We start from the raw sequence: 72,089 nt of genomic DNA on the forward strand, positions 1-72,089 counted from the left end.
AAAGAAAAAAAAAAATTATTGGACCAATGGTGACCCTCAATACACAAATACAAATTACACATTATATTCCATTTTCTAATGAGCTTCTCATTATTTTGTCTGATGGCCGCTTACACAGAGGTAGTGACCGCAGAAACTCGTGAAGAATAGCATCTGTTAACGGAATATACAAAAGATATAAGGTCAGACAGCATGATCAACTTTTTATTCACGTTTACAATAGTGTGTTTAAATCCTACATTGAACCAATACTATTGTTGAACGGTAAATGAGGATTAGCATCAGTTCTGTATCAGTATGGCATGTCGATATTGTTTGTTTTCGGTACATAGTCAAGCATACAACACTTTATGAATTAATTTGTACAGAATACGGGCCGATTTGACCAATCATATGAACGGGGCGTTTTGGTGCAGCACACAAACATGTGCCATAAACCACCACAGACAAACTCAAAAAGGAGATATCAAGCCGAAATATCGTTCTCCGTTTGTTAAAGCAAAAAAAAAAAAAAAAAAAAAGTTTGTTAACTGGTAGACTACAACTTACCTCCAAATAGCAGCACTTTTCTCCGGTTCTTTCAGGATCGCGTAGGCCATTAAATTCCTAGCCGGTTGTCGTCGCCATCAAGGTCAGGCTGCGATGTCACTTGATTGAACTGGTCAGAATTACCAAGATTGAGCGATGTATTGCACTTTCAGTGTTTTATTAAACAAATTATACATTACGATATTATCCTTCACCTGAGTGACTGAGCGAGGGGGATTCAGACGAGTACCGTGACGTCAGCAGCTCTGATTGGCTGAAGGCAGTGAGCAACAAAATCTGATTGGTCACAGACCAAGTTGAAGAGACATTTGAATTCCGAAGTCAACATATTTTTTTCGCATGTAACGTTACTTGTGCTGCTGGTGTGTTGTTTAATATAGATTTGTGTGTACGATTGTAAAATGATTCTGCCAGTGTAAACTTATTAAACATATTTACTCATATTTGGAAATTATAGGCTACACTGCATATATTAAATGGGCTTGTAATGCATTAGTCATACTGAAATAAATAGGCACAAGTAATAAGATGAATTCCAAGGATGAATAAGTAAACTTAAAAAATATACTCAAACTTAACTTTAGATACAATACAACTTCAGGATATTAAATATTGTATTTTTTAAATATACTTTCAGTGCATTGTTACAATGATCATTTTCAGCACACAGTTAAAATATACCTCAAATATATTTTTATAAAGTGCAAATAAATACACTTTTAAAAAATAAACTAAACTTACACTTCAAGTATATTTTTCTAAAATATATTTTTTAGAAAATATACTAAAGTATAATTATTTTAAAGTGTGTTAAAAGTTGTACTGTGAAAATATGATGCTAATATACTTTTTTATATATTTAAAGATAGTACATTTTTTGTTAGTATATTTGCAATGTACTATAAAAAAAGGGAATATATTTAAAATACAATAAAGTATACTTTTTTTTCACTAGGGAGGCCTTTATGTGAAACAAGGTAAACAAGGCTGATGAGCTTAACAAGGTAATGAGATAATGAGATAACAAGGGGGTGTGGTCCAATGAGAGTCCATGTTAACAAACAAGCGAAACAGCAGCAGGGAAACATGAGGTGCACAAACAACAGAGGAGACACAGGGAACACAGGCAGGGATCGTGATATAGCCCCCCTCCTAAGAAGCGGCTGCCAGATGCTATTAACAAGAAGTCCAGGGAGGCAGGGTGGAGTTGAACAAGGGGGCAGGGTGGAGGGCCAGGTCCATGGAGTGAAAGAAGACCTTCACACAGAAGCCTAGCAGGCCAGAGCAGGCCAGAGCAGGCTGTGCAGGCGGCCAGGGTACAGAAGGCTGTGCAGGTGGCCAGGGCGACGCAGGCTGAGCAGGTGGCCAGGCCGGAGCAGGCCGGGTAGATGGCCAGGCAGACAGGCTTGAAGACCCCCACAACAGAGCAGACAACCACCACGGCAGAGCAGACGACCACCACAGCAGCACAGATGGGCTTGAAGACCTCCACGGTGGAGCAGACGATAACCACAGCAGTTCAGACAGGCTTGAAGACCTCCACGGTAGGAGCAGACGACCACCACAGCAGTGCAGACGGGCTTGAAGAGCCCCACGGTGGAGCAGTCGACCACCACAGCAGTTAAGATGGGCTTGAAGATCTCCACGGTGGAGCAGATGACCCCCAGGGCAGATCTGGCAACACTGGAAACCACCATGGCTGATCAACTCAACTCAACTTTATTTATATAGCACCGTTAAAAACAACAATTGTTGACCAAGGTGCTGTACATTATATCAAGTATTATGTACAACGTAAACTTCAACACAGAACAGACCAGACACAGCACAGATCAGATACAATTAAAAGCCAACGAAAAAAGAAAAGTTTTGAGTTTTGTTTTAAAATCGTGCAGTGTAGAGGCAGTTCTAATGGAAACAGGTAGGCTGTTCCAAAGTTTCGGTGCAGCAACAGCAAAAGCATGGTCTCCTCTCAGTTTCAATCTAGCCCGAGGAACATTTAACAGTCTCTGGTTAGATGACCGAAGAGACCTTCCAGGATTGTGTGTGGATAATAAATCAGAGATGTATACAGGAGCTGCTCCATTTAAGGATTTAAAAACCAACAATAAAACTTTAAAATCAATTCTGTAGTGAATTGGAAGCCAATGTAAGGATTTCAGCATCGGACTAATATGCTCTCATTTACGCACACCAGTAAGGAGTCTAGCAGCTGCATTTTGAACCATCTGCAGATGGTTAAGAGATGCTTGGTTAACACCCACATAAAGGGAATTACAATAGTCAAGCCTTGTTGAAATAAATGTGTGGCTCACCCTTTCAAAGTCCTTAAAAGAAAGAAATGATTTTACTTTAGCTAGGACTCGAAGATGAAAAAAAAAAAACTGGTTTTGACTACTGCATTAATCTGTTTGTCAAATTTGAGAGCATTATCAAAAAGCACACCCAAATTCTTCACTAGTGCTTTCACACATGAAGACAGATGTCCAAAATTATTTAAGCAAGGGGAGCTAGCAGCTTCTGAAGGTTCAAAAACTGTAATCTCAGTTTTGGCTTCATTTAGGGGGAGAAAATTTAGGGACATCCAGTCCTTTACATCCACTAGTCAAGCCAACAGAGTATCCAAACCCATGGTCAGCGTAACAATGAAAAGAGATGTCGTGTTTTTTAAAAATTGACCCCAGGGGGAGCATATACAAGGAGAATAAAATTGGAGCAAGAATAGAACCTTGAGGGACTCCACACGTAAGAGGAGCTGCATCCGAAGTAAATTCACCAAAGCTGATAGAGAACCTTCTACTATTCAAATAGGATTTAAACCATTTAAGGGCATTTTCCCGAATGCCCACCCAGTGCTCCAAACATGAGATGAGAACAGAGTGGTTAATCGTGTCAAATGCTGCACTCAAATCTAACAGCACTAAAACCGCAGACTTCAAGAATCAGTAAAATATAATTTAAAACTTTTAACAGTGCTGTCTCTGTGGAATGGTATTTCCTAAAACCTGATTGGAACACTTCAAAAATTTGTTTTTTATTTGGAAAGCTCTGTAGTTGGTGAAACACTATTTTCTCTTAGACTTTAGACATAAGAGAAAGATGTGAGACTGGCCTAAAATTCGACAGGACTGTCGGATCTAAATTTGGCTTTTTTAGAAGTGGATGGACAATACCATGCTTCATGTCATCTGGTACCATAGCCGTTTCAAGGCAGCTGTTCATAATATTTTGAACAGTAGGTCCAAACACCTCAAAAACTTGCTTAAAAAACCGTGGAGGAAGAATGTCATGGGGGGATCCAGAGGGTTTAAGCTGGCCTACAATATTGTGTAAAGCAGGCAGCGTTACAGGTTCAAATTGACACAGGATGTTAGTGCAATATGAAGGATCAGAAAAATCATGAGAAGAAGAGGCGATATTTAGCCTAATATTCCTTATCTTGTCCATTAAAAAATTTGTTTATACATAGCCAGAGTCTTTGTGGGGAAGGGATCAACAGAGGGATTAATGACAGCATTTATAATGGAAAAAAGTGCTCTTGGAATGTGATGGTTCTTTTCAGTAAGATCTGAAAAATACTTAGGCTTTGCTGTTTTCACCGCTTTCTGATATTGTACCAAATTTTCCCTTAGTATTTCATGAGACTTGCAGCTTGTCTTTTTTCCACCTTCTTTCGGCCCTCCTGTAGACCTGACGAAGTGAGCGGGTATCATCATTGAGCCAAGGCTCAGACTTTGGTTTATATTGTTTAGCTTTTATAGGAGCCAGATGGTTTAAAATATTAGCAGAGATAGTATTGAAATGATTAAGATAATCCACATCACTCCAATCATCATCAAGTAAATCAGATTATTAAGACACCTCCTTAAAACACGCAGAAAATTCAGTACAAGTTGTCGGTGTAATTGTACGACACCAGCGGACCACTTTAGAGGATTTTATAATATTAAAACTAGTGGGGACTCTAAAAATAATAGGCTTGTGATCAGAAATAGCATGGTCATCTATTGCCAAATCACATATTGTCAGGCCATGTGAAAGCACCAGATCAAGAGTGTGACCATGAATATGAGTAGAAGCATTCACAAGCTGTACCAAATCAAAAGGCTCAAAAATTCTCTGGCAAACAAATTATCTGTACAACACACATGAAGGTTGAAATCCCCAAGGATTAAAAGTCTATCAAAGTTGGGAATAATTCCCCCTAAAAACTCATTAATATAGTCTTTATGTGGTTTAGGTGGTCGATATATGACTGAAATCGCCACTGGAGTATCCAGTTCCAAAACAAATGGTCTTAGGTGGCCTTAACTACTATGTACTTACATTTAAATTAATAATTTGATACAATGCACTTATTGTGTACATACATGTTTTTACATTGTACTTTTATTATAAAAAATACCTGCATGTAATTACATCTGTAATTAATTTCTGTAATTACATTTATAATTACACTGTTGACCCACCCCTTACACCTTAACCTTAAACCTATCCCACCTCAATAGCAGCAAAAGTGTTTTGCAATACAATATGAACACAATAAGTACATTGTACTTATTTTTTTGATGTAAGTACATAGTAGTTAAGGCCACCTAATATAAAGTGTGACCAAACAAATAACTGAAGTTCAAAACTCACATAAACATCAGTCACTAACATCCGACAGCAATAGTTCTGTTTAAAAATAGAAGCCAGTCCTCCCCCTCGACCCACAGAACGAGGGGAGTTTAAAAATGTACAATCAGTTGGTACCAGCTCAGAAAATGGGCTCAAATCCCCTGGTGTAAGCCAAGTTCAGGTGAAGTTCAGGTGATCAGGTGAAACTGAAACATGAAGCACAGAGAGGTTAGCGTTGGTCTTCCAAGGTTCTGACTAGAACGCCCTCTCTGGTCTTGTTGAGGCAGGCAGGAAACTCAGGGACCACCTCCGTGGTCGCATCAGGGTGGACAGGGAACTTGGGGACGACCTCCGCGCTCGTATCAGGGTGGACAGTGAACTCAGGGATGAACTCTGTGGTTGTGTAAGGGCAGACAGGGAGTTCATAGGTTATGAGGCTGGGTTCTGGGACTGAAGCGAACTTATGGGTTGGAACAGGCCCGGGAGCTGACTCATGGGCTGAAGTGGGATCTGGCGCGGTCTCATGGATTCTGGAAACACACAAAATGGCCATCGCCGTAACGGAGAGCACAGTTGACAGCAGGACCACCTCAGAAACCCCCAGACTTGACATTATTGCTGAGATGCCAGCTGCTCGCACCAACGTCAACAGTGTGTCCTCTAGGACTTGAAGCCAGTCTCAGGAGCCTAGTGAAAACCCTGATGTCTTAATATGCAGCGTTCATGAAGACCACGAACACAGATGTGGCATCCATGACAGCTGAAGACTCTGGCGAGGCACCCGTTAAGGCTGGAGACTCCGCCGTAGTGTTCGTGATGGCTGGAGGCTCTGGCGTGGCGGCCATGATGGCTGAAGGTTCAGGCGTGGCAGCCATTTTGTCCAAAGACACAGGCGGAGCGGCCATCTTGTCTGAAGACACAGGCGGAGCAGCCATCTTGTCTGAAGAGTATAGTCTGGGAGGTTAGAGAAATTGGCAATATTCAAAAAGTCCTAGATATGGTCCTCAAGTGATCGATTACCTTGATGCAAGCGGATGATCTGAACTGCTAGATCCATAGCTTGCAAAGTATTCTGAAAATGTACTGCTCTGAGACTCGAAGGCTGATGATCCAAACACAGTTTTATTGAGAAGGGTAATCCACAATCACAATCCAGTGTACAGGCAGAGGTCAAAACAAGCAGGCAGCCCAAACAAACAAACAAACAAACACACACACACACACACACACACACACACACACACAAGGCTAGGAACTAGGCAAACGGGAAAACCAAAGGCACCAGAAGGCAAAGAAACCAGAGAAACACTCAGAATTGCAGAGCTACACATACAATACTTCGCAGGGAATGGATGAGTGAACCAGGCTTATATAGGCAGGGTGAACAAGGCTGATGAGCTTAACAAGGTAATGAGATAATGAGATAACAAGAGGGTGTGGTCCAATGAGTGTCCATGGTAACAAACAAGGGGTACAGCAGCAGGGAAACATGAGATGCACAAACAACAGAGGAGACACAGGGAACATAGGCAGAGATTGTGACAGTTAAACACAAGCATACTTTTTAATATATTTCTAAAAAGTATACTAGAAGTACTTTGCTACTAAATATATGCTTAATTACACTTTCAAGAAATATACTAAACACAAGCATACTTTTAATATATTTCTAAAAAGTATAGTAGATGTACATTGGCTAATAAATATATGATTAGTCACACTTTTAAGAAATATGCCAAACACAAGCATACTTTTACTGAGATTTTAGTGTATTTACAGAAAACATACCAGTATATATTTTATGTGTAGTTTGTGTATGAATATTTATTATTATACAATTATTCAGCTTGTAGTGGGTTGAAAATATATGTACCTATAACCATGCGTAGGCCTATTGCAATATATTTTAAATATTTATGTAATGAACATGCTTCAGCCTGCTTTTGTAAAAAAAAAAACATTTGTAACATTTTAATATATATAAATCACATTAATAAATACATTGTAAAAATATGCAAGTGCATTGTTATATAAACTTTTTAAAACAAACTTTTTCAAAACGACTTGAAATTCAAGTAGTGTTTACAGTTCTATTAACCTACTTACTAAAAGTGAATTAAATACTCACTCATGGCAGTTTCATGTAACTTTATGTCTTTCAATATTTTAGTGCATTAATGACACTAGCAGTTTGAACAATCCACTTAAAACTTGAATCTGAACCTCAGTACCAGTACTTGCACACATAAGTATAAAAGATCAGGTACACACACACAACAAAAACCAAAAAAAAAAAAAAAATCTTAAATCTTATCATTTAGTTATATACAAAGCACCACACATGAATGGCCAAAAGAAAAAGAAAAAAAGAAAGACTGAATCATCACACATTTTTGTTTCAAAGACTGTGTATGCACTGCATAAATAGTGTTTGACTCTTTCACCTCATGAATAAACTTTTTTAAAATAAAAATTTTAAGGTATGAATCCCAGCAAAGCTGTCTTCTTAACCAAAACACAACTCATTTGTGCATTACAACCTTCAGGGTTAAATGCCACAATGCTCAGAATCTTGCATAATGTACCATCAGCTAACTCTACAACAGAGTTGTTTCTTTTTTGAAGCCTTGTGTTAGTGTCTGTGTGATAAAGTACACTGTCGATAAAAAAACGATCATAATACAGGACTTGCTGTACCCTGACACGAAAAAGATCCTCAATAGCAAGCATGTGACATACTGGAATGGTAGCTGGATGAGGATTACCAAAAACCCTAACCTTCTCTGACAGTTGTGCTGATTTAGCCATCTCTTGCTTGCTGTTCTGCATATCATAGAACAGTTTTTGACTGTGTCTTTGGCATTCTTCATGTACTTGTCAGCCTTGATTGTGAGGTCTCTCCATTTGAGGAATCTCATGACTATCTGTTGTTGGACATGTTTGGTTCCATTAAAGAACCTCAAGAGCATGCTATTGAAAGACTCAAATGAAAAGGTGGATGTTGCCCACAGAGGTCCCCAGTTTCTCACACTTGCAGAAATGTGTGTCATCAAGTGCACGTTAAATATCATATTGTCCTTGCCATGCAACTTCTCAAATTGCATTACAAATTTCTTCAGTGCTTTCTCTGCACTATCAGTATCAACCATTTGTATCTTTTCCTGAAGCAGAGTATAAATTACAAAAACAAGAAGAAAAGATGGTTCCAGTGTTTCTTGGAAAGAATGCCACAAAGCACTGGTAAAGCATAGAATAGAAGAAAAGATCTCCATTCAGAGGCCTTCCAATATTTCCTGTTCTTTTACAGAACGTGGAACTCTAGTTAACGCTACTGGAGGCTGGATTGCTACTAGTAACTGCTTATCAATGACTTCAGATTTTGTACCAGTGTACCAAGGTTTGTCATGGTTATTGGAATCCAGCCATAATGTCATTAGCTGTCATGTTACTCCTAGAAAAACACTGTGATGGTATTTAGGCACAAACCCATTATCCATCTGAAAGTTTGCTAGCTTCATTAAAGGAGCGGGACCTTTCACTCCTGTTACAGGCTGCTGAGGAGTTGCAACCATAGCATGTTGAAAATGCTCAGATTCTCATCTGAGAGAAGGTTCAGGATACATGTAAGAGTATGAACCCCCACCTATATGATAACAAAAGTCACAGCCATATGTGCCATTAAACTGTTTTGCGTTTCGAATTTGGGGACGAGGCACTGAATCTGAGCTACAGACCAGGGTATGCACCTTAGATAAATGTTGCTGGTTCTGTGTGTCTGTCCATTTTATTCCATTTTGCTTCAGTTCTTGAAGCTCATCAACAAATGGACTTAACAGTGTTGTCATGTTGGGTTTCTTCTCTCCAAACCAAATACATGGTATGCAGATATTATTTTTTGTTCTTTTGGATCCAGTTCAATTATCTGGCACTGAATGGGCCACAGCTGACACTTGGAGCTCTTGAAAACTGGAATACCATTACAGTCACACAGTAAACTGACATCTTCTTCACTAATTTTACAACTCCTGATTAGCTTTTCATACTCAATTCCTGAATTTATGTCATTAATAATGCCATTAGTTGACATTTTTCTGTCAAAGTATTCTTGGGATTTTCCACAATTTCCTTAATCTGGTTAATTTCAAAACCAGAAAATACGAAAAATTTTTAAATTTGTGTCTGCATCAAATATCATGTGACATACGGAACACTGTGTCTGGCTATTAACCTTACCTATATAGTTATATACTATATTCAAATTGTCCGTACTGCCCATAAGCTTTATCAAATAGGTAAGAAGTAGCTGGCACTGATCCTGGGAAATGTTCGTTAAACAATTTGAGGAGGTCTTTAAGAGCTGTTGTATTTTGTTTTATGCATATCTTACGAGTGAACTACTAGTTCATGTAACCTCATGTAACCTCATATATTGTGTCTCCTATCAAATTAATGCTCATTTCATGACTTACACTTTCATGTATGTCACTTCCTCATAGGATTCAGTGTGTGTGTATTACTTGAAGTATAAATGGACACAAACCCACAAGTGCCAGTTTAATCATGCTCAAAAACAAGAGCCATAAACTCTCCCACCAAGGAATTTCCCGCTTGGAAATTCCATCTTTCCTCATTGATCAGGTCCACCCTGGGAGGTGTGACTTTTCCCAGACCTTAAAATGGATCGAGTAAAACTCTCAGGACTTTTTACTGCAACAGTATATTCGTGTCAGGGTGCGTGAAGAACTCAAAAGCAGAGGATTGCGCAACAGTTTATTGGACACTTCTGGGTATAACAAACAACCAAAGTGTAGTGACACACAAACGGGCAACAAAAGGGAGGTGCGAGAGTTCCAGAGCTGTCTGTACAGACACCTGCGGACACAGGCTGTGGAGACCACCTCAGGTGCGATACCCAACGGGACAGGGGAACGAGACAGAACAGCAAGCGCACGGCCAGCTGTATAATCCTCGTCTAGACGTCCTGGGCACAGCAGTAGAACAGGTAAGAAAACAAAGACACACGGAACAGGTCCAAACACAAGAGACGAGGCACACAAAACAATCTACTAACAACAAAGGACAGACACCGCAGAGAATAAAAGGGAAACGGGAAATAAGCGACAGGTGAGGGAAATCAGCTCGTGATCTGTGCGCACCCGCGCCGAATAATCAGCGCTGATTGCCCAGGTCACGAGTTGCAGAAAATAGACAGGACACACAGAGACAACAGGTAAAAGTCGATGATGCATCCTGAACCGTGACAATTCGGATGCTCTTCAAACAGCTGAGGCATAATGCAAGTATCGTACGATATACTAAATTGCTGCTAGTTAGTTAAAGTTGTGAACCCCCTTTGTTAACAAAGGAGCTTTGTAATGATAAGCTGATGATTCTTTCCGGGTTAGGATCTCTTTCCATAGCTTCATTGTTTCCGTTTTTAGTTCATTCTTTCATTTCCCATTCTACCCATGTACTGTATGTGTGATTGTGTTTATGTGTTTAGATTAGTTGTGTTCGTGATTTAGTTTAATAAACTTGTGCACAATACATATTTGGTTCTGACTCCTTGCCTGCAAATAACTGTCACTTAAATGATCTCAATTTTGTTACAAGCTCTACGCAATGTAAATGCTAAGAATTATTTTTCTTTGGCCATGAAAAATACCCCTTTTCTTATAATTAATTAATAATCAATACTGAGTGCTCACAGGATGAATTGATTGATTGAGTGAGTGTAATGTTAATGTATCCACATCAAGTTAATCTGATTAACCGAGTCAAATATTCATAATTAATCATAATAAGATATTAATAATTATTAATGTATCCCCTTTGAGCTAACTCGCTACACTACATAACTACATAACTGTTTGCTATAATTATTATAAATTATTATCCAATGGTGTGGGCCTAACAGTTTTTGCATCCTGTCCTCCCGATGAAACAACATTATAATTAGATTCCTTTTATTTTATGCAGGTTTTAATTTCAATGTGAAAGTACTGAAATGTGTCTGTGCATAAATACAATGTGCAATCAGTGCATCTAGAACATTCATACATAATTTATTTGCACATCAATATAACGGACTCACGCATGCTTAACGTACGACTCCTGTACATCACCGCAGTCGTCTTTACTTTGACTGCAATCCTCATCCATCAAAACTTTACTAGCAAGACGCTGGTTTGCTTTATCCAGCCGAGAAACATAGTTTGCATTTCATCTGGCCATACAGCGGTGGGATGTTTCGATGTTGCGTTCAGACAAGAACAGCGCGATGCAGGAGGGCTCGCACTCTTCAGATACAATGACAGAATATGACAGAGAGTTTGTGTTTTAAAGCGAAACAGACACTGAAATGAATAAGTCTCTGTTCTCTCTGCCATCTCGGATGTAATCAGCATGGACTTTTAAGATCATCTAACTGCGTGACGTAAATTACGTTAAACACAATTTCACATGCTTCAGTAATTTATTTGCATTAAATTATTTTAACACATTAAGGATTTTGAATTAATCGCATGCGTTAACGCATTAACGTGGACAGCCCTAATATATATATATATTATATATATATATATATATATATATTATATATATATATGCCCCCCACCATGTGCTTACCTAGAAGAGAAAAGGACTCTTTCCCCACTAAGAGTCAAGCTAACCATGCTAGCTTGTCATCGTTCCTTCATTCAACGCAGAAGACATCGACTGCAACTTCAGCGCCATCGGACCGAACTCTCAGGACTTTCTACTGCAACAGTATATTTGGATGCTCTTCAAACAGCTGAGGCATAATGTAAGTATCGTATGATATACTAAATGGCTGATAGTTAAAGTTGTGAACCCCCTTTGTTGCTGATAGTTAAAGTTGTGAACCCCCTTTGTTAACATATGAGCTTTGTAATGATAAGCTGATGATTCTTTCCTGTTCCCACCTCTGATTTCAGATCATTTCTCATTTTACCTATGCACGTGTGACTTGTATGTATGTAGATGCTAAACGAATTTAGCATCTACATACGACTTGTGTGTATGTAGATGCTAAACAAATTAATTTAAAGTGAATCTGAAGCCTACCTTTCCCATTCGGCACTGTTTCCATTTTCGAGACGAATGCTAAACTATTATTTATTATGTAGGCCTAAGCTTTGTATCATCCAGCACAGTCAGGCGGTGGTCACCGGTGGTAAACGGCAGATTGTATTACAGAAGTGAATTGAGCACTGTAACGTTTTATATGTTTGGTTGATTGTATTTTATTTTAATTATTTAACAGGCTGCGATATCAAGTAAACAATGCAAGAATTTGTGTGCGTGCGCGTGAGGCGCCGGCGCGACCACTGGAATTTTTGTAATTTATGGTCATACAGGTAAAAGCAAGACATAATTCATTCATTTACAAAAGCCACAATGAACCATTTTCGTTTTGTTAATCTGTAGACCTAATTATTTAAGTGAAATATTTCGCGTAGCCTATAGGCCTAAATATTTCCTTTTATTGTATGTATTATGTAGGCCAATAGTTTTATTCTGTTTTCTCCGTTCACAGAAGCGCTGCAGGTGCGTGATGTGACGTTGTGTGAACTTATGTTCTACATATCCTGCAATTTTCGCTGGTTTCAAAACGCACAAGCTGCATCCTACTTGACATTCATTTTCACTTAGCCTAAACGTAGGCCTAATGCTTGACAGTTGGTGACATATATATCATCTGAAAAAATAATGCCAGGGCATTGCCATTGTGACTTACCTAACCTATGATGACTTGACAGCTGAGCCTGAGCGCGTCAGCGCGGGCATTTCACACACTGTAGAGCCTGAGCGCGGGCATTTCACACACTTTGGATACGTCAGCGTCACATTTGCATACGCTGTATTTGAATTCGTGATTGGTTGACAACCAAATCAAAATATTAAATAGAACGAAAAAATATTGTTATTAACTGGTTAATGGCCATTTCAAATTAGCGTTTCTGTTCAGAACGATTACATTTGATTTTCGTTTCCATCCGGTCAAAATTTCGTTCGTTTCTGGTTTTCATTTTCGTTCCTTGAACCGGTTCAGAGCTAGAGGTCTGCACGGGCTTTAAACTGAGGCCCGAACCCGGCCCGTACCCGAGTTCGTTTGACCCGACCCGAACCGAACCCGAACCCAACCCAAACCCGAAATCCGTCGCTATAGAGATGTAGCCTAAAATTCTTGCTATCATAAGGCAAGACAGCTTTGTAAGACCTACACTGCATGACACTTAACCGCTGAGCTATTTATTGGTTGAATGACAAGATCATCGTGCAACGTTTAAATAGACAGAAACATCAGGCTAAGTAGTAGAAAAGACGCACAGAGGCCATTTGACATGCTATCGCGCTTCATTTCATTCATATAGTTTACACTCAGTCATGTATCATATCGTACGCTGTTTTAAACATTTAAATACACATATCAAATAAAATAATACAAAATGTGTATGATGTACTAGTGTTTTAGATGATATAGCCTATTGACAAATCTGATTTCTGAGAAACGCAAGAGAAACGCGGCTATTTGTTTTACGAATGCGCTTGGCTCATTTCATTCATAGAGTTTAGGCTACACTTATTCGTCTACGATATCATACAATGTTTAAAACATTTAAATATACACATGTCAAATGATGTAGTATTTTACAGTAGACCCACTCTTGACAAAGCTGTGATTTCTGAGACAGACGGCAGCGCGGCTATTTGATTTGTGGCTGCTCTCAGTAGTCGTCCACTTCACACACTCATTATTGCGTAGTAATTTTAGTGGCTTGTGTATAATTGTGCTATCCCCTGGCTCACCTGTTATTCGGCAGAATTCGTTGTGCTGATTTCCCTGAATCATTTGGCACAGTAATAAGTTTCCCCTTAGTAATTATTTGCCTTATCGCACTCATAGAGGTTTGACTGTCGTGTGGTGACCGAAAGAGTGCGCGAGAGCGGGATCACATGCGCAAAACAGTTAATATATAAATGTGGATTATAAATGCGCTCCCACTCTAGCGCGCTCTTTCGAGCACAACACAGAAGACGGCATGCAAGGCTTAGCCTATATAACAGCCTATATAGTTTTTCTCAGTTACAGACCCGAACCCGAAGCTATTCATGAAACCTTAACCCGAACCGAGGGTTGCAGACCTCTATTCAGAGCCCTAGCTGTTATAAATTGCTTAAGACAGTCCTACTGTAACTGATGATAATCGATAGTCTGTGGTGCATTTGTTAAAGTCATCAGTTTGCATAATTTCAATTTTTTTTTAAAAGTATACTGATATTTTTATTTATTGCAGCCTACTTATATTTATTATAATTAGCCTACATTTTACTTTTTATTTATAATAGGTTGCTAATACTAATTATATTATATTTATTTTTAATTATTAATTTAAAAAGTACTTTTGGCATACATTTAAATTGATGCTATGGTGTTTCTTATTTGTCATGTCTGATTTAGATTTGTGTCTTAAACTAATACGTTTAAAGGTGAAGTATGTCATTTCTGTGACACTAGCAGCGCCTGGCGGACTTACAAAAATACAGCATATTTTGCAAACGCACCTTTCGCATGTCTCTTACAGGTGCTTGTGAAGGCATGTCTCAACAGGTAAATGTAGGCTACTCAATAAAAGGTCCAACATATTAGAAATACTTTTCGCTGTGTTGCTATGCGTCATGAGTAAGTAACTGAGTAAACTAACAGTGTCTGGAGAACACGAGCGTCTCGCTAGCTATAAACCCATTCAATGTATCTGCATCGGTCACATTTTTTACATGACGCACCACTCAGCAGCATACCCTATTAAAAAAAGTCATCGCTTGCCACTGCATCAAGTTAATCTGATTAACTGTTTCAAATATTCAAAATTAATCATAATGAATAATCATAATGAGTTATGAATAATTTAATATTTCCCCTTTGAGCTAATTCGCAACAGTTCCTGACGCTTAACAGTCATGTTGCATACAGCAATGGTTGAGCAATGGTTGCTTTAAATCTGCATATTTTCTTTATACCTGTTTATTTTTTTATACCTGTTTTTCATGGATCATCTCTTCACAAGTCCCATTTCATTTTTTTAATATTGGTATGAAGCATTGGTATGGTAATCAATATTATTGTAATTTTATATACATTAGAAAACATACAAAGCAATATGGGGAGCAATAGACAGTGTTTAAAAGTATATGTTGATACATGTCTATTACCAACTATTAAAGCTCCTACAAGCTGGACATTCAAAGCCAGAAATACCAATGTAAGAAAATTTTACAGTCAGCATGTGTAATTATTTATTTTCACCAGTTCTTCGCATGATGGCTTTTTTAGTGTTTCTCTCTGGATGTAATATAATGATATAGCACTTTGGGGCAAATATTGCCACAAGTAATCCAAAACTAGAAGCTAAAATGGCAAATATCTCCACAGCCACTGCATATTTCCCTGGTGAGCTCACATATGCTGGAACAAACGCAATCCACACAGCACAGAAGATCAACATACTAAAGGTAATGAATTTAGCTTCATTAAAGTTATCTGGGAGATTCCTTGCTAGAAAAGCTAACAGAAAGCTTACTGCTGCCAGGAGTCCAATATAACTCAGGAGAATGGCAAACCCAGTCACTGAGCCAAAAGCACATTCATATACTATTTTAGACCTGATATACAGGATGTTTTTATGGGGTGTTGGAGAATCAGTTGAGAGCCACACTGCACATATCACGACTTGGACTGCAGTGAGGACCACTACTGTGCTTCTTTGTTGAGTTGCTCCAAACCATTTCATAGCACTTTTACCCTCAGGTCGAGATGACTTGAATACAGCTATTACCACCATCGTCTTAACCAGGATGCTGGAGATGCACAGGACAAAACTAATACCAAACATGGCATGTCTTAATTGACACGTCCACAATTGTGGCTGGCCAATGAACAGCAGCACACACAGGAAACACAGTTTGAGTGCCAACAGCAGCAGAAAGCTGAGCTCTGAATTGTTGGCGCGTACCACAGGAGTATTAAGATGATGAGCAAAGATGACCATCACGAGAGCACAGAAGCAGGTGCCAAGCAGGGAAGCAGTGGTCAGAGAGATGCCGAGAGGATCCTCATAGGACAGAAACTCTACTGCTTTGGGGATACAGCGATTCTTTTCTGGATTGGACCAGAATTCTTTTGGACACACTGTGCATTCAGTAGAATCTGCAAGAATTGTATATGGAAAAAGATTTGTGTAATATATAAATATGTATGTTTTGTGCAGAATTCTGCAAATGTGAAATTGAATATTGCTCATCACCTGATGTATTGGAAATCTCTCCATCTGCACATGGCAGGCAGTCAAAACAGCAGACAGGAAGACCCTTCCTTGTTGCTCGTCTGGTTCCTGGGGGGCAGCTCTCACTGCAAACAGAACGTGGAGGCTAAAAAAGACAAAAGACATATCACTTACTTTTATGTTTGTGACTATCTATGTTGCATAATAGCTTGGCCTTTTCATTTATTTGTTCTAATTTGTCTCTTAGCTTTGTACAGTATTAAGACTACAAAAAGGATGGCATCAAGTTGAAATTTAAGTTACTTTTTTTGTCTCAGAGTTCCAGTATATTGCATCCTCCTCCAGTGTAAGCACCTTCCCTGTTGCTGCCCCTTCATCTACCACACCAACTGTGCGAACAACAATCGACCCATCAGAACTTGGGTGCCAGTTCATCACATCATATATGGCCAAAGCATCTCCATTCTCATCAAATGACACATGATCCCCAAAGCCTGTGGTGAAGTTCACTTTCTGTAGGTAGTGGACCATCTGCACAGGTTATAAAAACAGATATTACTCATGTGTACACACACACACACGCATTTTATATATATATATATATATATAAGTGCTGTGTACTGTTCACCATTAGATGTTGTTTTAGCAATGGTATAATGACAATATGTAATTCGTTTTTAGTCTTTTTATTAGAATATAACCAGAAAATACAGGAAATTTGTATGCAGTATTAAAAAAAAAAAAAAAAAAAAAAAAAAAGTGGCAAGTATTTAGTGACCTTACACTTGAGCAATAGCAGGAACGTGGCTCTCTTAAACCTAATGGAATGGAAAAGGACTGGAAGTCCAAGAAAAGTTTCTCAGATTTTGTTCTTTGAGAAAATAGAAGATATCCAGGAGGCCACACTAAATACTGATTTTTTTTTTTTTTTTTTTCTTACATTTTGTGTACATATTTCCTGTATTTTCTGTTTGTATCGTAATAAAGACCAAAAAATAAATATGGATGCTCATTAAAACATTGCTAAAACAATAAAGCTGGTGGTGGCCTAAGATATACATATATATCTGTTTACTGTTAAGTATAGACTTTGAAGCACAGTAAGCTGTAGGCCCTATTCCTGTGGGTTTTACCTGCCACGGCTGTAGGTTGGTTATGTCAGCACAGCTGTTCTCACTGAATGGTCCTCTCCCCTCCTCACACTGCATCAGGTCATGAAGCGCATGTGCCAGGGCATAAACTGCCTTATACACATTATAAGAGGCCCTCAGCTCTGATACATCATTATATTCATTAACTGTGCTGTTCAGATCTTCTTGGACTGTACACATTTTTTCTCCATCTTTGCTTCCATTCTCAAATTTGCACCCAAACATGTTCTCCCAGAAGATTCTCACCATATTATTTCTTGGATCACTGTCAGGCTGAAGGTGTAGCAGAAATTCATGAAGTCCCTTGATCTCTCCTCGACGGATGGCGATACCCAGCGTGCCTCCAACGAGGGGTACAAAATGTGGAAGGTGGAGCACAGGTGAGGTGCTCCAAGCCTCACTTGCAATCCACTGCCTGCCTGTCACATTTTGCAGTAACAACTCATCCATCAGGGGTAACAGATCAGTTGAGAATGCCACCACTACTCTGGCTGTAGAGCCCTTAATCACTGCCGCTATGCGCTGAATGTCCCTGTGATTATCATAGGGCATTATTTCAGAAAAAGCCACACAACCTCCAAACCGCTGCATTTCCTGGTGGAAGGACTGGGCAGCATAGATACCATAGTCATCGTCACTATAGAGAACACCAACCCAGGTCCATCCAAAATATTTTAAGATCTGAACCATAGCCCGCACCTGGAAGGCATCACTGGGGATTGTTCTGAAGAAAGAAGGGGTACTTTTTCCTGTCACTCAAACAGGAGCAGGTGGCGTAGTAGCTAATCTAATTAGGAAAGACATAAAGGCAACAGAAAGGTTAGGCTGGGTAGAAGAGAAAGAAAGAATTTCATTATTATGTTATCATTATTATTATATTCATATCATATCTTTTGACATTTGATATTCAACAGTGCTTTGCATCTGCCTACATTGACAGCATTTTGTTTAAGAGCTGCTGTGCAGCCAAAATTATATACCATTTATCACTGTAAAGCTGCTTTGACACAATCTGCATTGTAAAAAGCACTATATAAATAAAGGTGACTTGACTTGACTTGATATCTTACCATAGGAACACGAAACAGACCCAGTACACTAGAAACTGCAATAGAGTGAGTTGACCCAGGATCACCAACAATAGCAATTACTGGTGGTGGGCCAGTGCAATTGAGGTTTGAAAATGTCTCCTCTGTCCCACTTATAAGAGTTGTAGCAGCCCTGAATGCTACTACGAGCTTCAAACAGTTGTCATAAAGATGGTAACCAAGAGTGATGTTAGGCAGCAGTTCTGGATTCTTGTTGATCTCATCTATAGCAAAAACCATGGTCTGTGCCTGCTGGAAACTTGACATATAAAATCTAGAAATATATATATATATGTATATTCAGTGACAATGTACATTTATATTAAAATAAATCATTGGATTTACACAATCACAATATGAAATAATCTGCATTCATCTGTAGAGTTATTACAGTTTTATTTGAACACTATACACATTGTATTAGATAACTGATTTCAGTATGTAATGCAAATTGCATGTAATTAAATACAAAAATATGCTAAATAATTATTTCCCCCATTGTCATCCTTTTTTTCCTTAATCCCATTCTGGCCTTTCACACTCTTCAGTCTGCATAATTTCTCATATCCTTTACTTTCCACACTCACTCCTCACACTTGGGCTGTTCTGGCTTCATTCTGAAACTCAGTTCTGGGAAGACTTTGAGGTGCTGAACCTCAAACAAGCCGCCAATGATAAAGTCTCCATCCTGGTACATCCCGTTCAACTTGAAGAGTCCCTGGCTTTGACAGGAGTCAGAGTTGAAAGCTGCAGGGATAAATGTAAAAGACAGATACAGGCAGATATTTAGAGCGATCAGCATCTCTCCCCCTTATTCTCTGTATGAGCCACATCGCTCTATCCATTCCCTAATTTATTATGAGGACTGTGCACCATTTTTTTTCTATAGAACAGGTGGGCACATGGACTATCCTGGGAATGAATACGTCATTGTGGGTTCATTATCATTATGTTTTTGAAATATCATTGTTAAATGCCAGTGCAGAATGGAAATTAGTTTGTTAATTTACACACGCACAGGTTTGTTTTGCTATCTTAGTGAGGACATTCCATAGGCGTAATGGTTTTTATACTGTACACACTGTAAATTCTATCCCCCTACACTACCCCTACTCCTAAACCTACCCATCACAGAAAACATTCTGCATTTTTACAATTTTAATAAAACATTGTTTGTTATGTTTTTAAAGCTATTTTAAATATGAGGACTCATGAAATGCCCCCATAAAACATATTTATGTCGTAATACCAGTGTAATACCAAATGTCATTATGCAAATTTCCAATGTCCTCATAAATCGTAAAAAAAAAAAAAAAAGCACACACACACACACACACTCTTCACTCCTGTTCATATCTGCTTATTTCAGGTTTTTTTTTTTTTTTTTTTTTTTTTTACTTTTTTACGGTTAATTTCTTATTCTAAAGTTAATTATTTTTATACATTTGGATTATTGAAATAATATGTGATTACAATCAAGTCTTGGCTTTTAGTGGCAACTTCTGTTGCATTATTGCAAAAACAGAACACTTCAAAAGACCTCAAGACAACAACAAGACATTCTAAACTTTGGGGGAAAAAAAAAAAAAAATACTGATTTAATGTGTATATTATATACATACACAAACAAGCATTTCACCAGCTGAAGAGGAGACTAAAGGCAGAAACTCCCCAAAACAAGCAGCCGTCGAAAACGCCTGGAAAAGCATTTGTGTGAAAGTGTGAAAGCAAGAGTCTGGAGATGTCTATAGGTCACAGACTCGCTCCTGTGATTGCTTGCAAGGGATTTACAACTAAATATTAGCTTTTACACGTTTACATTTACTTTAAGTTAAACTGTCCCAATACTTATGCTCACATTAGGCAGAGGGATGAAACTCTAAAAGTGCTGTACATTGTAGTCGGTAAAACATTTTGTGTTGAAACAGCCAATAATAAAATGTGACATTCTGTACTTCTGCCTCATATTAATCTTTTAATCATATTAATAGTTGTCTTGACACCACAGCTAACAGAGTAATTTTGTCTGTACTGTTCCAATGCTTATGGAGGGCACTAATATATATATAATTTATTTTACACACACACAGTATCTCACAGAAGTGAGTACACCCCTCACATTTTTGTAAATATTTTATTATATCTTTTCTTGTGACAACACTGAAGAAATGACACTTTGCTACAATGTAAAGTAGTGAGTGTACAGCTTGTATAACAGTGTAAATTTGCTGTCCCCTCAAAATAACACACAACCATTAATGTCTAAACCGCTGGCCACAAAAGTGAGTAAACTCCTAAGTGAAAATGTCCAAATTAGGCCCAATTAGCTATTTTCTCTCCCCGGTGTCATGTGACTCGTTAATGTTACAAGGTCTCAGGTGTGAATGGGGAGCAGGTGTGTTAAATTTGGTGTTATCGCTCTCACCCCCTCATACTGGTCACTGGAAGTTCAACATGGCACCTCATGGCAAAGAACTCTCTGAGAATTGTTGCTCTATATAAAGATGGTGTAGGCTATAAGAAGATTGCCAAGACGGTGAAACTGAGCTGCAGCACGGTGGCCAAGACCATACAGCGGTTTAACAGGACAGGTTCCACTCAGAACAGGCCTTGCCATGGTCGACCAAAGAAGTTGAACACACAAGGCCACAAGAACAATTAATAACTGATGCTATAAAAGCACACATTACTCAGTTCGAACCCAATTCCTAATAAAACAACAAATAATATCCACTTGTATCTTGTTACATCAATTTGTATAACAAATTTCCTCTTTGTGGAACTATTTCCCTTACCATTAAAGGCATTTCATTTAACCCTTGTGCACTTGCTTTTCAGTTAACACACAAACTGCACTTTAACATTTCATACAACATACATACAGCATCTTTTCTGCTTTAAGTTTACACTTAAGGCTATAATCACCATCAATATTACACCAATAAACAGTCATTTGATGAAACACTCAATGTGACTTTGTAAAGTACTGAATTAAAAATAAAGAAAGGCCTAAACTCACCAAGGAACTCATGTACATCACATGTACATCGGCCAAACAGGAAATTTCCAGAGCATACGCGTTCCAAAGTGACACTCTCCGCACAATCTGCTTCTCTCTGAACCTTTTTGTTAGGGATATACATGTATACCACGTCACATTAGCTTAAGCTAATGCTAAAACACGTCATTAACATTCATTTGGAATGACACGGACATACGAGTAAACATCGCACTTCTGCTTGTTTCACACTAATCTCTACATAATCAACATACAAATAATTTAGAGACTTAGAAATCATCTTTACATTACTTTTCTCCGACTTTGAGGCACTGAATCTCCCGGGATAGCGAGAAGCGTCCGTTTGCATCAGAGGTTAGAGAGAAAAGAAAAAGATTTCGAACGTGCAGGATATAATAATCGCGCGACGGCGGAGATTTAGTGACGTCAGGCGCGATCTCATTGGATACTTAATAATGTGAGAATATTATTGGAGAATTTTGAAACCTTCAATATTTTATACATATATATTTATATTATATACAATTTTATGTAATTAGTAAAATTAGGGTTACGAGCGTCAAACGCCCGAAACGCTCTATTCGCGCCGCCTCATTTGCGCGAATCGCGCCGCAGGATGTCTATTCGCGTCTTTGCATTGACTTAACATGTAAATCACTCGCGCTTAACGCTTCATTCGCGTCTGGTGTGAACGCACCATTAGCACGTAACATGAAACTATCTATGGAAAGTGTGGTAGCTGCTGTCTCGCTTCGTCCGACGAAGCTTCTTTCACAGGGTTTTGACTGTTTTATTTTTACTAAACACCAGATGGCGCTGTTTTCGAGACTATCGAAGCTTTGAATCTTTTCCTGGAACAATGAGGGGAAAGCCTCAGTGCTTCATGAGGCTTCATCTGCCCATCACTAAACTCACCAAATCCCGAGTTTCACAGTTTGATAAACACCCGCTTTCAGATTCAGAGAACGATTTATCATCATCAACCATAAAGTACTATAAAGTTACTCATAACCATATTAAATGAATTATAACAATATAAACCTTTTTAATCCCTTCTGTATCGCTCTTTCGTCTCGTGTTCAGCGCGGTTTTTGCACTTAAGTCATCTGCTTACGTCATACACAACTCGTGTATGTGTAATACATCACACGTTCTGCGCTCAATTATATTATAATATTGCTTATTTTTATTTATACATAATTAATTCACAGTGCATATTAATAGATTGTTTAAACTTTTTAGTTAAAAGTGTAACTATTAGAATATACAATTATATTATTTATTTTCTTTAAAGGTACTGCAGGATTTAAAAATGTTTTGCAGGACATAAGGCCACGAATTTAGTAGATAAAGTGACGGTCTCTGTAAAAACCGCTTTTTTTTCAACATCGCATCATTTTACGTCACGAGGGGGAGTCGTTCGCCGAGCTCTGTGTTGACTCGGTGCAGAGTAGGTTGGTATTCAGTATAGCGGTCGTGAATCAGTGTGTTTTCGGTAGTTTTTGTATTCTATTTATCATCGTCATGGTAAATGATTGTGTTTGTGGAGGTTGCACAAACTCCAGCCTGTCAGGACATCGAGTCCAGAGGTTTACTAACAAGAAAAGGACGCTATCTTCCGTGCCTGGGTGTGTTTTGTGCAGGTGAAGAGACGGGACTTCACTTCTGCATAGCTTCGAAAAACGCGTTTATTGAGGATTATCATCCCGGTGATATTATGGAGTTCAACATTGTAATACTACTGTAAATGATTATATTAAATGAATAAACTGGACACGCGATGCTTCTTCACCGTTTTTACGTTAATCAATTTCAACACTGATGAATACAAATATGTAGGCCTACACAAATGCATACGGTCTCACACTCACACAAAACAGTTTTGAATTATGTGCTGGTAATGTAAATACTCCAATTTGATTCATGCCATGTATGTACTTTTAAGTTCACTCAACATACTCACGACAACATACATCCTCACACTATCAGTGAATGGGCACGGAATAAACTCATCATAACACAGAAATAATGAATAAAGGACATGAAACACATTTAATAACACTACTGTCTGTGGTTCGGCCGCCGACAGGAGAACTTAAATCAGGTGAGCCGACTCACTACACATAACGACGCGTGTTAGATGATTTTAAAAATACAAACTATTATTTCATTATATTTCAACATAACCATACATCGCTAGATAGGTAATGAACATAATTTAGCTAATATAATTTATTTACGGCTGAAATGTTGCACGTATATGTAACAAGCAAAGAATTTATCATAATGTACTTTAAATAACATTGCAAGTAATGTCAGAAAGATATCGGCTCTGCTTTTGTTCATAAATACCAGTAGTGATGTTGTACAATGAGGACGTTGTCACGTCGCCAGAAATAGAGTCATAAGTGTCCAATGTGTAGTGAACCAGCGTCCTTTACTGTCCTTACCAGTGCCCGAATTCGTGTACACGATATACTGATTCACGAGCTCGGGAGCAAGGGGGCTGATTGAGACACACCCAGAGTTTCGCGTGCGCAAGAGAAATGTATCGCGTGCTCATGAGAAACTTTCATGTAACTTATGTCGTGCGCAAGCGTTACAATTTCCGGTTAGTGTATACTATAACCTATTTCATTTGTGCGTCACTGCCTATGAAGAAAGCGAGAGTATGGATGCACATGAACTAATAAAGCTGTATTTGCTCAAATTCTGGCTTTCTTAGACCAGTTCGTCTAGGATGAATCCAGCTAATTATTCGTTTTAATTTTTTTAAACAAGTGCCTTCCTTTATATCTAAAGTCCTTTAATACGTCTATGGCTCTGCTTGCAATGAGCGCTGTTAGAACTGAATGAAGAAAATAAGCATTTCTCTGCCACCTGTAAGGATGCGTTAAATCCGACAAAGTGGTTTAATAAAGGGGCGTTTGATCTTGTGAAATACGAAATTTTAGTAGGCCTACGTATTACAGTTCCAGTATTTTTATATGGGACAATATAAATATGGTCTACTGCCCTAACGAAATACAAAGTTTTATCATTTTTACCGTACCAATGTTTTTTTCATGAACCATTAAACGTGGCATTATGACAATGCACACTGAGCCCATTTCCCAGCGCGATTTCTTGGATGCCACAGAGTTAAATTCGTTAAAATGGACATGAGTCCTTTAAATATGACGCACTGCCCTAACGAGAGCCACATTTTGAGCACTTTTTACTGTATCAGCCTTTTTTTTTAAAGAACAATGCACACAGCCATCAGCCCACTCATGTCGCGGTTTCCCGGCCGTCACAGAGAATGCTTAAGCAGACATAAGGCCGTGATATAAACTGCCCTACGAAAGCCACATTTCAGCAAAACGTTATTAATTCATACACATCCATACTCTCATTTTCTTTATAATTTTGAGCAAATAGATCTTCATTAATTCATGCACATCCATACTCGCATTTTCTGCATAATTTTGAGCAAATAGGTCATTATTAATTCATCCATATAGGCTACTCGCATTTTCTGCATAATTTTGAGCAAATAGATCTTTAATAATTCATGCGCGTCCATATCTTCTTCTTTATAATTTTCAGCAAATAGATCTTTATTAATTCATGCGCGTCCATACTCTTTTTCTTTATAATTTTGAGCAAATAGATCATTAATAATTCATCCATAGGTTACTCGCATTTTCTTTATAATTTTAAGCAAATAGATCTTTATTAGTGCATGCACATCCATACTCGCATTTTCTGTATAATGTTGAGCAAGTAGATCTTTATTAATCCATCCATACTCACATTTTCTTCATAATTTTGAGCATAGATCTTTATTAATTCATCCATACTCGCATTTTCGTCATAATTTTGAGCAAATAGATCTAGTTCACGTGCATGCGTACTCTTGCTTTCTTCATGACGCACAAATGAAATAGGTTTTAGTATAAACAAACCGGAAATTGTAACGTGTTGTTGTAATCGTGCGCACGCGATACGTTTCTCATTTGAAAACGAATGATAAACTTTCATTGTATGAAGGTCAAACTTTGCAATTAATCATAGAATCATTTGAACGATTTGAACCGTGGTGGTGTCTGGTCCGTATGGATTAACAATCCCTATACTCGACATTGCATATCCTGCGATGTGACTATCGCGGATGCGCACATCGTGATTTCGATGCTAAAACGTTACAGTCCTAAGGAGATGGATTCAGTCAGCCTTCGAATGCGGCCTTTGAAGGATGCAGCCGAATTGGGACACAGCTAATGAATGTTGGGATGGTTGTTGTTGTATCACGGACTGTATTCAGTCTAACACAAGTTGACTGCTGTTGTTTATACCTGATAGTACAAGTTGGGTTTGTTGTATTCAATAAGTAGGCCTAGTGTATGCAACTAAATTTAAATTAACCGTCCATTCTATTAATAGTAGGAGAGAGTGGGGTAAGATGACCCACCCCTGTATCTCGGTAACCGTACACTTTTATTGCAATGTGACCATATATTTTGGAACCATCCATCATTTCTGTCAGACTATGTAAAGGAGACGCACATGGGAGGCTTAAGGCACCCATTTACTTTAAAAATTTGTCAAAGTAAAATTTTAACATAATAGGTGTAATGGCTGTTTTATCAAAGCAAATTTGTCCATGTCTAAATATATATTGCATTTTGATGATATAGCAATGTATAAAACCATGCAAATCATTTAGCTAAATATTAGCGTTTTTTTTTTTTTTTTTTTCAAAATGGCAGCTATGGGGAAAAAGTGAGCCAAATGCTGTGGGGTAAATTGAGCCAGAGTTTTAATTCACCCCACCTTAAGGCACTGAAGTTTTCACTGAAATTAAATCTCTTAAGTATAAACTGGTATAATTACAAATTGCAGTGAGCCAAGCACATATTGACCTTGATTACATTTAGTTTTGGGTTGACAGGTGACCTTAAAGAAGACAAGTCATGGTTTTGGTGTTTTGAAATGTAATGATACACTTATGAGACACATTCTCTCACCATGATTGACTGATATGAAATAGTAACCACACCCTTTCCTGCATGGAGTTACAACATACAACAGTAGTGGTTAGTGGATATATAAAACATGGCTTAATGCTGACCTCACATTTGGAGTGGATGCTTGCCTAGCAGAAGAAATGCATGTTAATCTTGTATTGACAGTGGTGTGTATTACCAGGCTCTGTCCTGCAGTGTGTGGGGTTAATTTAGGCACCTGTATCCTCCAAGGTGACCCTCAGCCCCCTGCTCTCTTTAAGGATGGAGACTTTATTATTGGAGGGGCTTTCACCATTCATTACTATATGAGGACAGAGAAGCACACCTATACTAGACGGCCACAACCACTAGAGTGCATTGGGAGGTTAGAGTTTGACAAAGCTAAATACAATCCTTAACTGAACAGGGTTGAATGGGCTCAATTAATTGTGCTGAAATTATGTTCATAATTGTCTTTTTTCTTTATGTAAACTGTGTTAATGAGAATTATACAAGCAAAACTTTCACTAAGGTGCATATTTAATTACTATTTATTATAATATAGTTTTTCATTTGTGTTTTTCAACAGCATGGACTTTAGGGCACTGCGTTTTGCTCGTGTCTTACAGTTCGCCATCAAAGAGATTAACAACAGCTCTGATCTCTTACCGGGCATCACATTAGGGTACCATATATATGACTCTTGTGCCTCTGTGCCAATGGTAATGAAAGTAGCATTTCAACTAGCCAACGGGCTAGATCTGGTATTTAACGACACTGATTCCTGTGCAAAATCTGCTGCAGTTCTCGCACTAGTTGGAGAATCTGGTTCCACTGCGGCTATAAGCACTTCAAGACTTTTCGGTTCTTTTGGAATTCCACAGGTGCGTGCTCTATATTGCTATTTCTTGATCTTGTTCTTGAAATGTTGGCACTGTGACAATGTGAAAATACTTGTAACATCGGACACATATGACATTTGTGTCACTGCAGATAGTACACATGTTAATGTGATTGTAAAGTATGGGATTCGAGTAATGAAATTATTTTAAATGTCCTTTCATGTTAAAGAAAAAAATAGCTTTTTTTTCCCCTCTTAACGGTGCTCTCTAGGTGAGTCATTATGCAACGTGTGCGTGTCTCAGTGACAAGCGGCAGCATCCTACTTTCTTCAGGACCATTCCCAGCGATCACCATCAAGCAGCCGCACTTGCACGGATGGTCAAGCGCTTCGGATGGACGTGGATTGGGGCTGTGCGCAGTGATTCAGACTACGGGAACAATGGCATGGCATCATTCCTGAAGGCTGCGGAGGAGGAAGGAATCTGTGTAGAGTATTCTGAGGCCTATTACAGGACCCAGCCGCGCAGTAAACTGAAAAGAGTCGCTGATGTCATTCGTAGGTCAACAGCTCGTGTAATAGTTGCCTTCATGTCCGTTGGTGATATGAGATTTCTCCTAGAAGAGCTGAGTCAGCAGCCTCCTCCTCCAATGCAGTGGATTGGCAGCGAGGCGTGGGTTACAGACCCACAAATGCTGCGGTTTAATTTGTGTATCGGTGCCGTGGGCTTTGCAATCCCGCGGTCTGTTATCCCGGGTTTTCGTAACTTTCTACTTGACCTGTCTCCAGCGAAGGTGCTGAAATCTCCATTGCTGACAGAATTCTGGGAAAGCTCATTCAGCTGTAGTCTAAAACAGCAGACAGGTTCTTCTACTGCTATGCCTGCATGTAATGGCACAGAGGATCTGCGCGCATTACACAACCCGTACACAGACACGTCCCAGTTGCGGATCACTAACATGGTGTACAAAGCCACATATGCTATAGCTCATGCCCTCAATGGCATTGTCTGTAACGAAAAACGATGTAGCAAAAACATCAAAATTGAGCCCCATAGGGTAAGTTTTCTCATCTTGGAACAACTGAACTAAATATTACAATACATGTAGGCCTGCTATACAATATCTAGGCTATATAACCACACCCAATATTTCAGTAGGCCTACTGATTATCAGCAAATTACAACGAGTTTTTTATGCACATCATGCAGGTTTTTGATCAGCTCAAACAAGTGAACTTCACCAAAAATAATTATTCTGTTTCGTTTGATTCCAATGGAGACCCTGTGGCCACCTATGAACTTGTGAATTGGCAGCTTCAGGGAGATGGTTCAGTTGATTTTGTGACAGTGGGTCAATATGATGCATCCCAGCCTAAAGGCCAAGAATTCAGTCTAAGCAGAACTATCATTTGGTATGATGGCAGTGAAAAGGTATAGCTGCAATGTGATGTCTATAATTACATCAAGGATGGGCAGCTTCGGTCCTGAAGGGCTACTGTCCTGCAGAGTTTAGATCCGACCCTAATCAAACACACCTGAAGCTAAGCAATGTCTTCAGGATTATTAGAAAGCTATATGCAGGTGAGCTTTGTATTGGTGTTGCAGCTAAACTCTGCAGTACAGTGACCATCCAAGACTGAAGTTTACCATCCCTGAATTACATTATAAATATTTATAAATAATTTTAAATAATTTGCAGTAGCCTTCCTTGGTTAATTTTTGACCTTGATGCTCTGTGTTCCTGTCACCTGCAGGTGCCTGTGTCTGTGTGCAGTGAGAGCTGTCCTCCAGGTACTAGGAAGGCTGTGAATAAGGGAAGGCCTGTCTGCTGCTATGACTGCATTAACTGTGCAGATGGAGAGATCAGCAATGAGACAGGTTCTTTTTACTGGACATTCTTGAATTAATCATACATACTACTGGGTCAATGCTATATGAGAGTCTGTTTTAAAATATTTTAAAGATCTAGCTTGAAAGACATGTAAAGTTCTTAGAAATATTTGCTTTTATTATTTGTGTCCTTGTTACAGTGTTTTTATACAATTATAAGCTAAGTGATATTAATGTGATATTAATTAACAACATACATACTATAGTAAAGGTTAGTATTTGGTTTAGGTGCTTGTAATTATTCATACTTTACCGTTATTTCTACGGTAAGTAGAACATGCATAACAAGGGCACTGAAAAACATAGTGTTATCAAATAATTTTAAACCATATTTTTATTTTAATATTTGTATTTATTTTTAAGGGGAAAAAATGAAACAACAATAAAAAAGTAATGATATTTCCTTTACACCTTACACACATGTGATTTAATAAATGTGATTGTACATAATCTTTATTTTAAAAAATGTAAAATATATTTCTCAAGGTAGTGTTTTTAAAAAAAAAAGTAATATCATGAATTAATAATTTATAAACATCATTAAGATTATTTTTATTGACTTATACATTTTTATTTATTTATAATGTATAGCATTTAATAATTTTTTCTAAGATTTTTCTCGTAGTCATGACTTCATGTTGAGGGAACGATATCTATTTCTCATGGCCACGAGTTAAATGTGTAAACAACCTGCGTGACCATAGCAACCTGGAATTATCAGAAATGGATAAGCCTATAATAATATTTATTTCTAAGTAAGAATGACAAAATAAGGGTGGAATTAAAAAATTATTATTTTAATATATTATAGCCTATTGTATTATACGCAATGCTGCCTATAGACAGCATTCAAATGAAGTTTGTTATTATCAATAAATGATAAAATAATATGTAACATAAAATAATTTAGGCCTACAAGAAAACATTTTTATCTATCCCATCTCACAGCCTTTTAAATCCATTCACTGATCGTACAATTATTATTATTATTATTATTATTATTATTATTATTATTATTATTATTCCTATTAAACCTAAATAAAATGGAATATGTTAAATTCCCCTAAAGTGAACCTCCCGTAAAATTCCAGTGCACCTACAGAAATAAACTCATATAATCAAAGCTTTATTGGCATGACTGTTGTGTATTTCCAGTGTTTAAAAAACACATGGTACTATAAGCAGGCTATTAGATAATACATAACATTAATTGGGTAAAGATAATACAAATAACAAACAAAATTATGTTTATATCAGTGAATGGAAAAAAAAAAAAAAAAAAAAAAAAAAAAAACAGTCATACATCATCCAGGTAACCACACACAGTATTAAGAACCTATGGTTCGCATACTTCTGAACGGGGTAATTTTAATAAATTTAGATTATTTTTTTTTCTTGTCCACTATATCTTATCTTTTATGTAAAATATCTTACTCAGGACAGTACTAAACAAAAAATAACATGCATTTTGAATGATCTCTCTTATTTTGTTAAAATTATTCAGATTTTCGCAGATTCTTTAAGTGGTTCACATACTTTTTCTTGCAACTGTATATATATATATATATATATATATGTTTTTTGACTCCTTTAATAATTTGTAATTATTCTAAGGAACATGCTCATCATAGAGAGGGTTATTCAAGTCATTGTATGTTTGGATTACATTTTTATGTATTTTTAACAAATAATTTACAGGACAAAATGACCATATGGGTTGTTCATTCCAAAACAGTGTAATCTTATTTATTTTTATTTTACAGATTCTTTAGATTGTCACAAATGCCTACCTGAGTACTGGCCTAATAATGAGAAGAACAAGTGTCTTCCTAAACCGGTGGAGTTTCTATCCTGGAATGAAATCCTTGGGATTATACTGGCTGCTTCCTCTATTTCAGGCTCTTTAGTGGCTTTGAGCATTACTTTGGTGTTATACAAAAACAGGGCTTCTCCTATAGTAAGAGCCAACAACTCAGAGCTGAGCTTCCTGCTGCTCTTTTCATTGACTCTGTGTTTCCTCTGTTCACTTACTTTCATCGGTCGGCCCACTGAGTGGTCCTGTATGCTGCGTCACACAGCATTTGGTATCACTTTTGTTCTCTGTATCTCCTGCGTTCTTGGGAAAACAATAGTGGTATTAATGGCCTTCAAGGCTACACTTCCAGGAAGTAATGTTATGAAATGGTTTGGGCCTCATCAACAGAGACTCAGTGTTTTTAGTTTCACTCTTGTACAGGTTCTTATATGTGTGCTTTGGTTAACAATATCCCCACCTTTTCCCTACAATAATATGCAACACTACAAAGAAAAGATAATTCTAGAATGCAGTTTAGGATCAGCTATTGGTTTCTGGGCTGTACTGGGTTATATTGGCCTTCTAGCTTTCCTTTGCTTTATCTTAGCTTTTCTGGCCCGGAAGCTGCCTGATAACTTCAATGAGGCTAAATTTATCACATTCAGTATGATCATATTCTGTGCTGTTTGGATCACATTTGTTCCAGCTTATGTCAGCTCTCCAGGGAAATTTACTGTAGCTGTGGAGATATTTGCCATTTTAGCTTCAAGCTTTGGTCTGATTCTCTGTATTTTTGCTCCTAAGTGTTTCATTATTGTATTTAGGCCAGAGCAGAATACTAAAAAACACTTAATGGGTAAAGCATCAACAAAAGTCCACTAAGACACACAACTCTATTAGATACCAATTATTGTTAGATATCGCACATACTGTGATTTACTGTGTCAGCTCTCATGCCGATATAAATGTATTTACCGATATAAATTTATTTAACACCTTGAATTTCATGGTAATACATTATGATAAACGTTTTCTGTTTTATACTAAGCATTGACATTATAATAGATGTAATAGATGTATAATTGTGTGCACTTCATTCAGTTCAACACTATAAAATAAAACACTTTTAATTCAACATTGCTTTATAATATTCTAACACTTGTAATTAGGGGTGTAACGATTCACTCGTTTTCTCGATGCATCGATTACAAATCCTGATGATGCATATGAATTGATCTTGAAACATGAATCGTTCATTTAGGCAGATTATCGATGTAAAATGCTAAGAATCAGATTAGTTGCGATTCTATAGCGATTCAGTGCTTTAAAATATATAAACATTAAATTACTACATGCGCGAATTGATGGAGACGTTGTGCGCCGTCATTTGCGCCCTCCCTCATATGGCAAGCCAAAAGGGTCAGAATTACGCTGTCACGGTTCCAGTCATTCCCGAACTCCATTTCCCACAATCCTCCCTGGTTATCACCTGCACTCACTCTACCAATCAGTAATCACCACCCAGCTGCAGCACATTACCTGGACTATTTAAGCCACTCACATCCACATACACGACTTTGTGAGGTCTTACTCCCGTAGCAATTTTGAGCGTCTGTCTGTCTGTTCCCCGTGTACGATTCTCTGCTGCCTGCCCTTTGGACTATTCGCTCTGTTTTGGATTTACACTTGTTATCTGCCAGCCCTGACCCATTGCCTGTTCCTCGACTACAATTCTACCTGCTCTCTGCCATACCTGTCTGCTGTTGTTCTGCCATTGCCTGTCTGACTACGAACTCTGTTTAATAAAAGCTTGCAAATGGATCAAACCCTGAGTCCCGCCTCGTTACATACGCTATAGATTAATCGCATTTACAGTCAAACGCCATCAAATACGGCTTTTAAACAATATTTGCACCGCAAAATACTCCGTTGTGATTACAAACGCCGTAAAAAAACGCGCGAAAATACGTCAATGACACCGTATTTAAAGGCGTTTTAGTGTGCATGAAAAGCGCCGCTTTTTACGCCGTCCATCTTGCCATATGATGCCGTTAAAAACGGCGTTTTGCTTATAGTATAATGAGTCACGCCCACTGATTTCCACAGCCAGTAGGTTTGAAAGGTTTTCACCCAATCAATGGTAAACTGAGTCAGACCAGACCAATTCAGCACGGATCATTTTAGCCATAAAGGAGTGCCTATGCATTGATAGGATATATTTATGTACAATAGCCTATAACTTTTTGGATATTTTCATCTCTTCTAACATTAAACATATTAATTAAAGATTCACTTTCATGATCAAAGGGGCAGGGGCTAAAAGTTCTCCCTTCACAGTCAGTCTTTGTCATAGACCAGAAACCTTATGTTTTATCTTTTAAGATTATGGAAATTATTTTGCGATCACCTTTGTTGCACATGAAATGGAGCGCGTCTCATAAATAAACCTAAACTCAGGAACTGTGTGTGAGTGAGTCCAAGAAGAATAGCACAGGTTTTAGCCAGATTGCAAACACTACTTGCTGGCCCTCCAAAACAATGCTGATCCTCCTCATTGCAGACAAAAATGTTCAGAAGTATATGTGCTGCAGGAGATATTGCTGCACATCTCCATACTCACACTATAAAACAAACATATATTTTATCTTGAAAATTTTTCCAGCATTAACTATAATGTTGATTTGTTTAAGGTTTTAACAAAACATATGTACTATTTATAAATTTTATTATAGTAAACAAAGTTTCAGCACTGACCTTCATCAGGCATGAATGAAATTACAAACAAGACATTAAAAACAGTCCCAACCAATGAATGTAAGCTACATGTGAGCCAATCAACTACAAAGATTCAAATGTCCAATAACAAGCACATATCAATGTTACAGGTAAGGAATTGTTTACTATAATACAATTCTATATCTAGCATGTATTGATAGTGTGCGGGTTTGCTATTTATAGTTTATATTCAACAGTTTTTGGTCACTATCATTTACTCAGGTGTGCTGAGTTTGTGCTGATTGAACAAAACATAGGTACAAAGGTACAAAATGCATCCAGGGGTGCATTTCTCAAAAGCATCGTAAATAGCGTGGCACCAATTAGCAACAATGGTCTCCACGATCAACTCACGATGCTTTAGAGAAACGCAGCCCAGAACAGTAGACTAACTGCTCTTGATATTTATTTTGTACTCTTGGATGAGGTCATCCTCTTCAACTGACCAAGTGACGGATGACACTGTCTCCCCAGCTAACAATTTTTGGTTGCCAGAACTTAATTTTTGGTTCCCAGAATGTTGGTTTTTGGTTCCCAAAATGTTCTCTTTTTTTTTTATTTTGTTTTTGGTTAGCCAGGAAAGTTTTCTTAATGGAAATATAACGTTAGTTCGTTTTTTTTTTGTTTTGTTTTTTTACGTTATTATTTTGGGATTGCAAATTTCAAATGAGTTCTAATGATATAGCTCAATCAGCTGGATGTTGTCTTTCGATGGCCTTTGAATATTATCATATAAAAAACAATTACTACGACATTCTATTTTCTAATATTGACAATGTAACTGAAACACCAAATTCTACAATATTTTAGTAGATAAAACAAGGTGGATATCGTAAAAATCAGCTCGCAAAAAAAAAAAAAAAAAAAAAAAAAAAAAAAAGATTAGGCTCTTTTTGTTTCTTTAACATATACACTCTTTCAAACCAGACCTCCTAAGAGCGGACCATGAACCAGCCATCGATGCGGTTTGGGAGTCGGGCACTTTAACAAGCAGGCTATCAAATAGGCTACCACATGATACGTTGCACAACTTTTAAACACTATCTCGCTTCTGTTATACTAGGGACAATTTCTCGTTTTGGAAATATTACTTAAAGTTAGTGTTCAGTTTTTTACTAGCGTGAAAAGTATCTGGGTAATAAGTTGAATACATAGAATGGGGTAGGTATTGCTGAACATGAAATCTTAGCAATTACATTAAGATAAAGAGGTGCGATCTTTAATTAATATGTTTAATGTTAGATGAAAATATCCACAAAGTTATAGGCTATTGTAGGCTACATATCCTATCAATTCATAGGCACTCCTTTGACTAAAATGATCCGTGCTGAATTGGTCTGGTCTGACTCAGTTTACCATTGATTGGGTGAAAACCGTTCAAACCTACTGGCTGTGGAAATCAGTGGGCGTGACTCATTATACTATAAGCAAAACGCAGTAAAAGACGCACGCAATGTGCAACCAAAACAGCGTTTTTAACGGCGTCATGTGGCAAGATGGACGGCGTAAAAAGCTGCGCTTTTCATGCACACTAAAACGCCGCCAAATTTGCGCGTTTTTTAACAGTATTTTATATATACTGTTTAATACTGTTTAAAACGCAGTATTTGACGGCGTTTGACTGTAAACGCGATTAATGTGTGTGTGTGAGTGCGCGTTTGTGTGCACATGTGTGTTTGAGTGTGTTTTAAATGCAACTACATAGCAATTACTTGGTTTTGTTCAACTCTGAAACATGAAATGTGGAGTTATCTGCTTTTGCCAAAAAACGACTGTTGGAGTAATCTGCTTTTGCTAAAAAACAAACTTTTAATATATAGAAAAAACTTACTTTCAATGAACTTTAATTTTTTAATTTACCTGTATTTTTTGGAGTTATCATTACTTAATCAAAACAACCTAAATGCAGTTTGATTGATATTACTTGGAATGCACAATAAAAAAAAAACATGATTTGTGAGAATTAATAAAAATGGAGTTAACTGTTTATGCAAATGAACTCTTCTTTTCTGCACTCTTACTAATACTTTAAAATTATGGATTTATAGTTGAGTATTAAAGTTGAGTGAACTTAAATTTGAATGATTGTTTGTTACCTTTGCGATATTTAACTCAATATTTAAGCTATGACAAAATTTAATTTAAATAATCTTTAAATTTTAGAACAAAATATATAAGTGTCTGTCTTTGCTAACTCAAATTTTTCGAGTTTCAGTGAACTCAAAATTTTAAGGCAACCAGTTTACTTTATACTGAAACCAGTAAATAATTTTATACAGTGTAGCATATTCCAGACTTTTGGGCCCGTATCACATTAAACCAGGATTAGGCCTTAATTCACAATGGCACTAACATATTTTAAGATATGTCAGTACAAGTTGCTTTCAGTTAAAACTGTCAGTCACCAGCTCTGTCACCTCCTCTGAACTACATTCCCCATCATCCCTCCTTCTGCTCACCTGCTCACTGTCAGCAATCACCCAGTCAATGCCACTGGAAGGCAAGCTTGCAACCTTTAGCCAAAAAAGCGTAACGGCTAATGCTAACGCTCCGCCTCTGCCGCAATTGGGCTATTTTTACACTGTTGCCGCGGGTTGTTTTTCATGTCTGCGGCCCAAAATAACACGATATAGTCCCTGGAACGCGAATTTTACCGTGGGACCCCCCTGAAATGCGATTGGGCTAGTTTTGAGGAGCAATTGCGTGGGTTTTGTTATGAAAACCTGGCAACTCTCATTACTAATGAGAAGAAACTGGTTCACTCTAATCACAGCACTGTATTCTGGATTACACCGGAGAATTTAAATGTTTCAGGTCTTTTAATTCATCTCTGTCATTTGTTGAACTCAGCGCTGTTGATGCGTTGTTTGCGTTCCTTAACGTGCATTTGGCTACCTACCAACATGTATGGAAACTGTCTGTAAAAACATTTCACATGTGTACACTTCTGCGCTGAACACCGCAATGAGTTTAACAACACTTGCAATGCGGATCACAGTTCATATCCGGACCGAGAGTGTTTCAAGTTTTTATGGACATATTTAATATTCTCTTCAACATCTGTAAATGAAGAAATTAAAACGTAAATATTAGACTAATATTTAAATTTTAACGCTGTACTATAACATAAAATAATTATTTTGTATTAAATACTCAATTTGATTAAGGTTAAGTTTACAGTAGGCTACTTCACCAGTGATACAATTAGTACAAACCCGATTCCAAAAAAGTTGGGACACTGTACAAATTGTGAATAAAAAAGGAATGCAATGATGTGGAAGTTTCAAATTTCAATATTTTATTCAGAATACAACATAGATGACATATCAAATGTTTAAACTGAGAAAATGTATCATTTTAAGGGAAAAATAAGTTGATTTTAAATTTCATGGCATCAACACATCTCAAAAAAGTTGGGACAAGGCCATGTTTACCACTGTGTGGCATCCCCTCTTCTTTTTATAACAGTCTGCAAACGTCTGGGGACTGAGGAGACAAGTTGCTCAAGTTTAGGAATAGGAATGTTGTCCCATTCTTGTCTAATACAGGCTTCTAGTTGCTCAACTGTCTTAGGTCTTCTTTGTCGCATCTTCCTCTTTATGATGCGCCAAATGTTTTCTATGGGTGAAAGATCTGGACTGCAGGCTGGCCATTTCAGTACCTGGATCCTTCTTCTACGCAGCCATGATGTTGTAATTGATGCAGTATGTGGTCTGGCATTGTCATGTTGGAAAATGCAAGGTCTTCCCTGAAAGAGACGACGTCTGGATGGGAGCATATGTTGTTCTAGAACTTGGATATACCTTTCAGCATTGATGGTGCCTTTCCAGATGTGTAAGCTGCCCATGCCACACGCACTCATGCAACCCCATACCATCAGATATGCAGGCTTCTGAACTGAGCGCTGATAACAACTTGGGTTGTCCTTGTCCTCTTTAGTCCGGATGACATGGCGTCCCAGTTTTCCAAAAAGAACTTCAAATTTTGATTTGTCTGACCACAGAACAGTTTTCCACTTTGCCACAGTCCATTTTAAACGAGCCTTGGCCCAGAGAAAACGCCTGCGCTTCTGGATCATGTTTAGATATGGCTTCTTTTTTGACCTATGGAGTTTTAGCCGGCAACGGCGAATGGCACGGTGGATTGTGTTCACCGACAATGTTTTCTGGAAGTATTCCTGAGCCCATGTTGTGATTTCCATTACAATAGCATTCCTGTATGTGATGCAGTGCCGTCTAAGGGCCCGAAGATCACGGGCATCCAGTATGGTTTTCTGGCCTTGACCCTTACGCACAGAGATTGTTCCAGATTCCAGAATCTTTGCATGATATTATGCACTTTTTTCTCTGAGAAACTCCTTTCTGATATTGCTCCACTATTTTTTGCCGCAGCATTGGGGGAATTGGTGATCCTCTGCCCATCTTGACTTCTGAGAGACACTGCCACACTGAGAGGCTCTTTTTAAACCCAATCATGTTGCCAAATGACCTAATAAGTTGCAAATTGGTCCTCCAGCTGTTCCTTATATGTACATTTAACTTTTCCGGCCTCTTATTGCTACCTGTCCCAACTTTTTTGGAATGTGTAGCTCTCATGAAATCCAAAATGAGCCAATATTTGGCATGACATTCCAAAATGTCTCACTTTCAACATTTGATATGTTATCTATATTCTATTGTGAATAAAATATAAGTTTATGAGATTTGTAAATTATTGCATTCCTTTTTTATTCACAATTTGTACAGTGTCCCAACTTTTTTGGAATCGGGTTTGTATTTGCCTTTGCGGGGGTTTTCAATCTTTTAGATGTCACGGACCTCCTATGATTATCCTCATGTGAGGAACCAACATTCTAAAATTTAAAAGGCAGTTATATACACTGCCCAGCCAAAAAAAACCAAAACAAAAAAAAACAAAAAAACAAATCACTGTTTGGATTTAAATAGGCACATGCTTAAGAGTCTATGATTGGATCATTATTGCAGTGATTATGCTTCTAGCATGTTATATGTTTGGCAACAGTTCTTTTAACCCTAATTGATGAAGTGTGTAGCTTTTCATTTCTTAAACAATGTAGGAAGACACATCATGGCCATATTCCAGGATGACAATGTCAAGATTCATCAGGCTCAAATTGTGAAAGAATGGTTAGGAAGGAGCATGAAGAATCATTTTCACACATGAATTGGCACCTCTGAATCCAGACCTTAAATTAATTGAAAGTCTTTGGGATGTGCTGGAGGAGACTTTACAGAGTGCTCACCTCTTGCATTGTCAATACTTAAGATCTTGACCAAAAATTGATGCATTGTCTAATTCACATTATGACGGTCTTCGTCCTTTTCTGGATCTCAGTGTTGAACAAACATTTGAGGAAACATGATTTCAGAATGTTAACCCACTCTGTTCTCTCTCATTCAGTAACACAGAACGATTGGTTCACATCGATCGCTCTGAAAGATGCTTTTTTCCACATAAGCATTTATCCACCACACAGAATGTTTCTTCTTTTCGCCTATCCAGGCTCATGTTACGAATTCACAGTTCTTCCTCTCGGGTTCTCACTCGGCCCTTAGACTTGTTTGTGTGTGGAGGCAGGCTTAGCTTCACTGAGAATGTCAGGTCTGCAGATTTTGACATACATAGACGACTGGCTCATCATAGCCGAGTCGAAAGAGTGGCTCCTCCCCCCTCAGACAGTGGGCATAATATGGATGAGATTCAGACAGGCAACCGTTGATCTATTCGCCTTGTGCGAAAACACCCATTGTCCTATGTTCTTCTCGCTATAATGTGGACGCCCCCCTTTGGGTAGACGCACTGGCTCACCCATGGCCCAAACTGCTGCTATATGCTTTTCCTCCTCTATGCCTGATAATTCCCATACTGGCCAGGGTAAGAGAGAAGGGCATGTCTCTCATTCTGATAACACCCAGGTGGCCCAAAGCACCGTGCTGGCTGGCAGAGATAATCCCTCTGTTTCTGTTATATGCCCAGCTGTGGCTCCTCTCCCTCTGCACAGATCTATTTTCTCAAGCGAACAGGAAGATTTGTCACCCACACCCGGACAGGGTGGCTTTCTGGGCCTGGCCCATGAGAAGACAAACTTAAACACGTAAGGGCATCCCCCGCGTGTGGTTGCTACTATACAGAATGCCATAGTAGTACACTAGTACTACCAATTCACAATAATGTCACAACCCTCTAAATCAAAAAACACATTTGTGGGTCATGCCCAAGTCGCTTGGTTGCAGCTGAATTTACGTTTAAGTTAAACGACACACACAAACAGTTTAGTCAAGGGCTGCACGATATATCAACATTAAACAGAAGTTGCGACATTGCTTCCATATAATTATATAAATATATGCGCTGCGTCTTCAAAGTGAATCGCGACTTGTAATAACAAGTGTTTTCAGGGTCTCAGAGCGAGTCGGTTCATTATTAAGCGGCTAGGTGTGCATTACTAACAGTGTTGACAAGTCTGTGGTTTTCCCACGGAATTGGCCTACTTTTACACTGTTGCCCCGGGTTGTTTTTCATGTCCGCGGGTTGAATCGACCCAAAATAACACGATATTTAGTCCCTGGAATGCAAATTTTACCAGGGGAGCCCCACGAAAAAAGCAAATTTTACCCCCAGAATGCGATTTTTACAGTGGGACCCCCCCCCTGAAAGTCTTGGGGTTTGTATCCAATAAAAATAAAAGAGCACAATGGTCAGTGAGAAGATTTTCACGTTACTTTAGATTTAAACCTGTGATAAAAATAAAAACAAAAATGAAACAAACCTTGATCTCATGATGTTTTGGATGTAAGTAAATGTATACTGAAATCAGTTGAATTATATACCTTTTTGTCTTAAGACACAAATTGTGGACAATATGAATTATAAATGTTATTACAATGCTATCCTTTGGCTTAGTGTGTGAATTTATCACATTTAATCAGCCCAGTGACAGCAAATGAAAGTTATCAGTTTATATAACACCAGTGTTAATTAATGTGTTCTGTCATTGACAAATAAATAAATAAAGTTTTTTTTTAAATTTTTTTTATTGATTATAGAAACATTCACATAAATATTAAATACATATTAAATATTATAAATATTACATATTTGAAATGACACAAAACTTTGTGAACATGCTACATAAATGGTCCATTTGCTCTAAGCTGCCTTGCTCTGACTGTTGGACCTTGACTTCAATTGCCATGCGCTGCTTTTTTTGTGGGGGTGACTGGTCCACACCTGCATTGTCCTGTTTAAGGAACAGACATAATCATGCAACACTGACCAAATCTAATGAGTGACCCTTAAAGAAAATCTAAAGACAAATTGCTTCTACTATTCTACTATTTCAATATGAAGGGGTTGAATTGAAAAGGATATGATTATAGGCCCATATTAAATTATTAAAGTGTCTAATTTCTAAATCTAAGTAAAATTGAGAGGAAGGAGGGTCTAACCAATGCTCTTTTCCGGGTCAGGTGGGACCTGGTCTGAGTTCTCTGTGCCAAATGACAAGAGGCTTGGGGCTTCTGCAGCAACAGTGGGTAGCACAGATGCAAAGGGATCTCGTGTTTTGCTCCCTGTTGCGGATAACCTGTGGGCACGGGTGCTCCCTGTGGGGTCCCCGAATGCACCAGCACACCTTTTGGGTCCACACCTGCATTATCCTGTTGAAGGAACAGACATAATCATGTAATGCTAACCAAATTTAATGAGTGATCCTTAAAGTAAATTTAAAGAAAAATTGCTTCTACCATTTCAATATGAAGGGGTTGAATTGAAAAGGATATGATTGTCATCCCAGATTAAATTATGACAGTGTTTCATTTTTTAAGTCTAAGTAAAACTGAGAGATAGGAGGGTCTAACCGATGCTCTTTTCTGGCTCAGCTGGGACCCGCGCCGAAGGCTGCTCCGAATTCTCGGTTTCGTCTGAGGAGCTTGATGGTTGTGGCTTTCCAGATTAAAATTCAGCTGCTGCGTCTTTTCATTTAGGTTGTCAGTTTCCACACATAGTTTTTGTGGAGGTGCCTGACACAGACCTACATTGTCCTGTTAAGGGGAACAGATATAGTATTGTAATGCTGCACATGTTAAATGAGTGCTTCGCTTCTTGGAATGCTCTATGTGGGTAGCCTGCAAGCACCTTTGGAGCAGCCACAGGTGTCCCATGTGGGGACCCATCAGGCACGGGTGCTCCCTGTGGGGTCCCCGAATGCCCCGGCACACCTTTTGGGTCCACACCTGCATTGTCCTGTTGAAGGAACAGACATAATCATGTAATGCTAACCAAATTTATTGAGTGATCCTTAAAGTAAATTTAAAGACAAATTACTTCTACCATTTCAATATGAAGGGGTTGAATTGAAAAGGATATGATTGTCATCCCAGATTAAATTATGACAGTGTTTCATTTTTTAAATCTAAGTAAAACAGAGATAGGGGGGTCTAACCGATGCTCTTTTCCGGCTCAGCTGGGACCCGCGCCGAAGGCTGCTCCGAATTCTCGGCTTCGTCTGAGGAGCTTGATGGTTGTGGCTCTCCAGATTAAAATTCAGCTGCTGCGTCTTTTCATTTAGGTTGTCAGTTTCCACACATAGTTTTTGTGGAGGTGCCTGACACAGACCTACATTGTCCTGTTAAGGGGAACAGATATAGTATTGTAATGCTGCACATGTTAAATGAGTGCTTCGCTTCTTGGAATGCTCTATGTGGGTAGCCTGCGAGCACCTTTGGAGCAGCCACAGGTGTTCCATGTGGGGACCCATCAGGCACGGGTGCTCCCTGTGGGGTCCCCGAATGCACCGGCACACCTTTTGGGTCCACACCTGCATTGTCCTGTTGAAGGAACAGACATAATCATGTAATGCTGACCAAATTTATTGAGTGATCCTTAAAGTAAATTTAAAGACAAATTGCTTCTACCATTTCAATATGAAGGGGTTGAATTGAAAAGGATATGATTGTCATCCCAGATTAAATTCTGACAGTGTTTCATTTTTTAAATCTAAGTAAAACTGAGAGATAGGAGGGTCTAACCGATGCTCTTTTCCGGCTCAGCTGGGACCCACGCCGAAGGCTGCTCCGAATTCTCGGCTTCGTCTGAGGAGCTTGATGGTTGTGGCTCTCCAGATTAAGATTCAGCTGCTGCATCTTTTCAGTTAGGTTGTCAATTTCCACACATAGTTTTTGTGGAGGTGCCTGACACAGACCTACATTGTCCTGTTGAGGGAACAGATATAGTATTGTAATGCTGCACATGTTAAATGAGTGCTTCACTTCTTAGAATGCTCTATGTGGGTAGCCTGCAAGCACCTTTGGAGCAGCCACAGGTGTCCCATGTGGGGACCCATCAGGCACAGGTGCTACCTGTGACTTTTTCTTTCTCCGCTGCTCCATGTTCTTCAGCGTTGCATCTGAGAAGCTTGAGTTTGGGGCCTGCTCGGATGTGTCGCTGAAGACCAGGGATGAAGAGAGGTCCCCTTTCTCAGAATTGGCGGGCACAGGTGCTCCCTGTTTGGACCTGGCAGGGACAGGTCCTCCCTTAGCAATCTTCTGCCTTGACTGCTTTGTGGTCTTCCGTGTTGCATCTGAGAAACCTGAGTGCTGGGACCTTCTCTGGGCCTTCTCAGATGCATCACTGAAGACCAGGGATGTGGGGCATGAAGTTTCTTGTGCCTCCACTAAATCCCCCCACTGGCCAGAGATGTAGCCCCCATACTCAGGCTCCTCAGATATAGGAGATGAAACTTCCACCATCGCCCACCACTTCCCCACAGCAAGGGCCGTGATGAGCTCATCAGAATAAATACTGGGCATGGTTGACATACTCCAATAGATGTTTGATGTGAAAGGTAATCTAGAAATGACTATATGCAATCTGTAACTGTGAAACTATGAAAGAAAGGGAAGAAATAAGATGAGTAAACATACAGTATAAGAACCTGAAAGCTTGTTGTTTTAAGCCCAAAGTATACTTATGTCATCTGCGTTCTGCAATTTTCATCATCAGAAGGTGTTTGCACTGACGATGTGTGTACAACTGCCAGTGGCGTAGCGTCTGGGCATGCAAGGTATGCACGTGCATATGGGCCCGGCTGGATTGGGGGCCTGCTATTACGGGCTTAACCCGATAGTATACTTTGGGCGTCCGCGCACCGTCCACATCACAAAATTTTCATCATCAGGAGGGTTCGCAGACGTCTGCACTCCCCGTCCGCGTGCAGCCAATTTTTGTGATGGCACGAACAGTGTGTGTAACGTACAACAGCCCATCCGAGAGTGAATAGAGTGCTTGAAAACAAAAGTCCACTAGATTTTTTTGCACCCAAATACTTTCAAAGGCTCACACGCTCGTCTGTGTGCGAGACAGAACCCGTGTACATATGTTCAGAAAAATGAAGTACAATAGAAATAATGTTGTCAATAACTTGCTATAGCCTATCTATGTTAAATGTACTGAAAATCATTAAGAATCTGAATAAATGGACCATAAAATGGTCCAAGCCATGTCTTAGCGATGATCTATTGTATTTGACTGGTATTCACTTTTCTGTCATTTTTAAAGTGGGTTTCTGAAACTTATGCATGCAGTATTGTCAGTAGTAGGCTACAGAATTTTAAATGAGACTGCACAAGATGTGAATAAATGTAACTCCTACACTCGCTGGGGTGGATAGGCCTACTTTATATTCAACGAAATAAAAAGCACATAAAACGTGATGGAAACAAATTTAGAGAAGAAACTTCTAGTAAATTTATTAGGAATAAAACATGTGAATTAAAAAAGTATGTAACACAATAATAAATTCATGACTGGAATAATCTTCGGACTCATCGCATCTGAGATGATGCTATGATCATTCTGAAATTCCAAAGCCAGAGTCGAATCGGTCGAATTCAAACGTAGACTGTGTTGAAAAGCCGTTTTTTGACAATTTTTGAAATAGATCCGCAATGCAAAGTCAAAATGATGGAAGAGCGCATATAGTACTGTAGTGCTGTTGTCATTCCTAGAAATGTTTTTTTACCATTTTTGTCTGCGTATTAGTGATAATATCCGAGGGGGGCCTGTAAAAATTTTTTTGCATATGGGCCTGGGGATGACTTGCTGCGCCACTGACAACTGCGCATATGCTAGGCGAATGTTAAGACACAAGAATATTGACACGATTCAGTGCTGCCCTTTGACATCTGGTAGAGTATAAATAAGCAATTGTAGTGTGCATATGTCAAACTCAACCATCTGTTAATAGTTGTGCGGACACAACTACGCACGAGATTGAGAATGAGCAGAATGTGTAAAACAAAGTATACCCCTGTATAAAAAGTACAGGCCTACAGTGTATGCCCAGTGGTGGTCCATCAGAAAAGTGAAGGGAGGCTGAGAGCAAAAGTATAAAATTTTTCTATTACGCCCCAATAAAAACTACACAAATCAGCTTAAGGTCAATCAGCTTTCACTATCACTTCAGTGTGTCATCAGATCTGCAATCAGTTGGTCAATCAAACATAAATAATCATGTTATCAATTTTTCTTTTGATCATTATTGATTTAGATATCAGCCTCCCATTTCCACATTTCCTTCCCATTTCTATTTATTTATCTAAATGTACAGTAAATAGAAATAACATTCCAATGTTTCAGCTGATTCTTCTCAGAGTTATAAAAAGATTAAAATTCAGATCCCCAATCCCTGTGTAAAGAGCATACTCACGACCACTCGCCGACTCGCTACAAAAGGAATATTGCCTCTGTACTCAAGCTTATACTCATCGAACGTTCTGAGGAATGCGGCGATCACAGTGACGTCACAGTGGAACACAAGAAGAGTTTGAGTGAATGGAGACGCTGTTTCGTTAGATTAAAATTGAACATGCAATACAAATACAAAGAGTGACTAAGCATTTTTAATTAATGAGCGCAACACAGAGACTATTTAAGACTGGCTATGACTCGGTGACAAATGCAAGACATGTCTTCTCTGCTCCTCAAACACATACAACATGAGTTTTTACATATAGTGTTTCTTGAGTAAAGAAAGCGCTGTACTTATTCAAACAATTGCTTACTTACTCTAATATTGTAAACAAGATCTCTCTTCAAACGGCGTGTGGCACTTCTTTTACGATAGAGGCGTGTGGAGTTGTGAGGTTTGACTGACAGTTTGAAGAGCCAATGCAGTGACGAGGTTTAGTCACAAGCTCTTTTTAAAACTTTTCACTGGTTAAATAAATATTTCAAAACCCACAGAGACGTGAAGGATGACCACTAAGATTTATGAAAAGAAAATAAATAAGAAATTACGAAATTCAGAGTTACAATGTTTCTGCACGACAGCAACCAGACGGATAAAAATTTGTTTATCTGGCCAAAATATATTTGAAATATAATGTTAATGTGGTAAACAGTGAAGTTCGATGAAATATATTTTTGAAACTGAAAATATATTTTGTTTCAACCTTCATATAGCCTACTTAAAATATATTTAAAACTGTATTTCAGGGGCAAGAAAATACATTTAAAAATGTATTTCAGGGCACAAGAAAATACATTTCCAATCTTACAGTCAATGCAAATGTGGGTGGAAGAAAGCATTGCGATCAAAACTACGTTCCATTAAATGTTAGAAGAATTTTAAACACTTACAGAAAAAAAACATGAATTTCCCCATATTTTTCACATTGACCACATTTGTTCACATATGATGTTCCCAAAAAATACAGAGTGAGCATGACACTTGGTCCAGCTGGAAACACCCTCACAGATGTTTATTTTAATCTATTATTTATTAATTTAATTACTTTATTTGTCATTTAATGTCAGTGTAATAGTGTTTAAATGCACATCAAATAAAAATAAATTAATTAATAAAATCGCTAGATGTACGATGTTAATAACTGTGACGTAATTTCAACTGACTTTTGGAGTAGGCAGTGTTGCCGCGGGTTGAATCTACCCAAAATAACGCGATATAGTCCCTGGAACGCGAATTTTACCGTGGGACCCCCCTGAAATGCGATTGGGCTAGTTTTGGGCTAGTTTTGAGGAGCGATTGGGCGGGTTTTGTTATGAAAAACTATGGAGCTAGAATTATGACAATACTATGAATTTGAATTGTGTAAATCTGAATTATAGACAAGTGTAATTTAACAAAATTGAATATTATGTTGAATTTTACATAGTTCTGAATTTGAATTTTTAAATCTTGAAAATTGAACATTTGAAATTTAACACATCTGAAATGTTTATAGACATGCATTTTCAAACAGCAGATATTTTGAGTAATGTTGATTATTGTTTAGTATAGGTAATGGTGTAAAAACGTATAACACTTTTTACTGTTTCATAGTTTTGTTGTGTGTGTGTGAGTAAATGTGCATATTTGTAATAAATTATGTACAATAATGTTTGAGCAAGTGTCAGTTTTCCAAAAGAAGTCCTTCATGAGCATTAACCATTTTGGTCATGTCATTTATACACTTCTTTCCCTAAGTGCTGGCACTGTAGCTAACCTTTGTCTTTATTGTTACAGGAACAGATACTTCTAGATCATATATGGGAGAGGCTTCGTTTACGTTTGAAGCATGCCCTTGCAAGGATGCCTGTGGATTTGGACTTCTTAGAATTTATCTGTGTTCAGGAGTTAGGGTTCCTCAGTGCTGTATCTCCCCAGGTCATCATTCCTGTTGACATATGGGAAGGTTTAACTGGTCTGCATCATGCAATTACTTCAGAAAGACAAAGCAACGAGACACATGTAATGACAGCACATTTTGAACAAGGTAGTTGTGGACGACCAAAAGCAGTCATTGGTCGTGAATATCTCGCCAGTTTGCTTGAGATGAACTTACCAGTCAGGTGCATTGCTAACCTTTTGGGGGTATCTGAACGGACTGTACATAGACGACTGGCGGAGTTCAGCCTATCAGTCAGATCACTGTATAGTTCACTAACAGACAACGAGTTAGACATGTTAGTGTCTAATATTAAGTCCAGAATGCCAAACTCTGGGTACAGGATGGTGAAGGATGCTTTGAAAGCTGAAGGGCACAAGGTACAATATGAGTGGGTGAGGGCATCACTTCATCGAGTGGACACACTGGGAGTTTTATCTAGGATGACAGAGCTGGGTTGTGTTGTCCGGAGGACATATTCAGTGCCAGGGCCCAAATCAATGATGCACATTGACACTAATCACAAATTAATACGCAAGTAAAAATTGTAATATTCTGTGTAAGGTTTTACTCATTAATTAATTTTAACTGTATTGTCTTAAGATGGAACTTTTGTTTAATGAAGCAGTTCTAAAACTCTGGCCCTTGAGGTCTATTTTTCTGCAGAGATCAGCTCCAACCCTAATCAAACACACTTGAACAAGCTAATCAAGGTCTTCAGGATTACTAGAAAGTAATAGGTAGGTGACTTTAACCAAGGCAGGAACTAAACTCTGCAGAAAAGTGAATCTCAAGGGCCAGAGTCGAGAACCTTGGTCTAATGCCTGTGATTTTAGGTATAACATTGTCTTGTTTGGAGGGGTGGATGGCTTTTCACGAAAGGTGATTTTTTTTTTCTTTTCTTTGTTGTACAGTGTAAAGCAACATTTGAATTGTTTATGTACCAGATAACTAAAACTAATAACACTATTTCTAATTTTACAGATAATGTACCTTGGTGCTGCCACAAACAATTCAGCATTAACTGCACTGACCTTCTTCCAAGAGTCTGTGGAAAGATATGGCTTCCCTCTCAGGTAAGTTGTGGTATAGAGTAATAAAGATAAAGATAAATATACATATGCTTGCTATATTAATCGTGGGGTATTGTGGTAGACATTTCCCCACTACGAACATGACTTAAAAGGATAGTTCACTCAAAAATGAAAATTCTGTCATCATTTACTCACCCTCAAGTTGTTCCAAACCTGTAAGAATTTTTGTTCTGCTGAACACAAAGGAAGATATTTTGAAGAATATTTGTAACCAAACAGTTGTGTGGCACCATACTATGGTGACTTACATAGTTTTTTTTTTTACTACTATGTACAAAACACTATGGAAGTCAATGATGCCCCAAAACTTTTTTTTAGCAGAAGAAAGAAATTCATACAGGTTTGGAAATATTTGAGGGTGAGTAAATGACTCTTTTGGGTGAAGTATCCCTTTAACAGGTCCTGTGATGAATAGATAATCATTATTGTTCACTTTTACCTGTCAGTGGTCATAATGTTATGACCACTGACAGGTGTGTGTGTGTGTGTGTGTATATACACACACATTCAATTAAGCTGTATAAATGAGCACTGGGTTAAGTATTAAAACATTGCCTTGACCAACTTTAATATTATAGGGTCAGAGGGGACCATGGAGTTGAGAATGTGGACATTGCATGTTTAATGTTCACAATTCGTGGCACAGGGAGAAGCAGTTTCATTTCAGGAAAAAGTGTCCACAACCAAAGGTATGTAAAGAAGGTATTACGTTGCAGACATATCTCTACTATGCAACCTTGTGCTTTATTTTCCAAATGTTTGTTTGAACCATCAAATTGCATATGATTTTTTTTTTTTTTTGTGATGCTTTGTTATAGAATAGACTGTGGAGGGATGTGCTACACTATCTTGAGAAAGCCAACTACCTTCATATTGCAGACCAAACGCATCTCTTCTGTTGCCACTATACATTCCTACCAAGGCTACACAATGATCTAAACATTTTCAGAGATGGGTGGGATAATCACCCTTTGGGAACAGAACACAACATGTCTCTGAACCAGCTTTGGGAATTGGGTCAAATTCACTATACAGTTGATGATCCACAAAATGAAGAGGTATTAATGTGCGTGCAAACTTACAGCCATGTTTACATTTTTAGAGACATTACAAAGGTCATGAGTATTCAAATGTTTATTCACTGGCATTTAAACACCTCAATTAGTGTTGTAGTAACCATAAAAATGTAGTATTTGGAACTGTTATAGGAACTGAGATTGTAGAGTAATGTTGTTTTGTTTACACAGGAACTGAACTTTGCTGATATTGATTGGGAAAGCAGTGGATTGCCTCCTGATGAAAGGGTTGGAGTTAATGTCCCTACTGTAGAATGTCCACTTACACCAGAGCAATTTACTGCACTGAAGGACACAGTGGATCCTAGGTCACCATCACAGTCCCATGGGATAGACATTTACATGGCTGCAGTGCAGTTTTGCCAAGCACTTGAGTAATGACACATTAACTGGACTGCTGGAATTGAATTTAAATTTATTTGATGAATAATTCAACCATAACATTCACTGTGTATTTTGTTTTTAAGAACTGTTTCATTTATACAGGTGCTGGTCATATAATTAGAATATTGTGAAAAAGTTATTTTTTTTATTGTAAATTATTTTAAAAAAATGAAACTTTATATTCTAGATTCCCTACATGTAAAGTAAAACATTTCAAAAGTTTTTTTTTTTTTTAATTTGTTGATTAGAGCGTACAGCTAATGAAAGTCCAAAATCCAGTATCTCAAAATATTAGAATATTTACATTTGAGTTTCATTAAATGACCATCCCTACAGTATAAATTCCGGGTATCTTTTGTTCTTTGAAACCACACTAATGGGGAAGACTGCTGACTTGGCAATGGTCCAGGAGACAATCATTGACACCCTCCACAAAGAGAGTAAGTCACAGAAGGTCATTACTGAATGGGGTGGCTGTTTACAGAGTGATGTGTCAAAGCATATTAAATGCAAAGTTGACTGGAAGGAAGAAATTGGGTAGGCAAAGGTGCACAAGCAACAGGGATGACCGCAAGCTTGAGAATACTGTCAAGTAAAGCCGATTCAAACACTTGGGAGAGCTTCACAATGAGTAGAATGAAGCCGGAGTCAGCGCATCAAGAGTCACCACACTCAGACATCTTCAGGAAAAGGACTACCAAGCCACTTCTGAACCAGAGACAACGTCAGAAGCATCTTACCGGGGCTAAGGAGAAAAAGAACTGGACAGTGAACAGTGGTCAAAAGTCCTCTTTTCAGATAAAAGTAAATTTTGCATTTCATGTTGAAATCATGGTCCCAGAGTCTGAAGGAAGACTGGAGAGGCACAGAATCCAAGCTGCTTGAAGTCTAGTGTGAAGTTTCTGAAGTCAATAATGATTTGGGGGGGCCGTGACGTCTGCTGGTGTTGGTCCATTGTGTTTTATCAAGTGCAAAGTCAATGCAGCCATCTTCCAGGAGATTTTGGAGCACTTTATGCTTCCATCTGCTGACAAGCTTTATGGAGATGCTGATTTCCTTTTCCAGCAGGACTTTAGCACCTGCCCACAGTGCAAAAACCACTTCCAAGTGGTTTGCTGACCATGATATTACTGTGCTTTATTGGCCAGCCAATATGCCTGACCTGAATCTATGGGATATTTTCAAGAGAAAGATGAGAAACAGTCGATCCAACAATATACAGATGATCTGAAGGCTCAATAGTGCAAAGATTTAAAGATTTATACCAGTCTCAATGAAGTGACGCAAATACCCTGAGATGCGACATCTATCTTCTAGCGAACAATCTTCATCGTCGTCATCATCCACACTGCTAACAGAGGGCCAGCAGATACAGGGAAGCAGCATCTGGAAACAATTATATATTTCTGTTACAACAGTTCTATACACACACATATGTGTGTGTATGTATAATACATACACATATCTCCATATATCTATATATCATATAGATATAAATTGATGTGTATATGTATTATACATTCTCCTACACATACACATATCCATCTAAAGCGGTGGCCAAAATTATTAGAACAGTAAGATTATTATTTTTTTTATGTTTTAAGGCTTCTTTTACTTGATCCAAAATACAGCAACAACAGTAATATTGTGAAATATTTTTACAATTTAAAATAACTTTTCTAACTGAATATATGTTAAAATGTAATTTATTCCTGTGATCAAAGCTGAATTTTCAGCATCATTACTCCAGTATTCAGTGTCACATGATCCTTCAGAAATCATTCTAATATGATGACTTGCTGATCAAGAAACATTTATTATTATTATTATTATTATTATTATTATTATCAATGTTGAAAACAGTTGTGTACAATTTTTTTTCAGGGTTATTTGAATAGAAAAGTTCAAAAGAACAGCAATTTTCTGGTTCAGTTTTCCAATCTGCAAAAAACATAGAAGCATCATGTCAACAAATCAGATGAAGCTAATTGTGTATTCTACTACTTCAGTGTTACATCTCAGAAAAGATTACACTTATCAGTTCCATTTTAAAACTTTTTTAGAAAAAAAAAAAAAAAAAAGAATACCAGAACTCATGCTTGTGGCTTCAGCTGCATTTGAATCATCACCAGTATGTGTCACTGGCACAGAAAATCCAGATGTAGAAGGCTCTTACATAATTCCAGAGGTTGAAGGCTTATGATAAAATACATAAACTTCATTAGTATACTTGAATGCAATGAAGGACAAAATACCTTTATGAATGAATGACCTCAAAAGTTATAAATTAAACAAACATTCATCATTTTACCATAAAACAAAATATTCAATTGACATTTGTTGCAGTGGAGAAGACCTGAGGCAACCCTAACTGCACACACAATAAAAGTATACATTATGTGACCAGTGATATGTTACCACAGTTTTCAAGGAGAACGTTACATGCTCTCTTGCCCTAGAGGCAAAAACGAAATTCAGCATCTACAATAATGTTCTCTATTAAAGGGATAGTTCACCCAAAAATGAAAATTGTCATCATTTACTCACCCTCAAGTTGTTCCAAACCTGTATAAATTTCTTTGTTCTGCTGAACACAAAGGAAGATATTTGGAAGAATGTCAGTAATGTAAAAGATTGGTTTGCGTTTGTAACTCCGTATAGCTTTGTTTTGAATCTCTTTTATTCATTGTTGCTTATTTTTTTATTTTATTTATTTTTTTATTACCTTATATGTAATATTGCCTACCACACTAATCTGACGTCGCTAGCTTGTAATCTTTGAATCTAAATCGCTGTTACAACGCATTTGCATTTGCAGCGCTAGCTTGTTAACTTGTTAACAGTCTCTCGCGCGCTCCTTTTCCAACGCGTTCTTCAAACAGCTGTGGTAAGTCGGATCAGTCTACAAACACGATGAGTCGTGTCATCCTCTCCCAGCATTGCTACCTGTTCCATTTGCCACATGTTTACCATAGCTCTCTCTGTCAGCGACGAGGGATTTACATGTCATAAATGTAGGGAAATAGTCAGGCTGACAGAGAGAATCTCAGAATTAGAGACACGCATCCAAACTTTAATCGAGGATAGTAAGAATGCAAGGGCTTCAGATACTGTTTTGGATGCGACTAGCTTAGTGAACTCTGTACATTGTTCGGTTCCGGCTGTAGAGCCCGCGCAGCAGGGCACTTGGGTAACGGTGAGGCGGCCTAGCCGCGGAAAACACCACTCTTCCGTTCCAATAAGAACATCAAACAGGTTCTCCCCACTCAGTGATACACCCACTGAGAATCCTGTTGAAAGTGCCCTAGTTATTGGCGATTCTATTACACGGAACGTGAAAATAGAGACACCAGCCACCATAGTCACATGTTTGCCGGGAGCCAGAGCACCTGACATCAAAGCAAATTTAAAAGTGCTGGCTAATGCTAATCGTAAATACTCTAAGATTATTATTCACATCGGCACTAATGATGTTCGACTTCGCCAGTCAGAGATCACTAAAATTAACATTAAAGAGGTGTGTGAACTCGCAAGTACAATGTCAGGAGAAGTAATTTGCTCTGGCCCCCTTCCTGTTCGTCGGAGTGATGAGATAGTTAGCAGATTATCATCACTCAATGGCTGGCTGTCTAAGTGGTGTCCGCAAAATAATATAGGTTTCATAGACAATTGGAAAAGTTTTTGGGGCAGACCTGACCTGTTGAAAAGTGATGGCATTCATCCCTCCCGGGATGGTGCTGCTCTTCTCTCTAGTAATATGGCACATAGTCTTAGAACTGAAACATGACAAACTGGGGCCCAAGTCAGGAAGCAGACAGACTGGCTAAACCGACCGTCTGCTAGCTGCCTCATGTTACAGAAGTCAGAAAATTCAGGTAACTCCCAACACATAGAAACTCTTACACCTAGATATTTTCAAATAGAGACTGTGTCTGTACCCCGAATTAGTAAAAACAAAAAACTTCCAAACTCATTTAATGGTAAAAATTTAATTGATGTTCAACAAATAAAAAATAGAGATAATAATGCTAAACAAATGATAAAACTCGGGTTGTTAAATATTAGATCCCTTTCTTCAAAATCACTTATTGTTAATGATATTATCAAAGATAATAATCTAGATGTGCTGTGTTTGACAGAAACTTGGCTAAAACCGGACGATTACATTACTTTAAATGAGTCTAGTCCTCAAGGTTATGATTATCGACACAATGCCCGTCAGAAAGGCAAAGGGGGAGGTGTTGCTGTAATCTATAGTAATATTTACAGTATTAGTCAAAAGTCTTTCAAATATAATTCCTTCGAAGTAATGGTACTTTACGTAACATTATGTAGGTTGACATTTGTGCTGGCTACTGTATACAGGCCACCAGAACACCATACAGACTTTATCAAAGAATTTGCTGATTTTCTGTCAGAGTTAGTATTGGCTGCAGATAAAGTCCTTGTTGTTGGTGATTTTAATATCCATGTAGATAATAAGAAAGACGCATTAGGATTGGCATTTGCAGATATTCTAAACTCTATTGGTGTTAGACAACATGTGTCAGGACCCACTCATTGTCGTAATCATACTTTAGATCTAATATTGTCACATGGAATCAATATTGATGCTGTTGAAATTCTGCAGCAGAGTGACGACATCTCAGATCATTATCTAGTCTCGTGTATACTACATTTAGTCAAGGCGGCTAAACTGCCTCCATGCCATAAATATGGTAGAACCATCACTTCTACCACTAAAGATCGCTTTATAAATAATCTTCCTGATCAGTTTCATCGCCTTAGCATACCAGAAAGCTTAGAAGACCTCGATGTTGTAACAGAAACTATTGCCTCTGTCTTTTCCAGTACATTAGACTCAGTTGCTCCTTTGCGCTTAAAAAAGATTAAGGAAATTAATCCTTAATCCATAAAAATTCAGTTCATTTACTGCTTTAGGAGAGGAAGAATTGTCTAAACTTGTTAAATCATCAAAATCAACAACATGTATGTTAGACCCTATACTGACTAAGCTATTGAAAGAAATGCTTCCAGAGGTCATAGATCCTCTTCTTAATATCGCCAATTCATCTTTATCATTAGGATACGTACCAAAAACTTTTAAGCTGGCTATTATTAAACCTCTTATTAAAAAAACACAACTTGATCCTAGAGAATTAGTCAATTACAGGCCGATCTCAAATCTCACTTTTCTGTCAAAAATACTAGAAAAGGTAGTATCATCACAACTATGTTCCTTTTTAAGAAAGAAATAGTATCTGTGAGGATTTCCAGTCAGGATTTAGACCGTACCATAGTATTGAGACTGCTCTCATTAGAGTTACTAATGATTTGCTCTTATCATCAGATCGTGGTTGTATCTCTCTATTAGTGTTACTGGATCTTAGTGCTGCATTTGACACTATTGATCACAATATTCTTTTAAATAGACTCGAAAATTATGTTGGCATTAGTGGAATTGCATTGTCATGGTTCAAATCATACTTATCTGACCGTTATCAGTCTGTAGTAGTAAACGAAGAGATGTCATATCGATCACAAGTTCAATATGGAGTACCGCAAGGCTCAGTACTAGGACCGTTGCTGTTCACTCTGTACATGCTACCCTTGGGAGATATCATTAGGAAGCATGGCGTTAGTTTTCACTGTTACGCTGATGATACTCAGCTCTATATTTCTTTGCGCCCTGACGAAACTTACCAATTCACAAAATTAACAATGCATAGCTGATATAAAAAATTGGATGATCAGTAATTTCCTACTACTAAATTCAGAAAAAACTGATTCTAATTTTTGGACCAAAAACTTCTTCACGTAATAACCTAGAATACTGTCTAACACTTGATGGATGCTCTGTTAAGTCTTCGTCATCTCTTAGGAACCTGGGTGTGCTCTTTGATACCAATCTTTCATTTGAAGGCCATGTTACTAGCATCTGTAAAACCGCATTCTTCCATCTTAAAAATATATCTAAACTACGACATATGCTCTCAATGAAAAATGCAGAACAGTTAGTTCATGCGTTCATGACCTCAAGGCTAGATTACTGTAATGCTCTACTGGGTGGTTGTTCTGCTCGCCTGATAAATAAACTACAGCTCGTACAAAATGCAGCAGCTAGAGTTCTTACTAGAACTAGGAAGTATGACCATATTAGCCCAGTTCTGTCAACACTGCATTGGCTTCCTGTTAAACATCGTATAGATTTTAAAATCTTGCTAATTACTTACAAAGCACTAAATGGTTTAGCTCCCCAGTACCTGAGCGAGCTCCTAATTCATTATAGTCCTTCACGTCTACTGCGATCTCAGAATTCAGGCCAGCTGATAATACCAAATATCAAAATCAACCGCAGGCGGTAGATCCTTCTCCTATTTGGCACCTAAACTCTGGAACAATCTTCCTAGCATTGTTCGGGAAGCAGACACACTCTGTCAGTTTAAATCTAGACTAAAAATGCATTTCTTTAACCTGGCATACACAACACATTACCTATTTATATTTTCAAATCCGTTAAAGGATTATTAGGCTGCATAAATTAGGTCAGCCGAAACCGGGAACACTTCCTATAACACCTGATGTACTCGTTACATCAGAAGAAGAATGGCATCTGTTTGGTTACATATATTCTTCCAAAATATCTTCCTTTGTGTTCAGCAGAACAAAGAAATTCTTACAGGTTTGGAACAACTTGAGGGTGAGTAAATGATGACAGTATTTTCATTTTTGGGTGAACTATCCCTTTAATAAGTGATATAATGTTGAACAACAAACATCTAGCCCTTAGTAAATTTTTATGAGTCACTGATTTGACTGGAAATATGTTTGTGTTTTTTTGTTTAAAAATTAACTGTCAAACAAAATATTTTTCTCATCTGTCACCTATGCAAACACTTGCGTGGATCTCAATTTCATCAACAGACATTTCTTTCTGACAGATGGGGCAAGTGGCCTATAGTAAACAAACAAACAAAAAACAATATAAATTCTTTACTTATTTGTTCCACGCATGTATGACTTTCTTTAACATGTAACAATAAGATATTCTGAAGACTGATATTCACTAGATGTGGGAAGAAAAAACAAACAAACAAACATCCAAATGCGTGTGTGTGTGTGTGTGTGTGTGTGTGTGTGTGTGTTTTCTGCTAACGTACAGGTTATGAATGACATGATAGTAAAAGAGAATTTTCCATTTTGGCTGATTTTTTTCTTCACCTTCACACACTCACATAAACAAAAAAAAAAAACAGCTCTAAAAACATTTATTGAAAAATATCTTACTGAACCTGCAAATTATGTTTTAAATTAAATTAACTAATTTATATCTTACTTGTTTGGTCTGTTCAGCCTCGTCATTTGAAGAGGAGCTATGTAAATAACTCCTTTAAAACCTTGTGTTGCTGTCTTCAAATGCTTGGCACTGTACCCACTCTCATCGGGTGAAATAAGAACGAGCTTCCGGGAGCCCCATCCTCCTTTAAAAAAAAATAAATAAATAAAAAAAATAAAATAAAATATTGTACAAAAAATACAGAAAAATACATTATGCTATTGGAATTTTGGAGATAATTCCTTTTTTGTTATGCCAGGATCAGTTTTTAAACAATTAGGAAGTTTTTATGAAATGTTTAAGCTTGGCACAAAGGTATTATTTCCAAAAAAAATGTAGAATTGTACCAGAAATAAGTTATTAGCGATTACATGAAAGGTCAGAATTTTTGCAATAAGTGCATCACTATATTCATGATGATTACCTGAAGATTTATAGACAGGCCAACCCCCTTTTATTTCTTGAAATTTGGGGTAGAGCTCCTTCAGCTGGGCACATACCTAATACAAATAAGGCAAAACAGGGCAGCCATTAAGGCTTTATTTTCAGTATAGCACACTGATTAAAAATTAAATGTCACTTAGTTTCAACTGCAACACCGGTACAAACAGCTTATAGTGTTTAAAGCGTTAGTTCACCCAAAATGAAAATTCTGTCATTTATTACCCACCCTCATGTCGTTCCACACTCGTAAGTCTTTTGTTTATCTTCAGAACACAAATTAAGATATTTTTTATGAAATCTGAGAGATTTCTGTCCCTACATACTTAGCTACTTGATCTTTGATGCTTCAAATTCATAAAGAGATTGTAAAACTAATCCATATGAATTTAATTAAGTTGTTTAGTTCTAGTTTTCTGAAGAGACTCGATAGTTTTATATAAATGAACAGATTTAATTTAAGCTTTTACTCACATTTAAACATTAATCTGCGAAAATAAACAGAAGCTCAAACGAATCTGAATGATGCGCGAAAACAAACCTCTTGTGGAAGCTCAAACGTGCTGCGTAACACACATCTTTGAGCATTCTCATTTCATATAGATTAGCTTTCCAATCTCTTTATAAACTTTTTTAAGCATTAAAGATCAAGTAGCTGTCAATGGACGGACAGAAATCGCTCAGATTTCATCAAAAATATCTTAATTTGTGTTCTGAAGATGAACGAAGGTCTTACGGGTGTGGAACGACATGAGGGTGAATAATAAATGACAGAATTAATTTAGGGGTGAAGTAACCCTTTAATTGTAGTAATGTGCTTGAAAGCTCCTCAGTGCCTATATACACAGCTATACAGAGGTACTAATTAAGCTCTGTTGCACTTTGCACTTTTTAAAAGATACAAGAGACATCATTCATGCTTACTTCCTCATATGTTGCATTTTCATCCATATGCATTGTCTTTCGTCCCAACCCAGCTTGCATGTGTACCAGTTGCTCACTCTCCTTAGGCGTTCGCTCATATTGGTGAGGCAGCAAGTAAAAATTAACAGGCAATATTTTTGCGGGTTTACTAGGGGTCAGTGACAGCATTCGCCTTTTACCCCGTCCTTTACTGAAAAACCCAGATGGAAATGATCTGTTGGCAAAAAGCACAATTACAAACCAAAATAACTACCATTAAATAAAGGCATGTTCCTTTATGTCAGTATTAAATAAAAATAAAGTAGTTGCAAAACCTGGTCAGCTCAGTTTGGATGGTGGCCCTCTGCTGAACAGTCTGCTGCCTATGGACGCTGAATCAGGCAATGCATACAATTTTAAATAATTGTAAAAATTTAAAAAAAAAAAAAAAAAATGTATTCACAAATACATATACATAACAGGAATTTATTTTCTCTTAAACTACCCTTAACAAAGACAACAAGTGCCTGGTTGATCTGACAACTTCACTGTCCTGTAAACACAGTTTAAGCAGAATCATTTTTTATCTCGTACAGTCTTAAAACGTTATTATTATTATTGGTTTAATGGTCTACTACTTTAAATGCTAGATTTTTGCTAGATACCAGTTTAGGGCGTGGGGTAATGGCACTGAGTGAACATGACAGTCTGCGACAACGGTTTATTGCAGTTTGGCGAGTAAATTAGCTAAATGGCTTACAAAAAGTCTATGATATTGAGCGGAAACGAATGGTATAATGTAATAGTCCCTGCAACTTACACGTCTCTGAATGATCATTCATTCATTCGTTCAAGTCTTCAGTTCAAAACAGTTTACAAATACCAGTGAGTGGCATTACATCCAACTTGGATCTGATGTGGATTCCGATCACAGAATGAAGCAGAATTAGGCTACATTAATTATGAGTGACGCTTAAACTAGACTGGACGTGAGCGGTGCCACGCGTCGCGTCCGCGACAAAAGACAATAGGATTATAATCGATTATCAGTGATATTATTATCAATAATATTGTCTACAATATAATAAATATAATAAAATATGAATGCGGCGCAACGCGTCACGTCAAATTCCCAACAGCACACGGTGCCATACTAATCACTTTTACCCCAAGTATGCTTTAAAACAAACACCAGAGACCGCTTAGACAAATGTTCCATGTGCATACCTAACATCTAAATCATAAATGTTTCAGAATCACTTACCTCCGGACGATTCATTATCACAACAGAATGGCGACTGCTCTGGCGGTACGCAGGGAAGGAGACCAGATGCCGCGTTTTTGAATGGATGTCAATGGATGAGAGGCTTCACTATGCTGGAAGCATATGTGTAGCAAATTTCAATTTGAATTGTGATATGCAAAATGGTAATGCAATATGTAAAATGGCAATGCATTTTTGTATTTGAATTTACATTTTCCATACCATATGTGCAATGTTCGGAGCAAAATGATAATTCAAATTTAACAATATGTTACATTTGCTATTTCCTAACATAGTTTTAAACATGGCGGCAGCAGAGCTAAGAAGAGCGAGGCATAAACTGATGAAGCTGAGCAAGAACAGGGAAATTGTTGTCAATGTTTCTGAAGATTATGTGTGTCCGTCAGTAATACAACTACATTATTAGAGGCATAGATACTGTTAGGACGACTCGTAGAGAACGCGCCTGGTGCTCGTGCACCTTATTATGGCAAGCTAAAAGGGTCAGAATTACACTATAGATTAATTGCGTTTACAGTCAAACGCCGTCAAATACGGCGTTTTAAACAGTATTTGCGCCTCAAAATACGCCGTTGTGATTACAAACGCCGTAAAAAAAAAACGCGCGAAAATACGTCAATGACGCCGTATTTAACGGCGTTTTAGTGTGCATGAAAAGCACCGCTTTTTATGCCGTCCATCTTGCCATATGACGCCGTAAAACGCCGTTTTGGTTGCACAGTACGCGTGTCACGCCCACTGATTTCCACAGCCAGTAGGTTTGAACGGTTTTCACCCAATCAATGGTAAACTGAATCAGACCAGACCAATTCATTACTGATCATTTTAGCCAAAGGAGTGCCTATGAATTGATAGGATATATTTATGTACAATAGCCTATAACTTTTGGGATATTTTCATCTCTACTAACATTAAACATATTAATTAAAGATCGCACCTCTTTATCATACTTTAATGCAATTGCTAAGATTTCATGTTCATCAATTACCTACCTCATTCTATGTATTCAACTTATTACCCAGATACTTTTCACATTAGTAACACTAGCTTTAAGTAGGCCTAATAATTTCCAAAACGAGAAATCGTCCCTAGTATAACAGAAGCGAGATAGGCCCTGTCCCAAATGGCACACTTCTATGCACTTTCAGTCTTGTGGACTTACAATGGCTGCAGCGTGCGCGTGTCCGTTAAGTCCACGAGACCGTAGGGTGTCCCGTTTGTCAATTTTAGGCTTCAGAAGGGTGCTCGTGAGCGCCTCCTTTGCGGCCGATATGCGCCCTCGATGCGCACTTTTGCTGAGCGTGCACTGGTGCGAGCTCCGCGGCAGACTTCTTCCCGACAGTCAAAGCGACGTTACGTCATAAAAGTGCGGACTCGTAGGAAGGCCGTGAGTGTTTAGGGTGCCATTTGGGACAGGGCCATAGTGTTTAAAAGTTGTGCAACATATCATGTGGTAGCCTAGTTGATAGCCTGCTTGTTAAAGTGCCCGACTCTCAAACCGCATCGATCGCTGGTGTGGTCCGCTCTTAGCGGGTCTGGTTTGAAAGAGTGTATTTGCTATATAGCACACGTACGTCTGCAAGATGTCTGTTAAAGATCACTTCATCTGGAAAACATCTGCTGTTTACAAACATCTGATAGACATCTTTTAGATGTCAGTTTTACATACATTCTAAATCATAAACATCTTAAAGACATCTTCTAAACGTCTATTTGACATCTGACAGGAAACGTCCTATAGACGTATTGCAGATGAGCAAACACTCTAAAAAATACGTCTTCCAGATCTCAAATAGACGTCTCCGAGATGTACGTGTGCTATCAGGAAATAAATAATATTTTTTTGCAAGGCTTTTTTTTTTTTTTTTCCTAGTGTAGACGACATGCGAAATAAATGGTTGTAATTCATGAATGCTTTGGAATACAGATCTAAGGTCTATTTTGAAAGAAGACATTTGGCAAATTATTGCTGAATATTGGAATCACTCAAAAAAAAAAAAATGAAAAAGTTATTTAAGTTTAAATGTATTATGAAAATGTACAGAATTGTTATATTTTTCTTTTATTAAAAAAAAAATAAATAAATATGTTTTAGACCAAAAATAAATAAATAAATAATAATATCGAGTCTAACCAAGTTTTATGCAAAAAATGCCTTTTCTGAGAAACCTTTTAGAGACCAGATAACTCCATCAACATTATTTTTTATTTAATTAGAAAATGAACATTATAATTCTGATTCAAGACATGAGGATACGATACATCATTTCATACAACATTTAGATTTTTTTTTGATGCACACTCGATCTTGTCAGAAATTAGTCAAACACTGTTCCTACATAATTTATATTGTAAAACACTGGTCAAACGTGTATTCTGAGACTTGTAGGCTATACCTTTTCAACGATAGTCTATAGTTTGTTGTGATTGTTCCACTGTCACAACGGGAAACTAAAAATTGACACTGCGGGGCTCACAAATAAGGCAAGCATCCTCCTGCAATGGTAGGTGTATCGTGGTTGATAAACACCATCAAAATGACGTTGATCGATGTATTAATTAATATAGGCTAATCACACGACATGAAATTCAGACATATTCATGTTGAATTCGAGACTTTGAGAGCAGTGTCCGCGACACCAAATGTAAAATCTGCTGGGTTTTAAATAATTATCCAAATATGTGAAATAGCCTAATTTTATATTTTCGACTAACAGAGAACATGAGGGAAGGATCCCAAATGATTAATGTTAATGGGGCAGTCAAGCAAGAAAGCGGACACAAGTAAGGTGTAGCAAAATTAGCCTATAGTTTGGAGCTTCAGACACATTGAAATACATAGGCCTACTAATATTATTATCACAGTTATATTCATTCTTAGTCTCCATGATCTTTCAGTTTGTAACTAAAATAAAGTTATGTACTATCATTAAGAACTAACATGAACTAACATTAACAATGGACAAAAGTTTTTTGTTTGTTTGTTTGTTTTTTGCCCTTACTCTCTGAGTAAGGTTGTGTAGCCTTTAACACTATCCTCCACTAGTTAACTATATATGAACTATAGGCCTAACAATACCTTTAAATCCCTTTTAAAGTTTTGGCTTATGTAAATTTCCACAAATGGCAATTTTTATAGGCTATTAAAATAAAGTTATGTACAAAATCGTTCTTGAAACGAATTGAACACCTATGAATCGTGAATTGGATTGAATCGCTGTCTAAGATTCACAGCCCTACTTGTAATGTTATACTAATTCATGTAACCTTAAACATTTTAAATATTACATTAATATGAAATATCGGAAAATTCATTCCGAAATGGATTGTACTTTTTATCTCTGTTATGTGATACAGTTGTGCCTCATACTTCATATTTGGGTCATTGACGAATAAGGTTTTTAAAAGTGTAAAAAAAAAATAAAAAAAAACATAATGGAGATATATTACATTTTTTGTTTTATTAAGTGTTAACAATGAGATTATGTGGTCTTTATAATCAATTAACACTGCTTTTGACATTTTTTACAAGATGGACAAATTTGTCACCAAAAAGTCATTCGGTTTAACCAAAATTTCGGTTTTACAGAATGAAACTTTTGGTTATAACAAATGACAATTTTTCATACAATGCTAACAGGCTGATATCTAGCTTGCTAGCTAGCTAGCGAAAGAACAGTCAAACATTTTATATTTAGTACAAATTTTTAAAATATTACAACATTTTCCATGTTTTATAGTGGTTGTACTGAATGACCTGATGTTTCGGGACATGCATATGAGCAAGTGAAAACATTAATTTTTCAAATAGTTAAGAGAGAGTTAGTTATTTTGCTTCATGACCATGTGGTCCTTTGCAGGTGTCTGAATGATGTCACATCCTGTCACATGATATTGACTGCATGACTTGATCCAAAATGGTCCCTTTATATTGGTTACTCCGAATTACATCAATGAAATTAATTTTTCCGGACATTCTTTCTCATAACAAAGCAATGACTTCTACACATAATTATAATACCATTTTTGTTGATATATGATATTATAAAATCATGCCAGAATAAAAAAAATATATACATTTATTACATTTAAATGAAATGGCTGTATTGGCCTTTGGACGGTTTAGCTGAATGACCTTTTGACACATCAAAACCTTTTTGATTGAATAAAAGAGATCTAGTTGTACTACCTTACATACTGTGGATATCATATCTGTTATTATTATTATTATTATTATTAAGGCCTTTGGACAAAAAAATTACCCGTCACGTCATTGACCTATTTAAGAATGTAATATTGTCATGTAAAAATGAATTGCCCACTTAATAATAATAATAATAATAATAAATAAATAAAAAACAATTTTCAATTTCCATAGCGTGTTATCACATTTTTCAAGTTAATTATATGGACAAGTTAAACAAATAATGATTTTGCTACTTTTCTTCATTTAAAATTTAAAGAATGTTTTTCAGACATATTTTTGTGTCACTGAAATGTAATGGAGTATTAATCTCTTGCAAATTACTGTACGTAGAAAGGGCAAGTAAAATGTCAAGTCATGGTTTTGGTGTTTTGATACACTTTATGATACACTTGAGACATATTGTTATTGACTGATGCAAAATATTAGCCACGCCCTCTTAGGTTTTACAGTAAAGATTTACAACACACAAAAGTAGTGGATAGTGAGTATAAAATGCTTACATCACAATTGGAGTGGTCACTTGCCTAGAAGGAGAAATGAATGTTCATCTTTTTTTGACACGGACACTACTGTGTATTATAAGGCTTTGTCCTGCTGTGTGTGGGGTTAATTTAGGTACATGCATTCTCCAAGGTGACCCTCAGCCCCCTGCTCTCTTCGAGGATGGAGACTTTGTCATTGGAGGGGCTTTTACCATACATTACTATGTGAGGACAGAGAAACACACCTTTACTAGACGGCCACAACCAATAGAGTGCATTGGGAGGTTAGAGTTTTATTCAGTAAATATCTGATGATTGTCTTAAAATTATGTTCATAATTGTATTTTTAAATAAAATAAGTTAATAAGAAGCAAATAGGCATAACGTTCAAGAGAGAGTTCATTTTTAATAGGAGGCTGCTATGTGTGTACTTCAACAGCATGGACTTCAGAGAGCTCCGCTTTGCCCGTGCCTTGCAGTTCACTATCCAAGAGATTAACAACAGCTCTGATCTCTTACCGGGAATCACATTAGGATACCATATATATGATTCTTGTGCCTCTGTGCCAATGGCAATTAAAATAGCGTTACAGCTTGCCAACGGACAAGATCTCGTATTTAACGACACTGATTCTTGTTCAAAATCTTCAGCAATTCCGGCACTAGTTGGAGATTCTGCTTCCACGCCGGCTATAAGCATTTCAAGACTTTTCGGTGCTTTTGGAATTCCTCAGGTGCGTATAGCATGATTCGAGTAATCAACATGTTTTGCTACTTAACGTATTTCATGTTAGAATATATTAATAATAAACTAGACTATATATATACATATATATATATATATATATATATATATATAGCCTATCGTTTTATTTTTCTTCACTGCGCACTTTAGGTGAGTCATTACGCAACATGCGCGTGTCTCAGTGACAAGCAGCAGCATCCTACTTTTTTCAGGACCATTCCCAGCGATCACCATCAAGCGGCCGCACTGGCACGGATGGTCAAGCACTTCGGATGGACGTGGATCGGGACTGTGTGCAGTGATTCAGACTATGGGAACAATGGCATGGCATCATTCCTGAAGGCTGCGGAGGAGGAGGGAATCTGTGTGGAGTATTCTGAGGCCTATTACAGGACCCAGCCGCGCAGTAAACTAAAAAGAGTTGCTGATGTCATTCGCAAGTCCACGGCTCGTGTAATAGTTGCCTTCGTAGCCGCAGGCGACATGAGATTTCTCCTAGAAGAGCTGAGTCAGCAGCCTCCTCCTCCGATGCAGTGGCTTGGCAGTGAGGCGTGGGTTACAGACCCACAAATGCTGCGGTTTAGTTTGTGCATCGGTGCTGTGGGCGTTGCAATCCCGCGGTCTGTTATCCCAGGTTTTCGTAACTTTTTGCTTGACCTGTCTTCAGAACAGGCCGTGAAATTTCCCCTACTGACAGAATTCTGGGAAAACTCATTTAGCTGTAGTCTAAAACAGCAGACAGGTTCTTCTACTGCTATGCCTGCATGTAATGGCACAGAGGATCTGCGCGCATTACACAACCCGTACACAGACACGTCCCAGTTGCGCGTCACTAACATGGTGTACAAAGCCACATATGCTATAGCTCATGCCCTCCAAGGCATTGTCTGTAACGAAAAACGTGACAAATGTGACAAAAACATAAAAGTTGAGCCCCGACAGGTAAGGGTTTTGTTTTTCAACCTTGGAATAATTGAGCGGTTTTTTTTTTTTCTTTAAAAAAAGCCTTTTAAAAAAATCTTAATATAATACAGTATTCCTTTACTTTTTGTGTAGACCTATTTAATATATATATATATATATGTATATATATATATATATATATATAAAACCATACCCAGTATATCAGTAGCCTACTGATAACTCAGCAAATAATTGTAATTTGATGTTTTTCATTATGCAGGTTTTTGATCAACTCAAGCAAGTGAATTTTACTAAAAATAATTATTCTGTTTCATTTGATTCCAATGGAGACCCTGTGGCCACCTATGAACTTGTGAATTGGCAGCGTTCGGGATAACTTTCGTCCTCTGTATCTCCTGTGTTCTGGGGAAAACAATAGTGGTGTTAATGGCCTTCAAAGCTACACTTCCAGGAAGTAATGTTATGAAATGGTTTGGGCCTCATCAACAGAGACTCAGTGTTTTTGCTTTCACTCTTGTACAGGTTCTTATATGTGTACTTTGGTTAACAATATCCCCACCTTTTCCCTACAATAACATGCAACACTACAAAGAAAAGATAATTCTTGAATGCAGTTTTGGATCAGCTATTGGTTTCTGGGCTGTACTGGGTTATATTGGCCTCCTAGCTTTCCTTTGCTTTGTTTTAGCTTTTCTTGCCCGAAAACTGCCTGATAATTTCAATGAGGCTAAATTCATCACATTCAGTATGCTCATATTTTGTGCTGTTTGGATCACCTTTATTCCAGCTTATGTCAGCTCTCCAGGGAAATTTACTGTAGCTGTAGAGATTTTTGCTATTTTAGCTTCAAGCTTTAGTCTGATTCTCTGTATTTTTGCTCCTAAGTGTTTCATTATTGTCTTTAGACCAGAGCAGAATACCAAAAAACATTTAATGGGTAAAGTACCATCAAAATCCCTTTGAGACAAATATTTTACATGTTTGTGCTATATGTGCAAAAAAAAAAAAAAAAAAAAAAAGATACACACAATAAATATTCTTTGGTATAGTTTTATGCTTACAAATGTTGGCCTAACAGATGATGTGTAGTATATTCACAACTTGTGTAGTTCATTAATGCTACTATATTTTAACATATTTCTTGTTAAGACATAAAAATAAAACCTTTTTTTTTTCCTCATTTAACATTGCTTAATATTTCACTGCTACCCATTCTTACTCCTAAGAACTCTGTGCATTACTATACAGCAGGGGTTGGCAACCTATGGCCGTGTTTCTCATCCGGCGGGTCGCAACCAAAAGTGGGTCGCAAGAGTGTGTTGTGAAGTGTGTAATCAAAGAAACAAAAACAACCACGAAAAAGTACTTCTAAATGTTTTACTGATGTGAGACTATTATTTTGAAAGACGTGCATGAAAGCTGTTGACTCTTCTGTCAGACACAGTTTAATTAAAAGCTGCCTGAGGAAACACCATATAAATGTAAATGTAACCATACGCTGCATCATGACATTGATGCTACTATAGGAATGCTTCTGCGTGTGCCAATTCCTGAAGCATGTGTGGAAACCCACAAACCCATAACTTCCAAATTTCAAGCCAGGAGTGAAAAAACAAGTAAGTCATGAAATTATCAAAAAGTACCAATAAATTACTTAACTGGTACATTGTGTGTACTGGGAAGGATTTTCATGCAGGTATGGTTAATGACAGAATTCTGGGAAAACTCATTTAGCTGTAGTCTAAAACAGCAGACAGGTTCTTCTACTGCTATGCCTGCATGTAATGGCACAGAGGATCTGCGCGCATTACACAACCCGTACACAGACACGTCCCAGTTGCGCGTCACTAACATGGTGTACAAAGCCACATATGCTATAGCTCATGCCCTCCAAGGCATTGTCTGTAACGAAAAACGTGACAAATGTGACAAAAACATAAAAGTTGAGCCCCGACAGGTAAGGGTTTTGTTTTTCAACCTTGGAATAATTGAGCGGTTTTTTTTTTTCTTTAAAAAAAGCCTTTTAAAAAAATCTTAATATAATACAGTATTCCTTTACTTTTTGTGTAGACCTATTTAATATATATATATATATATGTATATATATATATATATATATATAAAACCATACCCAGTATATCAGTAGCCTACTGATAACTCAGCAAATAATTGTAATTTGATGTTTTTCATTATGCAGGTTTTTGATCAACTCAAGCAAGTGAATTTTACTAAAAATAATTATTCTGTTTCATTTGATTCCAATGGAGACCCTGTGGCCACCTATGAACTTGTGAATTGGCAGCTTCAAGGAGACGGTTCAATTGATTTTGTGACAGTGGGTCAATATGATGCATCCCAGCCTAAAGGCCAAGAATTCGGTCTGAGCAAAGATATAATTTGGTTTGATGGCAGTGAAAAGGTATACGTGTTGTTCTATTCTCTGTGAGATTATTACTCTGTGTAATTATTTTTGAATGTTTTTTTAAAACTTATAACATTATAAACACACCTGTTCTTTATGTATGTCATACTCTTCAATTAAACATTCTAAGCATTCAACAACATTCTTTTAGTCACGTTCTTGCATTTTCGCCCAGAGCCTTTAATTTCTGACTCTGATGCTCTATCTACCTGTCACCTGTAGGTGCCTGTGTCTGTGTGCAGTAAGAGCTGTCCTCCAGGTACTAGGAAGGCTGTGCAAAAAGGAAGACCTGTCTGCTGTTATGACTGCATTAACTGTGCAGAAGGAGAAATCAGCAATGAGACAGGTGCTTTGTCAGGATATTCTTATACAATATACAGTATAATAGTAATATTATACAGTTTTTAAGGGAAAAAATAACAACAATCAAGTAAAAATGGATAATTTCCCTTACACATTGAATGCATGTGACTGTACACACATTATTCATTGTGAATATATAAAATATATTTATTTATAATTATATTATAAATAACTTTCAAGGTAAAAATATTTGTTTTCAAATTATTTCATAAATATCTTCACATTTTTGAGCAACTGAACTACATTTTGTCTGGCATTCCCTGAAAAGTTCAAATTATCTGATATTTAATTATCTGACAGCTACAGTTTCTGCATGTTGGTAGGACTATATGACTTTGCTGCACCACTTTAATTTAGAAGAAAAAAAAACGTTTAATTGAAAACTTTCTTTACTAAGCAGTGAAGCAGTTTTGTTAAAAATATTTTCATAACAATATTTTAATGAACTACTTTCAAGAATTTCTTTCTTTTAATAAGGCTTTTAATTAATAAAGTTGTATGTATGAATTGTATTTTGTGTATTTTAAATGATATATAAGGCAAATAAATTAGCATCATGTTATTGATCCTTCTTTATTCCCTCATTTGGTCATACTAAAGCAGTGTTGTCTGATTTCCTGTATGTCTCCATAGCCGTTAAGCACTAATTTCTTCATCTTCCAGATTCTTTAGAATGCCAAAAATGCCTGCCTGAGTACTGGCCTAATAATGAGAAGGACAAGTGCCTTCTTAAACCAGTGGAGTTTCTCTACTGGGATGAGATCCTTGGGATTATCCTGGCTGCTTTCTCTGTTATTGGCTCTTTAGTGGCTTTGAGCATTACTCTACTCTTCTACAAAAACAGGGCATCTCCGATAGTAAGAGCCAACAACTCAGAACTGAGCTTCCTGCTGCTCTTCTCATTGACTCTGTGTTTCCTCTGTTCACTTACTTTCATTGGTCGGCCCACTGAGTGGTCCTGTATGTTGCGTCACACAGCGTTCGGGATAACTTTCGTCCTCTGTATCTCCTGTGTTCTGGGGAAAACAATAGTGGTGTTAATGGCCTTCAAAGCTACACTTCCAGGAAGTAATGTTATGAAATGGTTTGGGCCTCATCAACAGAGACTCAGTGTTTTTGCTTTCACTCTTGTACAGGTTCTTATATGTGTACTTTGGTTAACAATATCCCCACCTTTTCCCTACAATAACATGCAACACTACAAAGAAAAGATAATTCTTGAATGCAGTTTTGGATCAGCTATTGGTTTCTGGGCTGTACTGGGTTATATTGGCCTCCTAGCTTTCCTTTGCTTTGTTTTAGCTTTTCTTGCCCGAAAACTGCCTGATAATTTCAATGAGGCTAAATTCATCACATTCAGTATGCTCATATTTTGTGCTGTTTGGATCACCTTTATTCCAGCTTATGTCAGCTCTCCAGGGAAATTTACTGTAGCTGTAGAGATTTTTGCTATTTTAGCTTCAAGCTTTAGTCTGATTCTCTGTATTTTTGCTCCTAAGTGTTTCATTATTGTCTTTAGACCAGAGCAGAATACCAAAAAACATTTAATGGGTAAAGTACCATCAAAATCCCTTTGAGACAAATATTTTACATGTTTGTGCTATATGTGCAAAAAAAAAAAAAAAAAAAAAAAAGATACACACAATAAATATTCTTTGGTATAGTTTTATGCTTACAAATGTTGGCCTAACAGATGATGTGTAGTATATTCACAACTTGTGTAGTTCATTAATGCTACTATATTTTAACATATTTCTTGTTAAGACATAAAAATAAAACCTTTTTTTTTTCCTCATTTAACATTGCTTAATATTTCACTGCTACCCATTCTTACTCCTAAGAACTCTGTGCATTACTATACAGCAGGGGTTGGCAACCTATGGCCGTGTTTCTCATCCGGCGGGTCGCAACCAAAAGTGGGTCGCAAGAGTGTGTTGTGAAGTGTGTAATCAAAGAAACAAAAACAACCACGAAAAAGTACTTCTAAATGTTTTACTGATGTGAGACTATTATTTTGAAAGACGTGCATGAAAGCTGTTGACTCTTCTGTCAGACACAGTTTAATTAAAAGCTGCCTGAGGAAACACCATATAAATGTAAATGTAACCATACGCTGCATCATGACATTGATGCTACTATAGGAATGCTTCTGCGTGTGCCAATTCCTGAAGCATGTGTGGAAACCCACAAACCCATAACTTCCAAATTTCAAGCCAGGAGTGAAAAAACAAGTAAGTCATGAAATTATCAAAAAGTACCAATAAATTACTTAACTGGTACATTGTGTGTACTGGGAAGGATTTTCATGCAGGTATGGTTAATGACAGAATTCTGGGAAAACTCATTTAGCTGTAGTCTAAAACAGCAGACAGGTTCTTCTACTGCTATGCCTGCATGTAATGGCACAGAGGATCTGCGCGCATTACACAACCCGTACACAGACACGTCCCAGTTGCGCGTCACTAACATGGTGTACAAAGCCACATATGCTATAGCTCATGCCCTCCAAGGCATTGTCTGTAACGAAAAACGTGACAAATGTGACAAAAACATAAAAGTTGAGCCCCGACAGGTAAGGGTTTTGTTTTTCAACCTTGGAATAATTGAGCGGTTTTTTTTTTTCTTTAAAAAAAGCCTTTTAAAAAAATCTTAATATAATACAGTATTCCTTTACTTTTTGTGTAGACCTATTTAATATATATATATATATATGTAT

General features: G+C 37.6%; 6 protein-coding genes and 1 long non-coding RNA gene across 8 annotated transcripts in view; 4 read left to right on the forward strand and 3 right to left on the reverse strand.

Moving 5' to 3' along the window:
• Positions 1-5,876: 5,876 nt before the first annotated feature.
• On the reverse strand, positions 5,877-19,441 carry LOC127499591 (extracellular calcium-sensing receptor-like). Its single transcript, XM_051869983.1, is given in 8 exon segments — positions 5,877-6,109; positions 15,500-16,381; positions 16,497-16,620; positions 16,779-17,006; positions 17,609-18,364; positions 18,366-18,413; positions 18,697-18,988; positions 19,302-19,441. Coding segments are annotated over 8 exon segments (2,673 nt in total). The 5' UTR covers positions 19,412-19,441.
• A 6,721-nt stretch (positions 19,442-26,162) lies between these two features.
• LOC127500299 (extracellular calcium-sensing receptor-like) lies at positions 26,163-32,208 on the forward strand. The gene is made up of 6 exons (XM_051871390.1): positions 26,163-27,106; positions 27,311-27,605; positions 27,835-28,620; positions 28,773-28,994; positions 29,318-29,441; positions 31,226-32,208. Exons 1-6 carry the CDS (start codon positions 26,883-26,885, stop codon positions 32,128-32,130), a joined length of 2,556 nt encoding a protein of 851 aa, XP_051727350.1. The 5' UTR covers positions 26,163-26,882; the 3' UTR covers positions 32,131-32,208.
• Positions 32,209-40,773: 8,565 nt separating this feature from the next.
• LOC127499592 (histone acetyltransferase p300-like) lies at positions 40,774-49,127 on the reverse strand. The gene is made up of 10 exons (XM_051869984.1): positions 43,350-49,127; positions 43,074-43,256; positions 42,765-42,872; positions 42,488-42,670; positions 42,181-42,288; positions 41,904-42,086; positions 41,493-41,702; positions 41,176-41,284; positions 40,875-40,882; positions 40,774-40,779 (listed from the first exon to the last, which is right to left on the reverse strand). Exons 1-10 carry the CDS (start codon positions 43,860-43,862, stop codon positions 40,774-40,776), a joined length of 1,611 nt encoding a protein of 536 aa, XP_051725944.1. The 5' UTR covers positions 43,863-49,127.
• Positions 49,128-49,143: 16 nt separating this feature from the next.
• Positions 49,144-60,874, reverse strand: LOC127500353 (uncharacterized). Of its 2 annotated transcripts, XR_007926310.1 has the most exons (8): positions 60,210-60,874; positions 59,281-59,337; positions 58,967-59,180; positions 58,026-58,101; positions 57,602-57,746; positions 52,353-52,461; positions 51,531-51,651; positions 49,144-51,433 (listed from the first exon to the last, which is right to left on the reverse strand). It is a non-coding gene; the product is annotated as an uncharacterized LOC127500353 (long non-coding RNA). The 2 variants fall into 2 exon arrangements; XR_007926309.1 differs by having other exon boundaries at positions 49,144-51,651.
• A 4,948-nt stretch (positions 60,875-65,822) lies between these two features.
• Positions 65,823-69,174, forward strand: LOC127500340 (extracellular calcium-sensing receptor-like). Its single transcript, XM_051871447.1, has 2 exons — positions 65,823-66,606; positions 68,856-69,174. The coding sequence occupies exons 1-2, from the start codon at positions 65,920-65,922 to the stop codon at positions 68,880-68,882; spliced, it is 714 nt and encodes a 237-aa protein (XP_051727407.1). The 5' UTR covers positions 65,823-65,919; the 3' UTR covers positions 68,883-69,174.
• On the forward strand, positions 66,662-67,989 carry LOC127500343 (vomeronasal type-2 receptor 26-like). Its single transcript, XM_051871451.1, has one exon. The coding sequence runs from the start codon at positions 67,015-67,017 to the stop codon at positions 67,549-67,551; it is 537 nt and encodes a 178-aa protein (XP_051727411.1). The 5' UTR covers positions 66,662-67,014; the 3' UTR covers positions 67,552-67,989.
• Positions 69,175-72,048: 2,874 nt separating the features above from the next.
• The window catches only part of LOC127500323 (extracellular calcium-sensing receptor-like), a 2,683-nt gene continuing 2,642 nt past the window's right edge, over positions 72,049-72,089 (forward strand). The window contains exon 1 of the mRNA XM_051871427.1: positions 72,049-72,089. This exon is cut by the window's right edge and continues 318 nt beyond it. The gene's annotated coding sequence lies outside the window, so the exon portion shown is untranslated.

This window comes from Ctenopharyngodon idella, chromosome 18 (genome assembly GCF_019924925.1).
Source record: "Ctenopharyngodon idella isolate HZGC_01 chromosome 18, HZGC01, whole genome shotgun sequence".
In the NCBI taxonomy this organism is placed as follows: domain Eukaryota; kingdom Metazoa; phylum Chordata; class Actinopteri; order Cypriniformes; family Xenocyprididae; genus Ctenopharyngodon; species Ctenopharyngodon idella.

Coding starts and splice junctions, on each gene's coding strand:
- LOC127500299 (XM_051871390.1), top strand. CDS start 26,883: ATGCATGTTAATCTTGTATTGACAGTGGTGTGTATTACCAGGCTCTGT. Junction 28,621..28,772: donor TCAAAATTGAGCCCCATAGG/GTAAGTTTTCTC, acceptor CACATCATGCAG/GTTTTTGATCAGCTCAAACA. Junction 29,442..31,225: donor AGAGATCAGCAATGAGACAG/GTTCTTTTTACT, acceptor CAGATTCTTTAG/ATTGTCACAAATGCCTACCT.
- LOC127499592 (XM_051869984.1), bottom strand. CDS start 43,862: ATGTCAACCATGCCCAGTATTTATTCTGATGAGCTCATCACGGCCCTT. Junction 42,087..42,180: donor CACCTGTGGCTGCTCCAAAG/GTGCTTGCAGGC, acceptor TCCCCTTAACAG/GACAATGTAGGTCTGTGTCA. Junction 41,703..41,903: donor TGAGCCAGAAAAGAGCATCG/GTTAGACCCTCC, acceptor TTCCTTCAACAG/GATAATGCAGGTGTGGACCC.
- LOC127500340 (XM_051871447.1), top strand. CDS start 65,920: ATGGTCAAGCACTTCGGATGGACGTGGATCGGGACTGTGTGCAGTGAT. Junction 66,607..68,855: donor TAAAAGTTGAGCCCCGACAG/GTAAGGGTTTTG, acceptor ATTCCAATGGAG/ACCCTGTGGCCACCTATGAA.
- LOC127500343 (XM_051871451.1), top strand. CDS start 67,015: ATGGCCTTCAAAGCTACACTTCCAGGAAGTAATGTTATGAAATGGTTT.